Source organism: Mercenaria mercenaria, chromosome 16 (genome assembly GCF_021730395.1).
Source record: "Mercenaria mercenaria strain notata chromosome 16, MADL_Memer_1, whole genome shotgun sequence".
Taxonomy (NCBI): domain Eukaryota; kingdom Metazoa; phylum Mollusca; class Bivalvia; order Venerida; family Veneridae; genus Mercenaria; species Mercenaria mercenaria.
In genome coordinates, this window is record NC_069376.1 from 27,853,910 (window position 1) to 27,915,153 (window position 61,244).

General features: G+C 33.7%; 2 protein-coding genes across 3 annotated transcripts; both read left to right on the forward strand.

Moving 5' to 3' along the window:
• The first annotated feature begins 32,208 nt into the window (after nucleotides 1-32,208).
• Nucleotides 32,209-47,481, forward strand: LOC123540022 (low-density lipoprotein receptor-related protein 8-like). 2 transcript variants are annotated; one of them, XM_053526492.1, is made up of 9 exons: nucleotides 32,209-32,582; nucleotides 33,049-33,189; nucleotides 42,067-42,186; nucleotides 42,657-42,794; nucleotides 45,178-45,616; nucleotides 45,977-46,216; nucleotides 46,438-46,562; nucleotides 46,794-47,075; nucleotides 47,270-47,481. In XM_053526492.1, exons 1-9 carry the CDS (start codon nucleotides 32,510-32,512, stop codon nucleotides 47,419-47,421), a joined length of 1,710 nt encoding a protein of 569 aa, XP_053382467.1. In that variant the 5' UTR covers nucleotides 32,209-32,509; the 3' UTR covers nucleotides 47,422-47,481. The 2 variants fall into 2 exon arrangements, with proteins under 2 accessions (XP_053382467.1, XP_053382468.1); XM_053526493.1 differs by having other exon boundaries at nucleotides 32,212-32,582; nucleotides 45,184-45,616.
• A 4,630-nt stretch (nucleotides 47,482-52,111) lies between these two features.
• LOC128549271 (uncharacterized) lies at nucleotides 52,112-53,669 on the forward strand. Its single transcript, XM_053525829.1, has 3 exons — nucleotides 52,112-52,621; nucleotides 52,864-52,997; nucleotides 53,622-53,669. The coding sequence occupies exons 1-3, from the start codon at nucleotides 52,495-52,497 to the stop codon at nucleotides 53,667-53,669; spliced, it is 309 nt and encodes a 102-aa protein (XP_053381804.1). The 5' UTR covers nucleotides 52,112-52,494.
• The last annotated feature ends 7,575 nt before the right edge of the window (nucleotides 53,670-61,244 follow it).

The window sequence follows — 61,244 nt, forward strand, 5'->3', positions numbered from 1 at the left end:
ACGTTGTGACAACGTTGTTGGTTAACGTTGTGAAACCACCAAAATACAATCTACTTTTGACAGCTCATGTTTAAATAAATAAGCAAAACAAAATTTCAATTACATATTTTAATTCAAGATCTAATTATAAAATTTACTAAAATATTTGTTAAAGTTCAGAAACAATGAAAGTAATCCCTTAAGCAGTATATGGGAATACCGCACCCCTTGATAATACAATATAGTTTAAAGCATACGTAACAATTATTTAAATCCATCAAATACAAAAAACTTATAATTATGTAGTTTAACAATAACGATAATTCAAGTCCAAAATTATAAAAAGATTATGTAGTTTAACGATAACGATAATTCAATTTAGTTAAATACAAAAAGCTTATGTAGTTTAACGATAACAAAATCTAATACAATGACATGCCCACAGGAACAAGGTAAATACGGACTTCATGAGCTGCAAGTTTGGCAAAGGTGAATTAGAAGATGATTTTGAAGAAAAATGCATGTCTCCCCAAATGCATAGTCGTATAGGCAAGAAGTCAATAGGGGACATGAGCAAAAGTGAAAGAGACAATGATGGTTGGCTGCAAAAGGGATCATCTACTTGGCATGTCCAATCATCCGACTAAATTTCAAAATTCTGGGCCCAGAGGTTCTTAAGTTATGAAATGGAAATTGTTTCTCATGTTCAGGTCCAGTGACCCCCAAAATAAATAGGGGTCATAAATTCTGCATGTGCAATCATCCTATTAAGTTTTAACATTCTGGGTAAAGTGGTTCTCAAGTTACTGATTAAAAAACAACATCTATGCTGTACCACAGACAAGAGGGCCAAGATGGCCCTAGGTCGCTCACCTAAACACACCATAACAGTGTTAACATATCTGACATAGTGATTTCATGGAAACAAATATTCTGACCAATTTTCATTAAGATTTGACCAAAAATGTAGTCTCTTGAAGTGTAAACAAGTATTTTCTTCAATTTTACATAATGACCTAGTTTTTAAGCCAAGGTAACCTACATTCAAACTTGGCCTAGATTTGATCAAGGCAATCATTCTGACTAAATTTCATGAACCTCAACTGAAAAATACAGCCTCTATCGCATACAAAACCTTTTACTTTGATTTGTCCTAGCGACCTAGTTTTTGATCCCAGATGACCCGTATTCAAAATTGACCTTAATTTCATCAAGGCTATCATTCTGACCAATTTCATGAAGATCAATTGAAAAATAAAGTCTCTATCGCATACACAAGGGTTTTTCTTTTATTTGACCTAGTGACCTAGTTTTTAACCACAGATGACCCATATTCTAACTTGAACTAGATTTCATTAAGGCAATCATTCTGACTAAATTGTATGTATATCCAGTGTAAAATGCAGCCCCTATTGCGTACACAAGGTTTTTCTTTAATTTGACCGGGTGACCTAGTTTTTGACCCAAGATTACCCATATTCAAATTCAACCTACCATATTCAAATTCAACCTAGATTTCATCCAGACAAAAATTCTGATCAAATTTCATGAAGATCCGGTGTAAAATTCAGCCCCTATTGCATACACAAGGTTTTTCTTTGATTTGGACTTGTGTCCTAGTTTTTGACCCCAGATGACCCATATTCGTAACTGGCCTAGATTTCGTCAAGGCAATCATTCTGACAAAATTTCATGAAGATCAATTGAAAAATACAGCATCTATTGCATACACAAGGTTTCTCTTTGATTTGACCTAGTGACCTAGTTTTTGACCCCAGATAACCCATTTTCGAACTTGGCCTAGATTTCATCAAGGCAATCATTCTGACCAAATTTCATGAAGATCAATTGAAAAATACAGCATCTATTGCATACACAAGGTTTTTCTTTGATTTGACCTAGTGACCTAGTTTCTGACCCAGATGACCCATTTTCGAAATTGGCCTAGATTTCATCAATGTAATCATTCTGACAAAATTTCATGAAGATCAATTGAAAAGTACAGCCTCTATCTCATACACAAGGTTTTTGTTTGATTTGACCTAGTGACCTAGTTTTTGACCACAGATGACCCATTTTCGAACTTGGCCTAGATTTCATTAAGGTTATCATTCTGATCAAAATTCATGAACCTCAATTGAAAAATACAGCTTCTATCGCATACACAAGGTTTTTCTTTGATTTGACCTAGTGACCTACTTTTTGATCCCAGATGACCCTTTTTCAAATCTGGCCTAGACTTTATCAAGCTAATCATTCTGGCCAAATTTCATGAAGATCAGTTGAAAAATACAGCCTCTATCGCATACACAAGGTTTTTCTTTGATTTGACCTAGTGACCTAGTTTTTGACCTCAGATGACCCATTTTCAAACTCGGCCTAGATTGTATCAAGGTAATCATTCTGACCAAACTTGATGAAGATCAGTTGAAAAATACAGCCTCTATCGCATACACAAGCTAAATGTTGACGGACGACAGACGACAGACAGACGACAGACAGACGCCGGACGCCGGACATCGAGCGATCAGAAAAACTCACCTGAGCATTGCTCAGGTGAGCTAAAAAGTGGTCTTGGTTTTTCCATATGGTCAATTACAAAAAAGTTACAATGTAAGTTATTTATAGTAATACGGTGCCCCTAAAGTGACATGTCACGCACTTTTTTTCCACTTAGGTACTAGTAATGTGAGACTTTTTTTATTTCGTTTAAACTACAGAAAAGTGATCTCGATTTTTCCCTACGACTAGTAATGAAAAAGTTGCAATATAAGCTATTTACAGTAACAACAAAGGGAAGTAATTCTAAAGAAGGGACCTGCGCATAACACTCCGTCCCATGAAGGTGTTCAAGTGTGCCGAGTTACATCAAAATCCCTCTATGCATGAGAAGAAATGCTTCGGACAAAGTTATTTTTGTATCTGAACTTTAGCCTCTAAGTATGACCTTGACCTTAGACCTGGGGACCTGGTTCTTGTGCATGACACTCCGTCTCGTGGTGGTTAACATTTGTGCCAAGTAATATCAAAATCCCTCCATGCATGAAGAAGAAATGCTCCGAGCAAAGTTTTCATTCTTGTATCCTTTGACCTCTAATTGTGACCTTGACCTTAGACCTAGGGACCCGGTTCTTGCGCATGACACTCCGTCTCATGATGGTGAACAATTGTGCCAAGTTTCATCAAAATTCATCCATGCATGAAGAAGAAATGCTCCGGATGAAGTCATTATTGAATTTAACATTTGACCTCTAAGTGTGACCTTGACCTTTGAGATAGGAACCTGCGGTTTGCGCAAGACACTCCGTCTCACTGCGGTTAACATTCATGCCAAATATAAACGAGATTACTCCATGCATGTCAAAGTTACAATCAGGACAATCAAATCCGGACAAACGCACGCACGGATGCACATACACTGAACAGCCCTAGTGACCTGCTTCTTGCACATGACACTCCGTCTCACGATGGTGAGCAACTGTGCCAAGTTTCATCAAAATCCCTCCATGCATGAAGAAGATATGCACCGGACGTCACCTGCCGCAATAATTCTTAGAAAATGATCCTTGATAGAGTTACCTCCTCTTGCCTAACAAATTGGGTCATCACAATAAATTATGTCTAGTATCATGTCAATACCTATGATAAGATATTGGGTAATTGGATAAAAAAAACAACTGAAAATTTAAGGTCGAAAAAGGGCAATAGCTCAACAAAAAATCATTGAAAGTCACCTAGTCAACAGAATGAGGTCACCACTGTAAAGAAGAAAAATACCTTGTTACATTGTATTGAGAAATTGGAGACTGACAGACAGTAAGAGGTATTAACTCTGTAAAAACAAATCACAGAGTTACCTGCATTGCAATGAATAAAATGTGCAAAAGTGAACAAGTTTTCCAAGTTTCAAATGGTTACCTTTGACAGTTTTTGAGAAAAACAAAATTCAAGTAACGCAGACGATCAATAATTTGATTTTCTGATAAAAAATAGTAAAAGAATAAACAAAGAATGTGTTAGAATCAATTCTCTTTTGACCTTTGACCAAAGTGTGACCTTGACCACGGTTATATGGATGCGACTTGTGTGCAGCACATCATAGTGAAGATTTGCGACAACAAATTTGAAATTCTCTAAGGGGTCTCAACAACAAGAGCTGTCCGTAAGACAGCGCGCTCCACTATTCGGCGATTTGACAGTAAAATGAATATATGTCTCAATAGGAGACCTCTACTTTAAAAGGAAGATACATCAAGGTGCATAATTCTGTCAAGAACACATATTAGAGTTATTGGGATTGCTATCAAACATGCAGATGATGATGATAAAGTGAACTTACTATCTTTTAAAGTACCAAAGGTATGTCTATAAACGAAGCTTTCCAAAAAAATTAACATGAAAATAATTCCAAGTAAAACAAGTTTGTGCCTTAACCTAAGTATAACACCTTGGTGACCTTGACCTTGGGTATAATTGGCCCACCCCCTGTACATACTTTGTTTGTATGCTGGACAATGTTTATGTAAAGTTACAGAAAGATACAAGCTATAATAACAAAGCTATGACAGAAAAACAAAGGTTGCCGAAAAACTTTAACCTTAAAAATAACCCAAGTATAACACCTTGATGACATTGACCTTGGGTATAATGGGCCTAGCCCCTACACATACTTTGTATGTATACTGGACAATGTTTATGTGAAGTTATAGTAAGATATAAGCAATAGTAACAAAGGTATGACAGAAAAATAAAGGTTGCCAAAAAACTTTAACCTTAAAAATAACCTAAGTATAACACATTGGTGACCTTGACCTTGGGTATAATTGGTCCAGCCCCTGTACATATTTTATTTGTATACTGGGCAATGTTTATGTGAAGTTACAGTAAGATATAAGCAATAGTAACAAAGATATGACAGAAAAACAAAGGTTGCAGAAAAACTTTAACCAAGAAAAGTCATGCCGAGCCGACGCCAGGGCGAGTAGAACAGCCCCACTGTTCTCTGAATAGCGGAGCTAAAAAGTCAGTCAACATGAAAAGCTTATCTGAGCCTTTATACGGAATTCCGTTAGGGCCATCGCCTTTGTATGTGTTGATCTCAAACGCGATACTCGATAGTACGATGATGAAAACGCGAAATCACGAAACTACGATAACGAAAACGCGACAACACGATGATGATAACGCGATACTACGATAACGAAAACGCGATAATACGATAGTACGATGATGATAATGCGATATACTATCGCGTTTTCACCATCGTACTGTCGCGTTTTCACCATCGTACTGTCGTATTATCTCGTTTTCGTTATCGTAGTATCGTGATTTCGCAATATCATTATCGTACTATCGCGTTATCACCATCGTACTGTCGCGTTATCACCATCGTACTGTCGCATTATCATCATCGTACTGTCGCGTTATCACCATCGTATTGTCGCGTTATCACCATCGTACTGTCGCGTTATCATTATCGCACCATCGCCTTCCGGTGCGCATGTGCATGCTAAAAATGAGAAGATTAGAAGTTATACTTTTAGAACTACAGCTCCTGCTCTAGCGATAGGGCGATATGCAGATTCGAACGCGGGTGCTAGTGTGTGAAAATCTTGATTTGTATTGATGATCCTCCTGTAGCTACAGCTGCTAGTTAGTCAAAAGCAAAAAAAAATTAACATTTTTCCATGCTTTTTTAGCTTTCGTCAATTTAAGAGTCATTTACAGAAAATGAATTTAGGGAGACAAAGCGTGTTGGATGTTGAACAGGTTCAAAATGCTGTGCAGATATAATTTTACTGCATTTCTCATTCCTGTAAAATCATAAATAAAATGTCTGAGTAAGGGGGCGTTAACTCACTTTTGGTTGTAAACTGCTTTACTATTTATTTTATTTTTGTAGAAAATTGCCAGACTTTGATGCATTAATAGAAACTATGTGCCATGAAAACTGCAAACAATATTCTTCGAATATTTGCGATGCTCCGATTTCAGTGTCGTTATGCGTCTTACGGAATTCAACATCAATGACCTGAGCTTTACAAGACATGCATTTGCTTTTCAGTGTTGAAATATAAACCATCATATTTGTGAAAATATTTATCATCATATTTGTGAAAATATTCATGTCAGACCAAAATAAAAACAAACAAAAAACGCCCTGATCATGGTACAATATAACATTCTTTTTTTTTTTTTTGTTATCATATACTATATAGAAAACTCAAACCGATTGACCTGCAGAGTTTTTGCCTAAGTACATATTTGGTTTTAGCTGAAAAAACTTTTTACAACCCATTAGCAAGCAATAGAAATCATTTTTAATTTCAACAGAGCTTAAATAACAAGATAAATAGAAACCAGAACACTGGAGAGGAAATTCTTCTGTGCGCATGGGCACCGGAAGGCGATAGTACGATGATGATAACGCGATAGTACGATGGTGATAATGCGACAGTACGATGGTGATAACGCGACAGTACGATGACGATAATGCGACAGTACGATGATGATAACGCGACAGTACGATGGTGATAACGCGATAGTACGATAATGATATTGCGAAATCACGATACTACAATGACGAAAATGCGATAATACGATAGTACGATGGTGAAAACGCGACAGTGCGATGATGAAAACGCGATAGTGTGTCGCATTATCATCATCGTACTATCGTATTATCGCGTTTTCGTTATCGTAGTATCGCGTTATCATCATCGTGCTGTCGCGTTTTCGTTATCGTGGTTTCGTGATTTCGCGTTTTCATCATCGTACTATCGAGTATCGCGTTTCAGATCAATACATTCAAAGGCGATGGCCCTAACGGAATTCCGTACCTTTATTCATAATCATCTTGGTAAACTTTTCTATTTAGTTCGTTTTTTTTTACTCGATGTTTTTCCTTACCCTGTTTATTTTCAATATTAAAGGGAGTTCAATCATTTTAATTTTACTCTTCAGAGTACTCAGTATAATCAAAGAACTATAAAATACAGAGAATGGCAACTGGAGAGAGTCTTGCGTCAGCTCGTGTTAGCGCGTTATATTATTTCAAAGTGTTTGCCGATTTGATCAGTCGTGATCAAATCAACAGATGCTTACTGAAGTATTAAACTGGCGGTACAGCTGGTGTAACATTAAATATTGACCCCATTGATCAAAATTTAATGTTGAAATGTTGGTGGGGCCATTTCTCAACGTTGTAAAAGGATCTTTTGAACAAAATTTAATGTTGAAATGTTGACGGGGTCAATTTTCAATGTGGTCAGTATTTAATGTTACACTGGCGCGTAATAAACCGAATCGAGTCCATTTTTCAACAACTGTTGATTTCTCAGACTTCCAATCAAAAATTCATGCTTTCCTGTATAGAAAATACTAATAACATTATTAAAAAAGTACCATTAGCATTATACACAAACGATCAAGTTTTCTTATTTCAAAGCGTTTGCTGACTTGATCAATTTTGATCAAATATGCTTACTAAAAGGAGATCTCATTCAGTTGCCATGTGATGTTGGCGAGATTTGGTCTATATGCCTTTCAAGTTGCCAATCTATTTTTCTTTGATATAATATACAAGTTTGTAGTCATGCTGTGAAATATTTAAAGAGCGTGAAAAGTTTTTGACTTAATTGAAGAATATTAAGTTCTAGATATTTTTTTTACTAAGATCCTTTATGAATACAGGCCCAGATCTAGTTTAACAATATCAATAATTTAAATCACTACTGTATGTTTCTATTTTATGCCTTCTTTTGGTTCATAAATATCATTCAGAGATCAGGCTATATGATTATCTGTATCGAGCAGTGAACTTGTTCACTTTCTACACTATATAATCATGGGCCTATATCACCAATACTGGTATTAAACAAAAGCTCATGACGTCAACAAGACCGCTTCAAAGTTCTTTGAGTTATGTAGTTTAGCAGATTGTCATAGCTCAATTTTGAAAACTGACAGACTTTCACACACACTAAAACTCTTGTGAAAACTTAAATCACACGCAAGTCCACATTAAAGACATTACAGTATATCTCCAAATCTTCTGGCTGACCGTCAAATCCTCCCTGCCTGCACACCTTTCTGTAATAATATTGAATGTTTTGTTTTAATATAATTCATTAATATTAAGTACTTGTGTAAAACAATGTCAATGATAGAATGATTCTGGAGCAAAGACACATTATTTGTTTAAATTGTTTCTGAAACTTAAATTTATGTTTTAAAAAACTTTAAGGATGAAGATTTGGTTCTTTAATTGTATATCAGTTCAACCATCCTGAATCCTGCAGTAAAACCTGAATCAAATTGTGCTGGCCTTTTTAGTGCAACACCAAAAACAAAGAAGTAAAGCTGAAGATTATCAAGAGCTCAAGTTACACTGATCTTTAGATACATTTAACTGTAACCTAAGTCAGTTTGGCCTTCAAGCAAGTGCTGTTTTTAATGTTGTAAATTTTCTGACTTATCCAAAAAGCATCAACACTGAACAATAGAAAAGCAATAGAATCTAAGCCTACCTTAAATTTCAATCCACCTTTTTTGAATGGAGCATGTTTTAAAAACAGCGTCCTCAGCTTCTTTTTTTTTGTTGTTGTCTTATGAGTTTTCATAAGAGCATCTGAAAAAAAGCATTACAGTGGTGTAAAAGCTGTAATCAAATTGCCGTTATCACAAAAGAGGCATCCACATTAGGCGCCATGCTCACATGTTAATTTAAATCTTATATTCTATTAATGAAACAACAAATGAGATTTAAAACTATCTAAAATAGCTATTTAAATGGATTCCCGATTGATTATGATGTTTTAGATAAAACAACAAAGGAGACTGAAAAATGGTTTGAGAACTTGGGGCCCAGCTGAGTTTTTTCTTTTCTGAATTGTCCTCAAAAATACCTGTCAGTGATGATGATTTATGTTATCAATATTCTAAACATGTTTTTTTTTAATTACCAAGCTACATATCCTCTTTCTCTGGACATGTTAAAAACAAATTTACTCCACACTGTAACTGTATACAGAACTTACTCAATATTGACCTGCAGCCAGCATTGGCCTGCAGATAGCCAGGCCTTCTAGTTTCTTTTCATCTCTCATTCCTTTCAGGGAATACAATGACCAAACCTTATTCGATCACGTAAAACTCATCATCAGACGACATGTGGTGTCAACATCTTTGCTACCGAATGTGCAATAATATTGGGACTGTAAAAAGGAAACAGAACAACAGATAAACTATTGTAAATATGTAGGTCCAATCAGTTCTACAGCAATCGTATTGACAAAAGTAGATCGCATTATAAGAACAAGACAGTACTCATTGAATAAACTTTTTATGCCATTAATGGTATCAAATGATTCAGTTTCAGTCATTAAATCTTTAAAATTTAAATAACTAGAGCTATCACTGAAAGTGATGAATACCTCCATATCGTATGGCACCTAAATTGCTTATTTTCTGAAGACACTGACTTTAAATAGTATCTCAAGTCAAGGTGAAGGTCAAAGTTACATGTAAATGCACGTGTTCCTTGGGCTCATGATGGTGATGTGCATGTAAAATTATTTGAAAATTTAGAGAGCAGATTAGGAGACATAACTGTAGATGGACAGACTGATGTGACTCCCATATATAGCCATGATACTAGATCTCTAGGTATGACGTACTTAAGAATTTACATCATGCAAAGCTTTGTATCTACATGCATTTATACCATCTCTCGTGTCTCACTTGACATGAGGATCGGACCAGTTAAGGTATTCGCCACCTCTCCGTGTCAACAGGCCTGAAGAGTGACAAAGAAACATGAGATAGCTTTCAGATATGAATTGGTTTTACTATGTATGACATACTTTTAATTACATCATGCAAGTCTTGGTATCTACATGCATTTGTACCACCTCTCCTATCCTACTTGGCATGAGGATCGTAACATTTAAGGTATTCGCCACCTCTCCATGTAAACAGGCCTGAGGATTGATAAAGAAACACGAGATATCTTTCAGATTTGAACTGGTTTTTACTACGTATGACAAACTTATATATTTACATCCTGCAAGTCTTGGTATCTACAAACATTTGTACCACCTCTCCTGTCCTACTTAGCATGAGGATCGAACCATTTAAGGTATTTGCCACCTCTCCATGTAAACAGGCCTGAGGATTGACAAAGAAACATGAGATAGCTTTCACATTTTAATTGAATTGGGTTTTTAACCTATACTGGGTTGGTGTGCCGTAAAACCCAAATAAATAAATTAGTTTTACTATATTCTATGAAGTACTTACATCATGCAAGTCTTGGTATCTACATGCATTTGTACGACCTCTTCTCAGTCCTACTTTGCACAAGGATCATACCATTTAAGGTACATTGTATTCGCCACCTCTCCATGTAAACAGGCCCGAGGGTTGACAAAAGAAACATGTAATAGCTTTCAGACTTGAATTAGTTTGCTATGACATACTAAGTAGTGACATGCAAATCTTGGTATCTACATGCATTTGTACCACCTCTCCTGTCCTACTTGGCATGAGGATCTGACCAATTAAGGTATCAGGGGTCACGCTGTCGATCGCCACTTGAGCCATTTGCGACAAAAAATTAAATGTGGCCCCGAAATTTTCTAATTGGCGAAAATGGCCCGAAACTATGTCTGTCTGCAAAACTACGAATATTGCCAGTTTTACGAACCAAAAGGTGTGAAAAATCGATAATCTGTGTAGACACAACATCCGTTATTGAAAGGGAGGGAGCCAATTTGCATTTTTTTTTTCATTTGATCAGGCAGTTAATTGGCGATAATTAGATTACTGAATAACAAACTGGATAATTATAATCTTAATTTTGTGCACTTGATACGATTTTATGAGCAGTCGGCCGTTAGACAAATGGAAGTGTCTAGGGGTATGGATCCGTACCTCTAGAATCTGATTCTAGAGGTACGGATCCGTACCTCTAGACAAGCCTGTTAGGGATTTTCTAGGGGTACGGACCTCTGTTTTTCTAGAGATTAAGGGTCATTTACATTTCAAATTTTGTTGAAAAAAAAAAAAATAACATTTCATCAGAATTCACCTTAAACTTGGATCTAAATGATTTACAGATAACAACATTCATCTGATTTGTTACATTTTCTTTCGGAACGTAAATAACCGAGGAACACCAAATAAATCACGAAGTTTCGAACTGGCAGAAAAAAAAAAAAAGATATAAAGATTAAACAAAATAATTTTAAGTATGTTGGGGGGAAATGTTGGGGGAAAACTATTTTTAATTGATAATTAGCCCTTAGTGTATTTACGTTTTTCACACATTTGGTAGCCGTTACGAGATACATGGGACGTTTTCACAAACAGTTTCTTTTACTTAATGTCGCTTAATTGATTATTAAAGTTCCGTGCCGATTATCATTATACAACAATGTACATTGTTAAATAACAAAATAGATTGGTGCATATTATTATGCCTAATTTATTTATTTATTTATTTATTTGCTGAATTTCAAATAGAATTCATTTAAGGGATAGATTCATTCATTAATCTAGCTGTTATCAACAGTTTAATTGACAACAAACTAATTCCTATCAGCACAGAACAGTGTATTCATTTGGAGTTCCTCGGTTATTTAGGTTTTGAAGGAGAAGGTAAACAATCGGACGAACGCAGGTATCTGTAAACTGTGATATTAGTGTTATTTTAAGGGGACGCATATTGCTACATTCACAGTTCATACAGAAATGCGGAAGGGGTGCATATTGAAGAAATCGATGGTGGGAAAATAAAAAACATATTCCTAAACTGATATAATACTGATGGACACCTGTAATATTCAGTATTTTGTGGATAAGGATGTGGTACTATGAATGTAATAGGAAAACAGAGGTGTTTGTGAAAGTACATTCAACACAAAATACTAAGCTTTTGTATAAGGAAAAAACAGGTTTTTTACAAAAACAGTGTTCCAAATAATGTTGAAGGGATGAGATTTTCTTTCTAACACACCAGGTTTGCTTAAACATGTAAAAATTTAACGCCACGTCATTTCAGCTCGGGATGGACGCCATATTTCTCATTGATAAAAATGTAAACAAAAAAAATCAGAGTGGGATTAACATTGCAAGGGCATAACATGACATTCTACACAATGATACCTTAGAACAGATATCTAAGATGCTACACAGGTCAGGCGGGTTAAATGCATAAAGGCGATCACTTGAAATTCATCTTGAAACTGTGGTTAATTTTAGTTTATTTACATGGTTTTTAATTTTCCCACGACTTCTCGGCGATTCACTGCAAATGTATTACTGCGCCGGACGAAAGGTAACTCTAATAAACAACGGGAGACAACTTAGGTGTCAGCACGTGTACGATTTTTAAAAAAAACATGTCGATGGTTATAATTTCTTATCAAATAATGAATCCTATTCAGATATTCGTCTTTAATATTAGGAAATTATTCATTTCTGTGGACATTTGTCAAAAAATATTACTTACATTGGACTACTTTGCGCATCAAACTGGTTTCCGCTTCAGTTGTGAGGCACTTCCGTTATACTTTTTGACAACAATAACAAAACACAAAACGAATCAATAAAGTCACTTATAAACCGACTGCTACTTAAATCAGTGTAAGTAAAATTGTTGTTACAACATTATACATGTTCGTTACGTTATGAGATAAAGTTTATCTTGAATTGCATAATCCATTAATTACGTTTAGATGATATTGCATTTACAACTTATTTGACCCCATTTTTTTACGTGAATGACAGCATTCTCGTGCAACTCGTGCAAACAGAGTTATGAAAAGTATGGTGGAGAATTCAAGGACAAAATATAAATGACATTAAAGTGAGGATAAATGTATATTCGTCCAGTTTTGATCATTGACATGCCTGCTGTGTATTAGTAACTTTTGTGAACAAGATTAGAATGTTACTTTTGCACATAAACACATTGATTGGACCTCTGAACCAAATTTCATACCTTATTTTAGGGATTTTTAAGACAATACATTTTCAAAAGTTTGTTGAATGTGTTTTGATATTTAAGTGCATTGTAGTTCATGAATACCAAGTTAAAAATTACTAATGGCAACATTTCTAGGCCCTTATTGTAAGCCACTAGACTTCTGTAACGATAAATGTTTAATATATCAAGGGGAATATACTCTTTTAGATTTGGAATGTGGCATTCCTTGACCACCGTATCTTTTCTTATGCACTACTTTGTAAACAAACTAAATAATGTGTTTTAGCTTACATATGCGAAATGAAAAGCAAGACAGTGACCATATTTCACATTATTTCTTTAAATTAGAATCTGTAGGACATTGATAAATGTTTGGACAAGGTGAAGCACTATTATTTTCGCACCAAAAAGTCGTAATTGTTGACTTTGAATGTACACAATAAGTCTTATGTAATTCAACAATAACTTTCTTGTTTCAGTTTTTCTCATTTTTATTTTAGTGAGCAATCCTTTGTGTACTTATAACAGTTGAAACAGTATCCATTTCATGTACCAAAACCTTGTACTTTTTTGCAGGTAAATTTTATCATACCCCACCCACTTTTTTCTAATTTCAAAGTATGCGTCCCCTTAATGTGTTTTTCATTATAGTGTCTTTTTGTGGATTAAATTGGATTTTTGGGAACCGTAAGTACATTTTCTTGATACATATGTGGTAATTTTTGGATTTTTGATAAGTAACGCTGCGCACTATTTTCTGTGTAAATCTAATGTAGCGCAGAGTTTAAAAGCTAGGACGATTTCGTAGTGATAACCAAACGATAGAGCTTTTGTGCATTTTTTAACTTCGGTTAAATTTTTGAGCAGTAAGAAATTCTTTCTTGGTAGTTTTCATTTGGTTTGGCTTTGTTTTCGACGGTCGCAGTATAAATTCTAAATTGCAACGTACATTTATACTACTATATCATATTTTCGCGACATCATAATTTTTGTCAAGTTTGAGTAGATATAATCCCAAGAATTTTATTGAGGTTGAATTACGGTTCCGTGTGATACAGTTTGTATTTTAGTGTAACATATATTCTTTGAATGTGTTTTGATTGCTGCAAAAGGTACTCGTATTATATTGATTTTCACTGAAATTTTGCAAGCATTGACAGATATTGTGGTGTTTACTTAGAAAGTTGGATTCACACTAGTATACTGCCTATAGTAGTCGCAACTTGACCGCGATGGTTGACCTTAGGCTGATTATTCATATCGATTATTTCATTGTAGAAATAAGGGGTGCTTAGGGTAGCCGTATATATTATATGGAATTAGTTTGTATACAGTATAGCTTTTTTTTAACTTTCCAATACACTAATTCATATTTACACAAATTTATATTTCCATTTTCTCGTGCAGCTCGCGTTTTTGGTTGCGGGTTTATCCCGCAAACAAAGTTAAGTGTATTTCTGACAATCATGTAGCATCTTTATTTGATTCCAAATCACAACTAAAGGAATTTGTTCATGTGCTACACAAAGTAGCCCCATTCATGAACAATGCGGATGAATTGTCAATGATCAAGCATTTCTTATTCATCCTCTATCCATTCACACTGGCCATTTAGATTATATAAGATTTGTCAATGATTAGGTATTCCAGCTCATGGTTACATCACTGACTTCCAACTGTTCATGTAAGGTCAGGCAGAGTTTATCTTAGATCAAGGCATATTTGTATTTGTTTCTTATACATGTATATTTATAGACTGGCATTTAAAATGAAAATAAACCTACCAAAAACCGCAACCACCAGACATCTCAAGGCTAGATTAAGTGTTCTACGTACACTCCTTTTTTACTAATAGGTTGTACCTCTTTATGTTTTATAATACAAAGGTCAACCATCGGGGTCAAGTTGCGTCCACTATACCTACTGCCAGTATGTAGTAACTGTTCATATTTTCAAATATGAAAGTCTTTAGCTTGTATCCGCTTGTATCTTTGTAAGTTCGAAACCTCGCAAGAGGTGTCTATTTTTTTCATTTTTCATTGTGAGGAAACCATCTGGTTGGCTTTCTGAACAATTTATGGCTTTATCCAGGTATCAGTTCATACTACAGGTTGGCTTTCTGAACAATTTATGGCTTTATCCAGGTATCAGTTCATGGCCTAAAGTTATGTCCGAAGGAGACATCCGGGGGTCTTCCTCCCAACATTAAACACTGTTAAAAGCTGGACAGTTCTTTTGAGACGTAAACACGTACTTGTAAAAATTACAGTTGATGATTTTATACTAAACCTCTGAAACTGTTTAGGGTTTACCTACATAATTGTTTTCCATGGCATTAAAACACTTGCTTTACTTTCATTGTTTGCTTGTTTCTACTTAAGTTTGTCACTTAGGCAGACATAATTTTTAGTTATTGTGAGACATATCTATGCGAAATGTCTTCTACATGTATAGAAAACTTCAATTAAACGGATGCACAATATACACATATGTAATTAAGATCATATGACATTACGAATTCATTTAAAATATACAAAACTTAAAACGATTCACAATATATGTTCAACATCAAATGATATGTCCGTACTCCCTATATAAGTTTTGATCACTTTTACTCTATAGATCACAATAATCCAGATGCCACTGATCATATGAACTGCAAACTGCAAAGAAGATAAGTATGATATACAGAAATGAAGCAGTATCAGTATGCCCAGTTTTTTAAGCAATGTGTAATTTAGAAAGAAGAAAAATACACATTTATCGTTCAAAGGTGTTGCCACCGGCCGTTCCTGTGCGGTTCCTATTGTGTTCCTTTATATGTTCGTTATGTTCTCGCTGACAGTTTGTGTCGAATTTGAATTGTACGCACAGGCGTATAGGCGTATGCCCATATACGCGCCTGACCAATATTGAACATGTAATTAAAGCGTATTTATTTTTTTTTTTTTTTTTTTTTTTTTTTTTGTAACCCCGTTTATTTCAAATTGTATACATATATAGATACATATAAACACATGATGCAAACGTACATATATAGATACATATAAACACATGATGCAAACGTACAATTACATGAGTTAATAATGTAAATATCAAGACATATTGTTCAACATGTAATCTTAGTGATCTATTATGTATACATATTTTTATAACTACTTCATATACTATCTTAAGTCGTATATTGCCATTGACAGTTGTTATCAGGCAATTTACAAATTGGGGTAATATTTTACGAAAATATGATGAAGTGTGTATGAGAAAAAAAAAAAAATATAGACAGGGAAAAAAAAGAGCACATATTTAACAGAAATATGCGCAAGTTGTTAAGAAAAAAAAAAAGAAAAGAGGAAGAAAAAAGTGAAAAATGGGGGAAACTGATTTAATAAAATGAAAAATCCCTTAATAACTCTTAGTAGACAGTTATGGTTAGCTCTATTAATAAAAGATCGGAATTAACAAGTTTTTATTTTTCAATATTTTGGTATTATTAAAGATGATCTTTTGGCAGGTTAGGAAATATTTTACTTTGCTTTATTTCTTAAATTCTGTTGTTAATTTTTGCTTAGTTATCTATCGTTTCGATAACTTGAGACCAATTCTTTTCGAATTCAGATATTTTATTATTTATGGCTGAAATGTATTTCAAACTTATAAGTTTATCTTTAAAATAAACTTTGAACATTGGTACAGAGAGGTACCTACAACAGTTTTCTTTAAACTTTGTTTTATAAACATAATACTTTAGAAGTAAAGCAAGATAATTTCCAGCTCGATTGGTACAGGTATCATACGAAAAAATGAAATTTTTTTCCTGTAAATTAATGTCAATATTAAATCTTTCTTTTGCCCAATTACTTAAGTCAAATAAAAACTTATTAACATGTGCACATTCAAATGTTAAATGTTCTATTGTCTCTTGTTGTTGACGACAATATGAACATAAATTGCTGTCGACTTTATTTATTTTATACAAAAATGATTTAGTTACTAGAATGTTTTGATTTATCTTAAATTGAAAATTTTTTAGTTTGATTTCCTTGATTGTTTCTATATTTTTGCAAAATAATTTAAATTCTAATTCTGAGATATGTCCTAATGTTTGGTTCCATTTATTTGGTATGTATATTTCCTTAATTCTTGTAATGGTATTATAAAAAGAGCTACTGCCCTTTTTATCTTTAACAAGTAATCTTAAGTATGGGTTAATATCTACGTTGTATTTGCGGACAGCTGTTTTATTATTTCTTATCTTTCTTTCCACTCGTTTGGTATATTATTCATAATTCTATGTAGGTCTAAAAATGTACCATTTACTGAATATATACGTTTTAACTCATCTATCGTATAAAAATTTCCATTTTCATTTAGAAGATCTATAACATTGATAATCTTATTCTTGTACCAATTGTTATTCATATATGTTTTGAATCTGAAGTTGTGATTATTCCAAAGAGGAGAATATAAAATGTGTTGCAGGTCTGTAATATCAATAGATTCACAAAGACAGTACCAACTTTTAAGAACGTCTTTCCAAAATGGATTTTGTATTCTCCCTGCCATTAACTTGGCATAACTTGCACCTAAAGTGAAAATGTTCTTGAAAGGAAAATTTATTAAATCTTTCCAAGTATCACAATTATTCAATGAAAGTCTTCTTAACCAGCTCAACTTCAAACTATGTATAAATGTGTTAATATTTATCATCTTTAAACCACCGGAATCAACATCATTTGTTATAATTGATCTCTTTACTCTATCCGGTCCATTATTCCATAAAAATTTAAATGCTATATTATTTAATTGATTAATTAAGATTGACGGGGGATTTGGTAATGCTATAAACAAATGCACAAATTTCGAAATTACAAGCGATTTGATAACTGTTACTTTGCCAAATAAAGTTAAGTTTCTCTTTGACCACGAGCGTATCAAATCTTTGCATTTTTCTAAAACAAGTGGACCATTTAAATCCCAAATATCTTTGACATGTGAAGAAAAAGTTACACCTAATATTTTTAGAGGTGTTTGCGACCAGTCTAAATGTAAATCTGGACATAATTTTATCAATGACTGACTCAATGATCCTATCCAAAGTGCTCTTGTCTTTTCAATGTTTATTTTCAATCCCGAAATTTTATAAAACTTGTCTAGTGTACTCAAACAGTGACATAAAGATTGTTCAGTTCCATCTAGAAACAACTGCGTATCGTCTGCGTATTGACTCATTTTATATTCTTTGTTACTAATAGTTACACCTGAAATATTATTGTTCATTCTTATCATTAATCCAAGTATTTCTGCACACAAAATAAAAAGATAAGGAGATATTGGATCTCCTTGTCTGCAACCTCTTTCTAAACGAAAAAAATCTGACAAATGCCCATTTTGTAAAATACAAGTCTCACTTCCTTGCTGAAATAATTTTATCCATTTTCTAAAGGAAGGTCCAAAATTGAAATATTCTAATGTTTTATGAATAAAATCCCATGAAATAGAATCAAAAGCTTGTTGAAAATCTATTGATAACAATAGTCCTGGAATATTTTGTTTTTCAGTTTCAAACAAAATGTCATAAATCAATCTTATATTTTCTCCAATGAATCTGCCTGCAATAAATCCCTTCTGATCGGTGTGAACTATTTTGTCTAAAAACATTTTAAGGCGGTTCGAAATGACTGTCGAAGCTAGTTTATAAATGACATTTAAAAGGGATATTGGTCTCCAATTTTTAAGGTATTGTCTATTTTTATTCGGTTTTGGTAAACAAGTAATAACACCCTGTTTTTGTGTCACTGACAATCTATCATTATTATACCCAAAATTAATTGACCGCAAGATAAAATGTGCAATGTCTTTCCAAAAAAAGCTAAAAAACTCTACAGTATATCCATCTAGACCGGGGCTTTTATTTTTTTTCATACCATTTATTGCAGCAGTGAGTTCGTCAAGTGTAATTTCTCCTTCTAGCTTCTGTGATTCCATATCAGAAAGTTTAAATATGTTTTCGCCAAAACTTTCAGTCAACGATACATCTGATGGTATAAAATTGTTTTTATATAATTTGCCATAGTACTCTTTCTGGTAAGATAAAATATCTTTAGTGTTAAAAAGTTCTTTTCCATTCTCATCTATGAGTTTGTTAATTGTTTTATTTATAAAGTTTCTACTTTCTAGACCTAAAAAATAGCTAGTTGGTTTTTCACCAAGATCTTCATATCTACATTTTGATCTTAACATAACACCTTCTAACTTATGTTTCCGTAAGTTTTCGAGATCTGTCTTCTTTTCTTGAAGTTGGACTAATATCATGTTATCTATAGTGTTATAATTGTTTTGTATATCATTTTCTATTGAAACAATTTCTTTTTCTAAATCAATTTCCCTTTTCATACTTTCTTTCTTCTTATATGATGAGTATTTGATAGTTTCACCACGGACAATGACTAAAAATGTTTCCAAAAATAAATGATCGTCTATATCTAAATTAATATGCTGATGATTAAAGTTGTCATCTTCTACTGGTATATTTTCATTCTGGTTGACTACCGTATGTACCTCAATTAAATTTTTTAAGGTATTTTTAACTAAACTTATATAGTCTTCATCTTTCAGTAATGAGTTATTAAATTTCCAGTAGCCTTTTCCTTTTTCATTATTATTCAATTTTAATTTGAGTGTTATAGCTGAATGATCGGTTCTGTAACCAGGGATGATATTAGAATCAGTTACAAAGTTCATGGTATTTTCAGTTATTAGAAAAAAATCAAGTCTAGATTGCTTACGGGTTGGGTTTTTTCTCCGCCATGTGAATTTTTTTTATTATCATGTAAAATACGCCATATGTCAATAAAATGTTCATTTTCAATTAAGTTCGTTACAATTTTTCTTGCTTTTGGGTTATTGATAGATACATAGTTTTCATAGTCTAAACTGGGATCAATGACTAAATTCCAGTCACCACAAAAAATAACATTATCATTTCCAATGTTATAAACTTTCTGGTAAATATTTTGATAAAATGATGGATTATCTTCATTCGGGCCATATAGGTTAACTAATGTAAATCTTATTTGAAATATATATAAATCTAGAATAAGAAAGTTTCCGTTTTCATCTTTTATAACATTTTCAACTTTTTGTTCAAAATTATTTGGTAGAAGGGTCATAACTCCTCGACTATTGCTTGTAAATGGGCAAATATATATTTCGTTTCCCCATTCAGACTTTACAAACGCACAAAGTTGTTTTGTTATGTGAATATCTTGCAAACATATTATATTATATTTTTTACTTCTAACATAATGAAATAAGTCTCTTCTCTTTTGACAATTTCCTAAACCCTGACAGTTTTGTGAAAAGATTACTACATTATCACCTATCTGGATATTTCAAGACACGTAACATAAAGCTACCATAATGTAAGTAATATAAAAAAATAACGGTAAGAAAAAAATAGGGACTTTCGTGAAAGTTATATGAAAATAAACAAAGAAGAACGTAGAATGAGAACAGTTTGTTTTGACAGTGCATTATATAGCACATCGTATAGTTACAAAACTAAAAGTCGGGACACAGGTGTTTTTTTTTATATACTTTGTCTCCCTTGAACAAATGTTAAAGATATAGTTTAATAGTTTAAGTAATACTGTGAACTTCTATACCATTACTATACATTGTCAGTAAAGTGCGAATAATGACATAAATATTAATAATATATACAAACAAATAAATTGAGTAACTGTAACAAAAGAAAATATACATGTACATCCGCATAGGTGGACAGAGGCATAACATGTCACGCCTATCTATTATTATCCATTACAATTGAAACGGAAAGATGCATAGCGGATTAGCTAGGTAAAGCATTCATAAACAAATTAGATAATAGTATCAAGGTTTTCATTGGTCAGTTGTTATTTCATTAGGTCAATTGTTGTTACAATAATATTTGTGAATGACAGAATTACTGGGTAATTGAATCTAAACTAAAAGTAGAAAAGTGTGTCAGTGTTACAGTATATACTGACTGAATACATTCTTGAAAAGGGTAAACTTACTTATGCAATATAAGTTATAAAACTGGATTTACTTAAAGCGTATTTATTACATATTTCCATGATTAAAAAGATAAAACCGATACCAGTAGTTTTAATTATTTTCTCGCTCGTATACCACCGTCCCGCCAATTATCGCCCCACAACTTTATTAATGTTGGCAGATAGACAGTACTTGCGGCGAAATAAGGTGTTGCGAATGTCATGATCAAATTACGCGGACGGGATTCGAACCCGCGACCTCCGGGTTAGGAGTCCGACGGTACTTACAGGATTTTTTTACCAAGAGGGGAAGGGGCCAAGGCCTGTTATTTGAGGGGTGTGGGGGAGGGGGAGGAGGGGGAATAGCTAGGTATTTGAGCAAAGGGGAATAAAAACCTGATGTAAAGTCAATTTTTGTGGAAAACTGCATGATTTAAAAGAAATTTACTGAGGAGAAGGGGCCTATCAGCGGCCCCTTTTATGAAGGGGAAAAAACCCTGATTTAATTCTACCCCTACATCTCGGTGCCTCTCAATAATCCGTGAATCTAATACATATTGAAAACATAAACTGTTTCAAGTTTATTAAAGTTTGAAAGTATTGTTTTTGATTAAAGAAGTCTAGACTGTGCTGTAAAATCTGTTTCATAGTACAAAATGCATATCTTGAAGTGCGTATACAGCTTTTTTTCCAGTTGAATAATTATTGAAATGTGCATCTGTTTAATAAATAATGATTTACTACATTTTATCGGTGAATAAATATAATCAGAACTTCGGTGCTTAGTAATTAAATCAGGAGTGCGTAGCATGAGTGATTTAATTATTTCTCATCATTTTATCCATTGACAAAATACAGGAACATATCTTTTATCAGTCACACTGTGAGTGATATAGGTTTGCTATTTCTTTTATTAGCATTCAGCAAAAAATAAACAGAATTTGTGTGAATGGATATGGAATATCACATCGAGAACTGATACAATAACTCGCGCTACCTGGTCATGAAAATATCAATTGCATCAACTGTCAATGTGATATATTCCATATAGTCAGGTGGTTTTAGTGACAAAAGTGCTCTAGAAATCATTTTATGAGGGCCGGCATGTTAATGCCAGAAGACAACATATTTTGGGAAGCTTGAACGTTAACGGTTACTTTGATAGCTGTCTCCACAAAAAAATAACAATGTTTTATGTAAATTAAAAGGGTCAAAAGGTCATGCTATGAAATTCTGATATTGCGATTTTTTTTTTGTGTAGCTTTTATTTCAATGATTATGTACTAGCAAATTTTCTGGAAAATTGTACCCTAAATGTATTATGAAACTATTTTTTAGTAATTAAGAATTGATGCAAGCCTAAAACAGAACATGAAAAATAGAAATAATGTCTAAAATTAGGGTCAAAGGTCATGCATTTTATCTATTTACCTTGAGGCGTCGTCATCTATAGATACCATTACTATGTTATCCAAAAGTAATGAATGGAATTTATTCAAACTTCATACAACGATTAAGGACATCAAGGAAAAGTGCCTTGTACAAGTACAATAAATTTACCTAGCTTACTTTTTGAATTATCTCCCGTTATTAAACTTACATATAACATTTCTTTTCCAAAGAATTACGTTAAATTTAACTGATTAATTTTGTTGAAATTTCACACAACGATAAAGACCATTAAAAGAAACTGAAGTGTATAAAGTCATGAGCCTATCTCGCTCATTTTTTAGATTATCTCCCTTTATAGAATTTAGTTGTCTGAACAATATTGTTAAACACTAAATGACAATACTTTATTCAGTGGTCTAAACAGTACATGTTACTAGTTATTGGCTTCAGTTGATTGTTACAAAGCTTTTGTCAAAAGGTCTGTGGTGCCCTACTTGCTAAAGGGATTGTTCAATTATATAGAAAACGTATTAGCAGATGGTCGCAATCAGTACTATAGACATAAAGATCAATATTTACCGTATCATATACTTGTTAAATCAGACCTCAGCTCCTTGACACACGTTATCATTATTATATATCATGTACAGCAGAACATATGATCTTTGATAGTTGTATATTCCCTTTGTCTGCATATTTTGCATTTAATTTAACACTAATATCTTAAGCATTGTTATAGAATATGGGGTTCCTTATTAGCTCATCTGATTTTTTGAAAATTATTGTCATCACTTGATCGTCCTCGGCGTCTACGTCGGCGTTGCCAGGTGAAGTTTTATGTTTTAGGTCAGTTTTTCTCCTAAACTATCAAAGCTATTACTTTAAAACTTGCATCTCACTTGTTCACTATCAATAGCCGATTTTGCTCAGCAAGAAACATAACTCCATGCTGCTTTTTTGCAAGAATTATGGCCCCTTTTGGACTGAACAATATCAGATTTCTTATTAAAATTTTATGTTTAGGTCAATTTTCTCATAAACTATCAAAGCTATTGCTTTAAAACTTGTAACACTTGTTAACCATCAAAAGCTGACTCTGTATAACAAGAAACATAACTCCATCCTGCTTTTTGCAAGAATTATGGCCCCTTTTGGACATACAAAACATCAAATTTTTTTGTTAAAGTTTTGTGTTTAGGTCAGTTTTTCTTCTAAACTATCACAGCTATTACTTTAAAACTTGCAACACTTGTTAACCATCAAAAGCTGACTCTGTAAAGCAAGAAACATAACTCCATCCTGCTGTCTACAAGAATTATGACCCCTTTGGACTTAGAAAATATCAAATTTCTTGCATAACTTTTGCGTCTAGGTAAACTTTTCTCATTAACGGTCAAATCTATTGCTTTAAAACTTGGAGCAGTTATTCGCCATTTAAAGCTGGCTATGCACAGCAAGTACAGTAACTCTACATTGTTGTTTTTGTTTTCAAGAATTACGACCTCTTTTGGACTTAAAATATCATGGGTATGACAATATTTCTATTATACAGAGACAAAAAAATCAGATGAGCATCTGCATCCGCAAGGCGGTGCTCCTGTTTTATTTTAGCATGCTTTCGTGGTAACGTATGTACCGATACTTATATTTACTTTTGAAAAAAATGTTCTGCATAACACAGGTATAATTCGATTTTTTATATTTGTGAGTTCTTATTTCAAGTCGCTTTTACATAATTTAAAAAAATAAATTGCCCCCTCCCACAATTTACCACCCTTTTAGCAATGACTGTCTATCACTGAGTACTTGTTTATCATGCTTTGTTAAGCGTACCATTTATTACCATAATCTACGGTACATTATTACACAATGAGCATTAAGATTCAGTGCTTAGTTAACAAGCACCTCTATATGACTTTTGAATAATTCTTCATGTAAATTACTTTAAAGTGCATTCTTTCACCAGATGAAGCTAATTGGTACATACGTTACTTAATTATATTATGTCCTTTCTTCATTTCAACTCTCCATTGATAGAGAGTGAGTAGCCCAGTGTTTAGCAGGCTGGGCTACAACTCAAGCGGTCAGGGTTCGATTCAAGGTCGCGACTGATATCCCGACTAGTGTTCAGTACTGGTACTGTTTCCAGCACTATCGGCCTAGACTGGATGCTGGGAAGATAAATATCACACCTGCCGTGGGCTCCCCTGGAAATAAGTTGTTCCATCCATTTCAGGTGGGGACTTTCGTCCATTACCCACTTTAAACAAGAAACATTACCTTTTCAAAACTTTTATATCAAAACATGTAAATGTTGTGTTATATACCAATAACCTAGATAAGTTTTCATATAGAAACGCAGTTAATAAGTCCGACAGTTTATATGAACTCATTGCCCTATGCTGCTATTCTGTTAACTTCACATAAACGAATTATTTGACAATACTGAATATTGTTCTGTAATCATGAGTTTTACACGTACGTGTACATGTTTTAGTGACTCCCACATACAGCCGACATCATCCTTGCATAATACATATATTGGCTTGAATTTGTGTTGGTATATTCCACCGACGCCACTTAAATATTCACCATTATAAACAATATGACATGTTCAAAGGTCAAGGTCACATGCACCCACATTAAGTTTCCTTTTTGTTTGTAGATAAAATTACTTCCCTTTTATATCATTTAGTATAATGAATGTGTTTTTCATCAGTTTTAGAACTAATTCAAAAATGAAATTACGTTTGGTTCTGATAGATATATAGAAAGCTATTAACACTATTACATTTCCAGAATATGACAAGTCACAGCTTTATTGTATATATAGGTAATACAGCATTGTTATGATTGCAATACAATTGTAGATATGCATTGATCAATTCTGGTATTAACTTTCACTGTTGTTTTATTCATTAGTACCATATAAATATCTTGCATTTCATTTGTTTATTAATTACAATCCTTAAATATGATGTTATAATAATATTATTTAATAACATTTTTATTTCTTACCAATATAAAAATAAAATCTCATTCTTTCTCTAAAATGCAGATATCAACATTGGAAAGCATTCAGCAATTATAGATTTCCAGACAATCTTAAAGTAAATTCCTCTTCATGAATTATATCATATATATAGTTATAATTTATATACACATGGCCATACAGTACACACCACTACATGAATTATATAATACATATAGTTATTATTTATATACATATGCCTCCCGCCAGCTACTTTGAAAGGAAAATGCTGTATTAGCATGCGGTTTGTAAAAAATGCCCCTAGACTGATGACATTGGTAACAATATATTGTTTGATTTTACCAATCATCTACTTTGATCATTCTTAGTGGCATTTGGTGTAAACGTGCGAAGGGAACTGCATACAAAGATAAAAATAGGTGACATTAAGACAAATTGCTGTGTACAAGAACCTTTTCGACTTATTTTATTTTATCTAATTGAGTTGTCCAGGCTATAACTCTAAAAGTGATTGAGAGACTTTATTCAATCCGCATATAAAATTAGAGGACATTAAGAGGCGTTTTTGTGTACAAGAACCATAACTTAACATTGCTTTCTTCATAATAACCTTCCTTTAATTAATTTTTGAATTAAGACAACTCCAAAATTATCTAAGGGATTTTGTGCAACTTTTTCACATTATGACAAGGTACGTTGAGAGGAAATGATGCCATCGTGCTTACTTTTTCAAATTATCTCCCTTTATCAAATCTATTTGTCATGAACATTACAAATGGGAAAAGAAGTTTATATAAACTGCATACTGGGATAGATACATTTACTGGAAAAGGAAACATAACTCTTATAACTGACACTTTTAAATTACCCTCTTTTAATACCTTTTTAAAGATTTTCCAAGAAATGGTTCAAGGGACTGATTTTTAAAGGAACAAGTTAAGGATTTGTACACCAACATACCACATTCTTTTATCATATTAAATTATGCTTGTCCTGAACATAAGTGAAAAATTATTCAAGGTATCAAGTTGAGTTTGACTTCACATAATGAGAGGAGATACAATGTGCAGGAAACTGTCTATACCAGTTTATACCCTGTTTTTGTTATATTAAGCCAACAAAGCTCCTGACAGTGAACGGTTTTGTACGTGCCACTTTAAGAAATATCTTCCGTTAAATGCAATAGAAGGTTAGACAACAAACTGTACATTAAAATCGTTTCTATTCTACGGGGTAAAGGTATTCAAGTTTATATAGCTTACATAACTAAACAAGCCTATATCCCGAATCTTTCTAAAGGGTGTGCGTTTATTTGTCTTAAAGCCTTATTTCGGATACATGACGATTTTTAATCATAGAATGAAATAATATACCTTACCCTTCTGAAAAGAGAAAAGAATAATTTATTGGCAATTCTTCCAAATATTAACGTGATTGAAAAGTTTATCAATAAAAGAAAGCATTGTTGTAATACTACCCTTTTATATTCAAGGTTATGTATCTTTTCAGTAGGCAAAATGATCAAGTTTATTTATATTTCATAGCACTTACTGCGACCTATGACATATATTTGTGACATTTAAGTTGAGAAGCATCTGTATGATCAAACTGATTGCATTAGTTAGATAAAGGAAATTTTCTTAACAAGAAATAAGAAATATTTGGTTAAGTAGTCTCACCCCGAATTAAAACAAGTCAGATCCGTCCATAAGACAGCGTTGCTCGACTTTTCTCACTGCTTGACTCTGAATTAGAGCTTTACCAGTAAAAACTTGATAAAACTTTAACCAGAAAATCTAAGCTAACAAGGGGCATAACTCTGTAAAAATTCAAATCAGAGTTAGAGGGTTTGTTTCTCCTGGTGTAGACTTTGATAGTAAAGAACTATTTAGTTTCAAGTCAATAGCTTTGATCATAAGTAACAGAAATATTTGACTTTATCAAAATCTTTTACCAAAATTCTTAGTCAAAAAGGGGCATAACTCCATCAAAATTCAAACCGGAGTTATGGAGATTGTTTTTTCTGGTGTAGACTTTGATAGTAAATAAATATTTTAAGTTTCAAGTCAATAGCTTTGATAGTAACAGAGATATTTGATTTTATCAAAAACATTAACCAGCGGCAACGCCGACTCCGACGCTGGAGCGAGTGTAATAGCTCTAGTTTTTATTCGAAAAGTCGAGCTAATAAAGCAACAAAAAGAAACATTTAAAACTTTACAACATGTCCTGCCAGAAGGTGAACTTCAACAGTATTTCATGAAAATATGTATGCAAATATTACATAAAGATTTACTGGGACGTTTTTAATTTGTAAAATAAGAGCTTTTCTAAAATTGTATAATTTTATAGCTAATATATACTGAACAAAATAGCTAAGTGCCCCCATTTTTGTTTGCCAATATCTTCAAAAAATAACATAAAATACTTCTTGAAATCTAGTGTACACTCAGAACAATATGTTACTGATAAAATGCCGAACTTTCAACAAACCAAAAGACGTCTTCAGATATAATATTCATTCATTTTACGACTTCAACCAATTTTTGACAGGTCACAAAAAGTAAACAAAAATGTTTACAATGTGCATGTACATACTAAAAATGAAAACGTACTTTGGGAAGATAATGAAATAACTTCGTTAAATTGCTTTTTCTAAAAACAGCATTCATTATATTTAACCATTCGCTAAAAAATATAAGTATGAACAGTTCTTATTCTTACAAATGGTATTCACTTGTTTACTAAAACACAGTTTTTATGTGTTTTTGTGACTTTTTTTACAAATGGGGTGAGTTAGTAAATTGAATAAAATTATATGTTGGCGTCACCTAATATTTTTGAAATTTTGTTGTGTTATTAAACACACTTTGTGCTAAAAGTATGCCAAATTTCAAAATTGTATTTACAGAATTTGCAAAGATATTGGAAAATTAGCAAATGCGTTTAGCTATTTTGTTCTGTATATATACCCTATGACCTTTAACCTTTATACATGAGCATGCAATGCGTTTTCGAGTGCGGGTCATAATTCATTAATTGGATACAAGTGTATGGTTTATTTAAACCTATAATTGTAAATCAAATCCTGTATAATGTGAAATTATTCATAAATTATTGCATCAGTGCCGAAAATTATGTGAAAATATCAGTTTTAACGCATGACCTTTTGACCTCTATAATTTGCATATAATGGTCATATATTTTTTTTGGAGACAGCACCCAGATGAACCAGGGATGTTTAAACTTTAATAAAGACTTTGTCTGCAAGCATTAACATTCCGGCCCTCATAAACTTTTTTCAGGGGCTAAAACCACCAGACTAATATCCACTCAAAACAAAAAATTCTGTTTATTTTGTTTTGCTGAATGCTAATAAAAAAAAATTAGAAAACCTATATCACTCACAGTGTGACTGATATGGAACTGATAATACTGATGTTGGATCAGTTATACTTAGTTACGACAACTTAGTCATAAACTGAACTTTGATCGTTTTGTGTGTGTTTTTATTGAATTAAACTTCCCCGCTTAGCATTGATATTATTCCGCCAGAATGGGTCAGAATGCACCATACACACTCTTAGTTTTTCCAAATTTTCGTGGGGAGGATACCCCAATACCCCACTACCAAAGTCGCTTCTTCGGCGCATCGGGCCTGCAATTTATAAAATGCCAACTACGCCCCTGATGGTGGTAATGTAATATCTCATGAATCAATGATTAAGGTTTAGGAGTATATCACCAAAACACAGAAATATTTTATAAACGAACAACATCGTTACCAATATTTTACCTGACCATTACATGTTCTGCCGTACTGTCCCGTACTGAAAATGTTCTGAAAAAGTTGTCCCCCTTTGAAAATGAATGCCATTTGTAAAGAAATAAAAATAAACAATCGCTGAAAACTGTGTTCCACCTAGTTATGTGAAATTTCAACACTCGCACGCTATTACAAATGCATCAAAACAAACATGTGTAAAAGTTCCTTGAAAATGGTGAGTTTTTAAAAGCGCTTGACTGTCTGAAAGTGGGGCATGTTTAAACAGTTCTTTTTTCGGAATTCAATGATTATATCAGTATACTGACACTTGTTTTGTAGAGTAATATAAGTAATATACACGCTATCATTACAAAAACAACAAAACAAGTGTCAGTATACTAAAATAAACATTGAATACCGAAAAAAAGACTTCCTAAATGGGACCCACTTCCGGGCAGTCAAACGCCTTCAAAAACTCACCATTTTCAAAGAACTGTTACACATGTTAGTTTTGATTCATTTGCAATCGCATGCGAGTGTTGAAATTTTACATAATTAAGTGGAACACAGTTTTCAGCAATTGTTTATTTTTATTTCTTTACAAATGGCATTCATTTTCAAAGGGGGACAACTTTTCCAGAATATTTTCAGTACGGGACAGTACGGCAGAACATGTAATGGTTAAGTAAAATATTGGTAACGATGTTATTCGTTTGTAAAATATTTCTGTGTTTTGGTGATATACTCCTAAACCTTAACATTCATTCAATAATTTCACATGCGCGAGATTCACTATAAACTATCTATATACATATAAATAAATTGTATACACACACATGTTATGCAAACAAAGTAGGGAAAAAATTGCTATTATATCACAAAAAGGCAATGACAAGACGAAGTAACAAAATGAATGAAATAACAAATGACATGCGAAACAGGAACACTTCTATAGTCACAACAATTTTAACAAGAGGGCCATGATGGCCCTATATCGCTCACCTGTTATCACTGCACTTGAGGACAAGAAGGTCCTCAGAAAAAATATCTAAGTCCAAAGGACAGGAACAACAAAGGAAAGAAATTTAACCAAAAAGAAAAACAAAATTCTTACAAGGTACAGATATGTCAAAATACACCTAAAAATTGGAGGTACCATCCATGTTGTACCACAAAAAAGTGGTCTCGGTTTTTCCCTACGGCCAATAATAAAAAAGTTACTAAAACTAGGCTATTTATAGTAACGTAAAAGGGAAGTAATTCAAAAGAAAATTATTGCAAGTTAACAAAAGAAGGATCTGCCAAATAAATCTGTTAACATAAATGAAATTTCACATCAGTATCTTCATTAGTTACGGAGATATACCCATTTTAATTTCAAAAATAAAGGGAGGTAATTTGACATAAAATCAGTCCATAGTTATCTACCCTGATTGGCTCGGTCCAACTAATGACATAAATGAAATTTCAAATAAGTCCTGTAAGTACTTACTGATATAAATCCATTTTGACTACAATCAGGGGAGGTAATCAGATATAAAATAACTCTGGAAACTACGAATTGATCTGATTTGTCATGGAATCCAAAATTTATTGTTGTTGAAGATATTTTGAAAGTTTGTATCAAATAAAACCATAAATGAAGTCTCTATATGGCTGCAAAAGCCAAAATAGCCAATTTTGGATATTTAAGGGGCCATAACTCTGGAACCCATGATGGAATCTGTCCAGTTTAAGAAAGGAACCAAGATCTTGTGGTGATACAAGTTGTGTGCAAGTTGGGTTAAAATCAAATCATAAATGAAGTTGCTATTGTGCAGACAAGGTCAAAATAGCTAATTTTGACCCTTTCAGGGGCCATAACTCTGGAACCCATTAGGGGATCTGGCCGGTTCAACAAAGGAACTGAGATCTTATGGCAACACAAGTTTTGTGCAAGTTTGATTAAATTCAAATCATAAATGAAGCTGCTATTGTGCAGACAAGGGCAAAATAGCTAATTCTGGTCCTTTCAGGGGCTATAACTCTGGAACCCATAATGGAATCTGGCCAGTTCAAGAAAGGAACCAAGATCTTTTGGTGATACAAGTTGTGTGCTAGTTTGGTAAAAATCGAATCATAAATAAAGCTGCTATTATGCAGACAATGTCAAAATAGCTGATTTTGGCCCTTTCAGGGGCCATAACTCTGGGACCCATAATGGGATCTGGCCAGTTCAAGAAAGGAACCGAGAGCTTATGGTGATACAAGTTGTGTGTAAGTTTGGTTAAAATAAAGTCATAAATGAAACCACTATCGTGCAGACAAGAAATTGTTAACGGACGGACGCACGGACGCACACACGACGGACGACGGACGAAGGGTGATCACAAAAGCTCACCTTGTCACTATGTGACAGGTGAGCTAAAAAGAACACCTGATTTAACTTAAAGGCTTAAAGAAATTAGGCTTGCACGGGAAAAAAAATTGAGAAATAAATACATGAATTCAGTATGACTATAGAAATGTACATAACAAAATTCAAAATGCAACGAACTGAAACAAATATAAGCAAAGCATATTTCCTGTGAAACAGTATACATAAGCAAAGTACATTTTCGGTAAAACAAATAAAGCTGTTATTGACACCTGTTATTGGGAGGGTGTGTGGGTAAAACTTTTTTCTGCTTGTGACAACTACTGATTGGCGCGAAAACCTCGGCGGACCTCTTAAATACGTAATGATGACCAATGAAATTGACCGTATTATACATGAAGCTTGACCAATGAACCTCGATGAAAGAAATAAATTAGAAGGTATGGACGAACTAAATACAAGGCGCTGTCGTCATTAATTAAATATTTTAATATTAAAATAGTCCAACTGTGACCAAAACGTACCTAAATAATATATCTACTTCCTGCGAGCAATCAATTTTTAAATAAATTTGATGAAAGTGCCTGTTAGAGTCGATAATTTCAGATAATTTTTATTTTCTCTTTTTTTTCATGCAGACATCATCATTTCACAGCTAATTTGAGATAAACTTGCGTATCTATGACAAAAATCCATAATATCATTACAAGGGCAATACACACAAAAATCAGATGTGTCAATTTTATTTTTAGAAACGGTTGCAGTCATAAAGTAATTGACAGAATAAAATGTAAATTTCAGCATATTTTTTTCACACAAAAATGTGTTAGTGCGTAGAAATGTGATCAGGCTGAGCTCATGGTCTTATGGATTACACAATTTTCGCCATAATTTAAATAATTTTCATTGGACGCAGTACTTCCTGGTCAACTTTTAAACGTTTCAGTGATAATACAAAACAGACATTTGTCAGTAACACATAACAAAATATTTGAAAATGAAGGAATTTAATAAAGATTACGGATTATTAATTCTGTTGTTGGTATTTGGATGTGTGCGTATTTTGAGAGGTGAGTTGGACACGTTTTTTAAAGTAGTTTTAGTCTTTTCTACTGTTCAGTCTGTTGAAGGCTTACTGGCTATGTCAGTTTGCTGTCGGTCGTTCATATTAGAAGTGATTAATGTTTTGATGTTCGACATATTAATGTATCGGCTTATATACAGTATATATTGTCTTTTAGAACTTGTTTGATTTACGGATTCGAATACCGGCGATTTTCAGCTACCGGCATTTTCAGCTTTATCTGCTAAAGCCTAAACACGCTGGATGGTTGTTCAGTATTAAACAGTCAGTAGGTCTACTTACTAGAAATCTAATAATTTCGAGTCCATAATTTCATAAGTACTTTGTGAATGTTATATATGGAAACGCGTACCACTTACTTAGTAGCCACAATGTTTTTAAAAAATGAAAATTCAACAGTAAAGCTTTGACTGACCCGATTTTTTATAGTCCATTTCTTTTTTTATCAACAGCTGATGATGTGAATGAAGAAAGTTGTAAATCTACTCATTGGCAATGTTTAAAGAGTGGAAAATGCATTCCGCTTAGCTGGAAATGTGATTCAGAAGGTACCGACTGTGGGCCTGATGACGACTCCGATGAACAAAACTGTCGTAAGTAACGGCTTATCAACTCTAACCATAACATAGTCATAAAATATTTTATGTGATACCATTAGAAGTTTTTTTAATATTTACTAACATAATTAATAGTTCTAGTAGTGAATTTATTATGTCGAATCAGAAGTTAATTATTGCACGCTTATTATTGTTTCTTAAAAAAAACGTGCAAAAGTGGGTGTGGCACATGTCTAATTAATTGAAATAGGCTATAGATACCGATGCGTATTAAAATCATTGGTCATACCCTGTCTGGTATTTGATTGGCTGATACTAGATGGTCTGACTTTTAAGACAATCGAAAGCGAGGGTGTGTAACCTCATGCGAGTGTTTACCTGAATCAATATAGTAACGCAAATATTTGAAAAAAGAAAGTGCAGCTTAGTTTGAAATAAGAAGAAAGAAAAATAAAAAGAATAGGCATGCCAAAGAATATCATGCATACTTTTCTTTGGTTTCATGCAAGATACACTAATTGATCACTGCTTACAAAGTTGTGACAAACCACAGGAGTCTGAAATACTTATTTTATCCTTTAAAATTTGTACATCGAGTAAATAAGTATTAGAATATTTATATGTTTACATCAGTCTATAATATCCACTAGATTCCTTTTGCAATAAAATGATAATTTACAAAATTTGATTGGGAAAACCCGTAAAGGGAGGTTACTCTTGGGATACGATGCAGCGGAATATCTAAATTTCAGATGTAAAATTTGATACTTGGTGTCGATGACTTTTTTATATGAATAGAGCAATATGAAAATGTTTGTTGTGTAATTTGAAGGTAAGACAGTACGGGAATTGCTACTTTCTAATTTTATCCCGGCGCTGTAATTGTTGTTATTGTTGTGACGTCAGCGAATGGCTAAACCTCAGAAAACCTCAGAAAATGTCTGATTACTCTTGTAAAGTGTATTAGATTTGAATGCTGTCGAGTGTGGTAGGTGTATTTTAGTGTTATTTCTTAACTACGCTCGCTAAATTGCGATCACCCTGTGTTCCGTGCGTATTTTCAGGGGACCCTGGGTTTTTGACGTTTCATTCCTGGTGTTTTAATTTTATATATATAGGGGGTATTTTTTTTTTATAAAGATAGACTTCTATGGTCTTATTGATAGAATTTCAGACTCCTGTGGACAAACTGAATAACCAAACAGCTAGACTGCCTGGAACAAAAATTTTCGGAGTGTAGACATTACACTATGTTCCTGGTCAGAGTTTTTGGACAATGCCAAGAATTTCATTGAACTGCTTCATTTTTTTTTTTAATTTAATGCAAGAAATATAGTGAAGCTTCCATTAGCTAGCAGGGGTTATGGCCAATTAATATGGGTATTTGTTGAGAATAACCTGTCAAACCCCACATGATAGCAGTTACATATAGGAGAGATCGTGTTTGTATACAAATCCGTTGTATTTTCTATTTTTAGAACTGATAAGACAGTGATCGGGTAGGCAGACACCGAGCATCCATGTTTTTTTGTAAACAGTGATGTTTTTCTAACGGCTTGTACTTTTTTAAAACACAAATTATATCAATAATGTGTTGATCAATGAAAAGGTTATTTTTATAGCTCTTTGTATAAAACAAGCAATTTATTAATTACTTTTAATTATTATTTCAAAATAATACGTATGTATTATTAACGCTTAACTTACAGTGTTCTAAAAGTTTTGAACATCACTACGGCGCTATTAAAATCATATGTCATTTTAAATGGTTATTTATTTTAAAAAGATATTTGAATATGAAAATCGTTAGTATTTTAAAACTTTCAGAATTAATATGAACTTAGGTGCTACCCAGAAGGCAGAGCTCCCTTGAAAAATCACCAGTGCCCCTTGAAAATTAAAGGAGTGCTGCTGGAATTATGGATCCGTTTTAAGAAGTTTATGTTCTTTAAGATCTATTAAAATTTTAAGAATTGAAGATAATTCATGATTTCTGAACGAATGTCTTAGAATGCATTAAGATTAAATCTTGACATGCGAAAATTCTACAAATATGCTATATACGAACAAAAGAAAGTTGCGGTTCTTTTTAGAAGGAAGAATGTGTCCAACTTTAAGGCAAACATACTGCTATGATAGACGTCTGGTATGGTGGAATGAAAATCATTTACATGTACAAATCTTGTTTAAAACCCAAAAGACTAGCCATCTTTAAAAGTTAGTGATGAGAATTTTACCCAGAGAAAATCATTGTTTGCCGAAATTCTCGAAAACTCCTGTTTATTTACTGAACTGCTAAGTTAACAGTCTATGCCATTTTTATGGCTAATCTTTTAGCACTACTGGTATAGAATAGGAATGGTAGCAGGAGCCTTTTTGATGTTTATTGATAATTCATAGCCAGTAGTTTTTTCCTGGTAATACACTCTGGTCAGTGATTTTAAGCTTGTGGATGACATATATGTGAACGAGGAGAAGAACATTATGTGCTTTTCACAGTTCAAGGCCTGTATATTTTGTTCCCAAAACCTTTTTAAAAAATAAGTTTTATCTACAGACAGTACATTGGAACCTGACATCACTAACAAAACACTTGTTAAATTTCACATGAATGACTTTATTTTTTTTTCAATGCTTTCAAAACTCATAAAAAAGCAACACTGAAATAAAAAAGAAATTAAAAAAAAAAATGTCTCCGGTGAGGATCGAACTCCCGACCTTTGGTTTTCGACGCGAACTCGGTAACCACTGCACCAATGTGGAAGTATGACGTCATTATCAGAAATATAAGTATACATAATAAATTTCAGTTATGGAAGCGTGACGAAAATCGTTTCCCATTGAAAATATTGTATTTTATCTTTTTTTCTTTGTAGAAAATGTATTTAGCACTAAATTCTTATTATCAAACGCTCATTTACATTTTTATTCAACGTTCAAAGCAGTAAGCGAAACGCTTTTGTCAGCCATAAACAGCAAGCGTACTGATTAAAGAAACATTTTTCATACTCAAAATGTGTTATTTTCACTTAAATTGTACCGGTAACCTAAATGCATGAAAAAAATACCAGTTTCAGTTTGATACAATCAATTTTCAAGGTTTTATGGCTTTTTCAGTAACGTATGCTAGCGCGCCAAATTTCCTGGAAAAAAGCTGTCACGACATCATTTTTGACCACTTTTCCTTGCTTGAGCTTATTTTTGCTATATTTTATCAAGTTTTATGATAAAGTGTACTCAAATCACACACTGTTACTGTAAAATATACCCAAACTCGCCCCTGACACCTAAAACATACCAATATTTAGTCAATAAATATGCATTTTTTGAAAAAAAATACACCCAAAACAGTGATCTTGAAATATTTTTAGTTTTTTAACCAGGTTTTCAACGAAAACCTGAGTTATTAGATTGGGGTAGATGTCGGTCGGGCGGGCGGGCGGCGGTGGTGGCGGCGGCGGCAAACTGGTGTTTCCGGTCAATAACTTTTGTTTCGGTAAAGATATTTGAATAAAACTTGGTATGTATGTTGCTTATATCAAGACAAAGGCTGGATTGATTGGTTCTGGTCATGGTCAAGTCACTGTTACTTAATAGAAAGATTTCGGCCATAACTTTTGTTTCGGTAAAGATATTTGAATAAAACTTGGTATGTATGTAGCTTATATCAAGACAAAGGCTGGGATTAATTTTGGGGTTTCTGGGGTCAAGGTCAAGGTCACTGTTACTTAAAATAGAAAAAGAGTTTCCGGCCAATAACTTAACTTAGGAATGAGCTATCATGATGAAACTTGGTGTATAGAAAACTTATATAAAGTTGTAGCTTGGGATTGATTTTGGGGTTTCTGGAATTAAGGTCAAGGTCATTGTTACTAAAAATAGGGTTAGGGTTAGGTTAGGGTTAGGGTTAGCATATCTTCTACATGCATGAAGGGATTTTGATGAAAGTTGGCACAATTGTTCACCATCATGAGACGGAGTGTCCTGCGCAAGAACCAGGTCCCTAGGTCTAAAGTCAAGGTCACACTTAGAGGTCAAAGGATACAAGAATGAAAACTTTTTCCGGAGCATATCTTCTTCATGCATAGAGGGATTTTGATGTAACTTGGCACAATTATACACCATCATGAGACGAAGTGTCTTGCGCAGTTCCCTTCTTTAGAATTACTTCCCTTTGTTGTTACTATAAATAGCTTATATTGTAACTTTTTCATTACTAGGCGTAGGGAAAAATCGAGACCACTTTTCTGTAGTACAACATGCATGTTACATCCAATTTTGAGGTGTATTTTGACCAATCTCTACCTGGTTAGGATTTCTGTGTGGACTTACAATTTTTTTTTTTTTAAATTAACTTCCCTTAGTTGTTACTATAAATAACTTATATTGTAACTTTTTTATAATTGATCGTAGGGAAAAACCAAGAACACTTTTCTGTGGTACAACATAGTTGTTACTTTCTAATTTTAGGTGTATTTTAAGGTATCTCTACCTGGTAAGGAGTTTTTTTGTTGACTTAGAAAAACAAAAGAATTACAATGATTACTAAACAACCACAAAATTAAAATTACATCTGCAAATACAGGTGCTAGAGTAAAGAAATTTGCTGTGACGGGCGTATATTGTGACATTCTGGCACTCTTGTTTATTCTTATGAAAAGTGTTGAAAACTTGGTTTTGTGGCATTGCCGCGTTTCTTGTCTTCTTTTTCTCTGCTAAATTGCACTGAAATTGTCGTCTTCTATCATAATCTGGCCAACTAGCCTGTTTACAGCCACATCTAAACAAGTTTAATTTTCTACCCCTTCACAACTTATAGAAACATTTTTCATACTCAAAATGTGTTATTTTCACTTAAATTGTACCGGTAACCTAAATGCATGAAAAAAATACCAGTTTCAGTTGGATACAATCAATTTTCAAGGTTTTATGGCTTTTTCAGTAACGTATGCTAGCGCGCCAAATTTCCTGGAAAAAAGCTGTCGCGACATCATTTTTGATCACTTTTCCTTGATTGAGCTTATTTTTGCCATATTTTATCAAGTTTTACCATAAAGTGTACTCAAATCACACACTGTTACTGTAAAATATACCCAAACTCGCCCCTGACACCTAAAACATACCAATATTTAGTCAATAAATATGCATTTTTTTGAAAAAAATACACCCAAAACAGTGATCTTGAAATATTTTTAGTTTTTCTTCTTTTTCTCTGCATAAATTGCACTGAAATTGGCATCTTCTATCATAATCTGGCCAAACTAGCCACATCTAAACAAGTTTAATTTTCTACCCCTTCACAACTTATAGGTTACATTCTACCAATTCAATTCCTTATTTATTTCATATTAATAACAAAACATTCAGATCTCATTTTCAGCACTTTAGAGCATTTCAATGATATGAAAACCATATATGGTCATTAGTATAACATGTCTTCTTATCAAAAATAGAAAAATATTGACATGTTATGTTGAATATAAGAAAAATAATCTGTTCTGAGAAACATCACCCTCTAAAATGCCCCCATGAAAACAGCCGTTTAGCAGTTACGCGTAGGTAGACATTTTTCGCAAAGAATAAAACTTATTCCAAGAAATTTACAATGAAAATGGTCTAGATCTATTCTCAATACTATAAGCAATAAACATAAGCCAAAAATTTAACTGTCACCTCCTCATGTCACTCATTATACCAGATTTCATCCATAGCATGGAACTATATTTTGGACTACTTCACATGTAACACTGAGTGGTCACTTCCGGTTTGGTGTAATCCGTCCTTAATTACTATGAGCATTGTGTACTGGAAGAAACCCGAACAACACCGATTCCAAAAAAGTACCACGAATTTTCAACTAATTCTATACACAGTTTTATTAGCTCACCTGTCACGTAGTGACAGGGTGAGTTTTTGTGATCGCCCTTCGTCCGTCGTCCGTCCGTCGTCCGTCCACAATTTCTTGTCTGCACGATAGAGGTTTCATTTATGATTTTATTTTTACCAAACTTGCACACAACTTGTATCACCATAAGATCTCGGTTCCTTTCTTGAACTTGCCAGATCCCATCATGGGTTCCAGAGTTATGGTCCCTGAAAGGGCCAGAATAGCTATTTTGACCTTGTCTGCACAATAGCAACTTTATTTATGATTTGATTTTTACCAAACTGGCACACAACTTGTATCACCATAAGATCTCTGTTCCTTTCTTGAACTGGCCAGATTCCATTATGGGTTCCAGAGTTATGGCCCCTGAAAGGGTCAAAATGAGCTATTTTGACCTTGTCTGCACAGTAGCAGCTTTATTTCTGATTTGATTTTTACCAAACTGGCACACAACTTGTATCACCATAAGATCTCGGTTCCTTTCTTGAACTGGCCAGATTCCGTAATGGGTTCCAGAGTTATGCCCCTGAAAGGGCCAAAATTTGCTATTTTGACCTTGTCTGCACAATAGCAGCTTCATTTATGATTTGATTTTAACCAAACTGGCATACAACTTGTATCACCATAAGATCTTGGTTTCTTTCTTGAACTGGCGAGATTCCGTTATGGGTTCCAGAGTTATGGCCCCTGAAAGGGCCAGAATTAGCTATTTTGACCTTGTCTGCACAGTAGCAGCTTTATTTTTTATTTGATTTTTACCAAACTGGCACACAACTTGTATCACCATAAGATCTCGGTTCCTTTCTTGAACTGGCCAGATCCCATCATGGGTTCCAGAGTTATGCCACTGAAAGGGCAAAAATTAGCTATTTTGACCTTGTCTGCACAATAGCAGCTTCATTTATGATTCAGTTTTAACCAAACTTGCACACAACTTGTATCACCACAAGATCTTGGTTCTTTTCTTGAACTGGCGGGATTTCTTCATGGGTTCCAGAGTTATGGCCCCTTAAAGGTCCAAAATTGGCTATTTTGGCTTTTGCAGCCATATATAGACTTCATTTAAGGTTTTATTTGATACAAACTTCCAAAATAACTTCAACAACAATAATTCTTGGATTCCATGACAAATCAGATCCAAGCGTAGTTTCAGAGTTATTTTATATCTGATTACCTCCCCTGATTGTAATCAAAATGGATTTGTATCAGTAAGTACTTATAGTACTTATTTGAAATTTCATTATTGTCATTAGTTGGACACAGCCAATCAGGGTAGATAACTATGGACTGATTTTATGTCAAATTACCTCCCTTTATTTCAAATTAAAATGGGTATTTCTCCGTAACTAATGAAGATACTGATCTGAAATTTCATTTATGTCAACAGATTTATTTGGTAGATCCTTCTTTTCTTCACTTACAATATTTTTTTTAATTACTTCCCTTTTACGTTACTATAAATAGCTTATTTTAGTAACTTTTTTATTATTGGCCGTAGGGAAAAGCCGAGACCACTTTTCCGTGGTACAACATGGAGAGTACCTTCAATTTGTAGGTGTATTTTGACATATCTGTACCTTGTTAGATTTTTTTTTCTTTTTGGTTGAATTTCTTCCCTTTGTTGTTACTGTCCTTTGGACTTAGATATTTTTTTCTGAGGACCTTCTTGTCCTCAAGTGCAATGATAACAGGTGAGCGATATAGGGCCATCATGGCCCTCTTGTTCATTTGCTTTTTCACACGTTTAACCGTAATGCAGCGCTGTCGGTAGCTCTGCTATTAAATTCCATAAATGAGTGAAAAAGTTATTAAAAAACTAAAAATTCAGATCCCATACACAAACGATGTAAAAACATTTGTTTTGTCCACCACAAGATAAACAGATGTTAATACATGACGTCTGACAGGGGTGTGGAATTCCGAAGTCCGACTTGTCCGACTCGGGACTTTTTGACGGCAGACAAGTGAGTTTTCGCATTCCGTTTGTCCGCGGACAAACACAAATTTTCTGGTTTGAAATGAAAAAATGAAAAAATAATTTAGAAACGCTGAACAGTGCTTCAAGTTTATGGAGTTAATAAAAGAATTTGACGTACAAAACGGATGTTTCACCAGCCGAGGGCCTCTCGATTTCTCCAGTTTTGGGAAAACCATACTGCATCTAAATTTAGCATCTCTTTCTCTGCGTTTTGACTGGTTCCCTGTCACGATCTCGCGTGATTTTTGCACACGATAACTCGGCGAATAGAAACCGGAAACGTAAACAATTATCACAAAGTTTTGGACAAATTCGTTGTTACAACCTTGTCTGCCAACAAAAATGGAAGTCAACAGTCAAAGCACAAAGAGCTCGCAAGTACGAGTCAGGAAGTTTCATGTTTTCTAACTGTAACAGTCAGAAAGTTTCATCTTTCTCACATGATTTCGCATGGCATGATGGGCAGTCTTTTAGGTATTTCTGTTAAATGGACGATGGCCTCGCGGACGAACACAAGCTAAAGTGTCGAAATCTTAATTTTTGAAACAGCTACATTATTACAATTTATTATGCTTGCTTTGTTACTACTTGTAGATTATTGTCCAAAATAAAGGATTATTTGCATGCTAAAATGTTGAAAATCCGGGCAAGTAAGTTTTGACTGCGGACAAGTAGATTTTTAAGTCTCATTTGTCCGTGGACAAGTGAAAAATATTATTTCCACACCCCTGCGTCACGGCGGTCACTCCTATATGGCTATCATTACAGAAGTTGTCAGATACAGACTAATAATAAATCATAAATGAGATCAAGACTTAGTAAATAGATTAAATTGGTGATATGGCAGTACATAAAAAGACCTGAGTGAAATTGTCGAATTACTCTACAGAGTCTGTTAAGTGGTGATATGGCAGTACATATAAAAAGACCCGAGTGAAATTGTCAAATTACTCTACATAGTCTGTTAAGTGTTATAAAACAGCTATTTGCGTTATTCTTCTTTATCTCTGAGGTCCATTACATATATTAAACCTAATTTTCATTATAGCTCCAAAGACCTGTGCAGATGAAGAATTTAGTTGTCCTAGCACTAGCCAGTGTGTGCCTAAAAGATGGGTATGCGATGATGATCCTGATTGTGACAATGGAGAAGATGAAGCAGATTGTGGTAAGTGGAATATTGATTATTGTTTGTTGTGAAAAATATTTCAAATGTCATGAATTTATGCAAAATCTATTATACTTGAGAACACCCTTAAGTTGAAAAAAGTTATGTTACTGAAAAATCATTATTGATGATTAACTTGGTAACAGTACTTCAGAAATACGTCCTGTATGAAGTAGTATAAAATTAGCAGTGATATATCTAATACATTGAAATGTGATGGAAATGCTGACTGCCAGGATAGATCTGATGAAAAAGATTGTGGTAAGTATTTTTTCTAAAAACATCAACAGCTTATAAGCCGTGTGCAAACCTATGCCAAAGCCTTCTAAGGCAGCATGTTAAATGTACTGTTTATATCCTGGAAGCAGTACATTTCATTTGACCAAACATGTCATACTTTCTTCATTAAATGCATATTCAACATGGTGAAATTATGTAATGTACAATATGATTATATTTTATTTTTACAGTCAGCAACAAAACATGTGATCAACTGGGCGAATTTGATTGCTATGGTGATAGTTCCTTTTGTATAGCCATTGAAAAAGTATGTGATGGTAAAAATGACTGTCAGCGCAAAGAAGATGAGGACAGTGCTCTCTGTAAACGTAAGTTTTTCTTTAGATATTGGACTTTGTGTGCTGGGTTTTAGCGTTTTCCACATTAGATTTGATATGTAATACCCATCTACATCTACTTAATTGCTTTTTCATGGTCTTGTTTTCCCTGGTAAAAAACTGGAACAGTGTAAGAAAACCAAATTTCATGGGTAGGGTTTTATGACAACTATTGGCTGCAGTTTTGTTTAACAAGCTTTTTCTTTTCCCATAGTTAACAACCAACAAATTTTCCATTGTCATTTTAGGTTTCATAATAATTAACATTATCATCGTGGGTATCTCGATATTTTCACAATTTCACCTAGTTTCATTTTATATCTAGCCAAAAAGGATATACCTGGTACGATTCTGCATATACAAGTGTCATTCCCCTTTTGTATTTCTGTGTTTCCTAATTTCTTCGCATGCTTCAATTCTCTATGTGTTGAGTACAAACATTTTTAACTCTTTTCTTACCATTTTGTTGTACCCTCATGTGACTTTGTGAGTATGTTAGTTATTGTTGTTTGTCCGAATGAAGCTTTTTAAAAAGCATGATAGATATATAATATGTATTCTTCTAAAATGGTATGGTTCAAAAGCCGTGATTATGCTTTTATGATGTATCAGGCTCTCTAAAATTTACCTTGTAATATGTTTTCTTTAAACGTGTAGGTTCATAATACTATTTTCATAAATTTTTATACAGTTTTAATTAGCATGGCCTGGTATATTCTATATATTATGGAAAAAGAAAGAACATATTGACAAATTGAAGATTGATTTGGGTGGAAAATGTTTGTACCGTATTTATTGCCATTAACTGTGCCGGTAAAATGATAATTGTAGACATTTATATAGTGCACTTTTAATATGGAAGTCTTTGGGTAAAATGTATTCTTTATTTTTTAAAAATTGCTATTTTAAAGTCAGGCTGTTTGCTTTCAATAGTTAGCATTAATTTTAGAAATATGTTGCTTTTATAATGCATTGATTTTTTAAAGAACTTTTGTTTTATATTCAGTGCTAGAAAACAGAATGAATTGGAATTTTTTTATGCCCCCAGCATCTACTGATGCGGGAGGCATATAGTGATTTTCCTGTCCGTCCGTTCGTTCGTCCGCCCGTCCGTACGAGGTTAACAAAATGGGACCGTTTCGTCCAGCATCAATACCCCTTACTAGAATGACTTGATACTAATGCAGATGTAACCTGTGACCATTCCTCATCTTCAGACATCACCTGATCGCAGTTTGACCTTGACCTCATTTTGGACTTAGGTTGCTTTATATGGGCCATCTCTTGGTTAACCAAATGGGACCGTTTTGTCTATCATCAATATCCCTTACAAGAATGAATTGATACTTATACAGATATAAACTGTGACCATTCCTCATCTTCAAACATCACCTGACCTCAGTTTGATCTTGACCGTGACCTCGTTTTGGACTTAGGTGCAAAATCTATCGACAAGGATGCCACTGGGGGCATCAAGCGTTTATTGAACGCAGCTCCTTGTTTCTGTTTGCATAAAGGCATTGTTTGCAAGTCTTGCCTTCAATTATTTAGCTTACTTGATGAATAAGTAGACAACTTCTATAAAGAGAAGCCATTTTTGATGGAAAAGAAGAGCTTTTAAGAACTTCCACAGAAACTATAAATAGTTTTGTTACTGTGAACATGAAACATTTTCATTCATTAGAATCACATCCCATAATGTGAGATACAATCTCCTGACAGGTATAACTAGCAAACCAGAAAACCTTAACATAAATATCATGTATCATATGAAAAAACCACTATATATAAATAACACTTAATATGGCGAGGATATTGTAAGATTTAAAGGAAAGAAAAAAACAACATAAGGATATGAAAATAGAGAAAAATGGAAACTTCACAGGTCGCTCAACACGACAAAAACGAAAATGTTGCAGGCTCGGTTTGATTGAGCCTGTTCATAAAGTCTTTATAAGAAGTTAGAGCAGAGATAGAATTGTTTTGTCAGAAATTTCTATCTGGAGAAATTAAAGATAGAATGTTGAGTGGGAAGACTATGGTTCTTCTAACTTGCATATATAGACAGATCTGTGCATTCATGACTGGATGTAATTATAACAACATAATTGTACATATGACAGTTTTTTCCCTGAAACACTTCCTTGAATGATGATGAGACAGATATCTTCAAAAAACCTAATCATACATTAAATTGCAGCAGGCTGTTGAAGCATGTACATTAGTGACTTTTAACATTTGAAAGTTAGTAAAGATCTAAATAGGAAAACTATTTAGTAAGAGTTATCTGACAGATACTTCTTTTTCTTAAATTTCCAGTAAGGAAGTTTTTGAAGTATTGCTTTGTATGAGATTGATCAGAGTGTTGGTTTAATTTCAGACCGTGATCCATGCTTGCATCACAAATGTGGTGACCATTCTCACTGTGTAAACAAGGCATATTCCGACAGCACACTTGTAGCTAAATGTGAGTGCAACAGTGGATACCGATGGGTAGAGGAGGAGAAATTGTGTAAAGACATTGACGAGTGTGAACAGCCAGGTCTCTGCTCTCAGATCTGTATCAATACTAGAGGTGGCTATAAATGCGAGTGTTTTCCCGGCTATACCATTGAGAGGCATTATTTCTGCCGAGCTAATGGCGAAAAGGCATGGTTGTACTACACAAATCGTAGGGATATTCGTAGACTGAGGACTGACTCTAGATACAAGGAAATTATTGTTGAGGAAACAACTAACAGCATTGCTTTAGATATAGATTATGAAGATGGTCTGATGTTTTGGACAGATGTTGGCACTGAAAAAATTATGAGGTAAATTTTTCTCTCCCTGACTGCTTTTTGGCAATATTAAAACACTTAAATTGGAGGAACTTCCTGAATGGTAAGTCTGTTGGGCTTCTTTTAAGTTTTTAATCAGAATGTTTCTCTTATCAATGAATTTTTTATTTCTCTTTTAATATATCAATTACTTTGAAAGCTGAAACTGGGTAAAAGTACTGTTTAAATGAATAAGGATATTTAGTAAGGACAGTTGTCCTTTAGATAATGGAATACTGAGATTGAACAAACTATTTGAAGTGAAGTAATATGTTGCCTTTGTAGAGAACATGTACATTTTTTGAAAATTTTATGTTGGTTTCTGGTATTAATAACTGCTATTTACCTGAACAGAGCCAAGGTTGGTGGTGATGCGGTTCTTGCTAATGATATTCAAACGTTGATCAGTAATGAAAAGGGAGATGCCTTTTCCCCAGATGGACTTGCTGTTGACTGGCTGTACAAGCACTTCTACTGGACTGACACTGGATCTGATACCATAAGGGTGGCAAATTATGTTGGAAACAAGTCCAAGACACTCGTCTCAACTGGTCTTGATGATCCAAGAGCTATCTGTGTTGACCCAGAAAATGGGTAAGTTCAAAATTTATATATTCTTTATTAAAAGATTGTTGGTTCATTGCCTTTATATATAGAATAATGTATTGAATAGTATAGAAAAGAGACAAAGCTGAGTTTTGATTAAAGTTTACCTGTTTTTATGAGCAGTTCAGATGTTTGAAATAAATGAAAATAATAGATTATTGCTTTTAATGGCCAAGTGTTTCAATAGTTGTTATGATCTTGCTTTACAGATATATGTACTGGACAGATTGGGGTCAGAACCCAAAGATTGAGAGATGTGGAATGAATGGTGAGAACAGAGAAACAATGGTGAATGGTGGTGATGATTTGCAATGGCCTAATGGACTCACTATTGGTAAGTATTATTACACCGTCTTTTAAATCAGTTTTGTAATATAAAACTAGAAAAAACTGTGTTTTGACTTACAAGATCAGTGTCGTATATCAGAAATTGATTGGTTGTCGGTGCTATAGAAAGATTTTTATTTTTACTGTATATATACTGTATTTAGTATAATGATATTGGCATTAAAGCAAACAGAATACTGAACAAAGTAAGAAACTGATATGTTCTTTTCTGTTTTAGATTATATTGGAAAGCGAATTTATTGGATTGATTCCAAACTGCACAAAATTGGTACTGCTAATTTTGATGGAAGTGGCAAGGGACATGTTCCTGTTGATGCAACAGTGATCGGTCACCCATTCTCCATCTCTGTATTTGAAGATTCTCTTTACTGGACAGACTGGCACACAAACTCCATCCGTTCAATCCATAAGATTACTGGTAGAAATGCTAAGACATTGTCCCTTGGTTCTTACTCTGTGATGGATATAAAAGTCTACCATGAACTGAGGCAAATAAGAGGTAAAGAGAATTTGGAACACAGATACATTTGCATTATTTAAAGCTTAAATGACACTGATTCAGAATTAAATTGAAACAAATTTTGACTGAAGAAAAATTGGGGAAACAAATCCTCTCATTGAAATGGTAAACAATTTTTGCTGCTTCCTTAATTTGCTTGATATTTTATTTCTACTTTATCTTTTCATGTTAAGACTTCAAAGAAAAAGCCAAGGACTTGTGCAGAAATGCCCACTGTGAATACATGTGTCTGCCAGCAGCCAAGATAAGCGGTAATGCCACAGTATCATGTGTTTGTGCTGACAACCAACAGTTGAAAAGTGATAAAAGATCTTGTATGCATTGAATCTCAGATAACTGAACATATTCATATAGAAAAAATCGTAATAATAAAGTGCAAAATATATCATGTTTTGTTTTATTTTATTATTCATAAACATATAACACAACATAAAAAAAGAACGGGGTCACCTATGGACCAACACAGTTAATGATATTTCCATCAGAAATGATATACTCTATTTCTAATGTCAGGTACGTTAACTAAAAGTTTATCCTTGTCAATAGCAGTACAATTTTGCAAATGAGTCAATTGGTGTTTTTATTTATTTTGTTTTAATATACCCTAAGAAAAAGACATCAAACATTTTGTATGTTTCATAATTTGTTCATTTGGTTTTCATGTTAACTTATGTTAATAAGGATTTACATTGAAAAATTGTAAAAAGCAATTGTTAAATTCATTTAACTGCTGTTTTGATAGTTATTTTTCTGACTTTTTTATTTAAAAACGAAGATTAAACATTGATCATTTAAAAACACATATATGTTAATATCTTAACATATTTATGAACAATTTTTAAATCGCTTTATAAAGACTATTATTGTTAACGTACCTGACATAAGGTCTTACAAAAACAAAATATCTAAATTGTAAAAATATGCAGCAAAGTGACTAGAAAAACATCTTCTTTGATGTCCATTTAAATGTAGGCTAGAAACAACATATTAACAACTTTCAAATCTCGCATTAACACAAATTACAATGATATTTTAACGTACCTGACCTTAATGTATTTTTGGCCAGAAAGTAACATAAAAATTCAAAAGGAACAATTTGGATTAAACATTTTTGTGATAATTTACGAATGCTTGTCAATAAACCGGTATATTTACTGTTCACTACCTGAAAACTTCTTGTAATGACTCAAGTATTTATGTTAACGTACTTGACATATTTATCTATGTTTCGTAATTTAAAAACTTCAAATTGTTAAACACATCTAACAGTTACTTAAATTGTTACTAAAATAAACAATGTAACAATTAAAACCAAAACTGGTTGAGCTTAGAATACATCAGATTGCTACTGATGCTGTCACTAGTCGCTATCAGAGTCCAAATAGTTATAATCGTTTTCATCAAGTTTGAATTGACGCCTACTCTTGCTACTTGCTTTTGGTTCTTCTATTCTTCGAATAATCTGATCAAAGTCAACATACTGTATATCTGGTTTTATTGGCCATTTAAATAATGGATGGCCGCCCTTTCTACTCGTCTCTTCCATAAACGAAACCTTAACATCTTGTTTACTTTCATTAACCGCAATTATTTTTGCAGGATATAGAACATCATCCCACTTTACAAGAGCATAACTATCAATTATTGGCACACAAATAGATGCTCCTTCTTTCTCAGATGTATTTTGCTCTACTTGGACAGGATCACTTTGGCTTGTTCTCATCACTTTTATTCTATCTGTATTCTCACCCTCGGTTTCATCTGACCTTCTTTTCTTTCTGTTTCTATCGCTCGAACTTTGAAGCTGTGTCGACGGGGTCAACACCGACTTCCAATGTCCACAGGGCTCTCCGGTCAAACAGGTTTTGCAATAGCAAGATACTTCTCCGGTGTATAACATTTTTTCTACTTGGGAAAACGGCATGTAATTTCATTGTTCCGGGTATAGTTTTGGGATTTCTGGTTTCTAGCTCTTTAGCTGTTTCTTCATATTCTGATCGGTATAGAAAATATATTCAATGCTTTTTCTCTGAGTTTTTGCCCACTGGAAAAAAATCTGTTGCGTCCTGGGTGTTAACTTTACCTTGCTTACAGGCTTCTGCTGCTTGACGTTTTGCGACGCCACCTAGGCCGTCGCATGGCCCTTTCCCATGTCCTGACTCAAAGTAATTCCATCTAGCTTGAACATTAAACAAATCAACGTGATGTTGCACAATGTCAATAATATACTTATTCCTGTATTGGGAGGAGGGGCTGTCAGTCCAATAGTGGAAACTTTCAAATCAGGTAATAATGACTTCAATTCTGGTACAAGCTTCTTCAGAATAGTGTATACAGCTGTTGAATTATGATTTGTCACATCAGAGACAAAAATAAAGTTCCTATGCTCTAGCTCTTCCTTTCTATAATAAACGACAACTGGGTGAAGCGTAACTGCAGTACTATTCCAATATGCGCTTTGCACCTCATCGGCATTGCTGCACGTAAAATTCTCTGCAAAATCCATATGGACAAGTATTTCATTCCGTGGTAAATCAGCCTTAAGTTCTCTTATAGCTGTATACTGTGTTTTCACTCTTGAAACATGCTGTAAAAACTCTTTGTATTGCTGATCCATGTGCAATTTGAAGTCATCTTTCTGCAGTTTTGTCTTTACTATTTTCATTTTCTTTTTACCATCGACATCTACACGCTTCCATTCTACATATTCTACATATTCTATATCATCATCGCTCAGCAAATTGCCATCTATCATTTTCTTAAGATCATCTTCTGTAACATTTCTACTGACTGTTTCTGGATTTGGCGAGATTTCAATACCAAGTGATCTTAGACATTTAAGCTTCATAGCAAAATTCTGATGTTTGCTACACAAACATGTATTTCTTGTTATAAGTTTTGTCAGTAGAATGTGATTTGGTCTGAGACGACAGAAAACAGATTTAGACACTCTTATATCCGGATTTTCAGCTATAAACTTTTCATATATGTTTGACAAATAGTCAGTCAGGACACGGACTTGTTGCTTTTCGCCTTTGGTCTCTGTCTTCTTGCAGTCGTTTTTCCCAGGCATATTTACACTTACATCATCTCGTTCCATGAAGCTAATTACGCGTTTCTTTATCCTTTCTCTTTCTAGAACCTTTCTTCTCCTCGACAAAGCAATTAATCGTTTAGATTTTGCATTTTTCAATACACTTCGTGCTATGCCTGTTTCTTTGCTCATCAAGTCAAGACATCTGTACTTTCTTATAATGTTTCCACTGACTATATTGGCAACAACTCTTCTTTTCTTTTGGGTTTTATTCTTCTTCTGTGATGATTGTACTTTAGCAATCATAGCATTAGCCATTATTAACTTCCTTTTTATCTTTGTTGGTACCTTTCTTGGGGTAAGTCCAAGTTCACGTATCTCTCGGTTTGCTTTTGATTTCGGTGTGCTTACTGTTTGTTCATTTTGAGTAGGAGTACTTTTTACTGCTTTCTGATTTGCTTTTATAGCTCTTTCATGTCGCTTCCGAAGCTTTTTGTTTTTTCTGGTAAGCTTGCTCACTTTTTCTTCCAGAGTCTCAATCGTTCTTGATGCTTTTTTAGAGCTTTAGATCTCTTCTGTGATCGTTTCCTGGGCTCAAAACTCATTTTTACTATCATTGATTGACTACTTTTGTTTCTTGTTGTCCGTTCAGAATAATGCTCTTCATGGCTATTTGTTTGTGTCTCACAGTTTTGGGTATTTTCCTCTCGTTCTCGATCTTTCTCTTGTTGTATTTTATTCTTTTTTCTTTCTCTACTTTGTCTTTTCATAGCCTGTTTTTCTCTCTAAGTTCATTTTGTTTATCTTTATCTAGAGCGTTTATAGGTAACTTATACTGCTTAGTTCGTTGCCTTTCTCTCTTCAGAAAATCTTTATCTTGAAGCTTCTTCCTTTCTCGATACTCCTTTTGGTACTCGGCTCTAGTCTTGCCCATCGCCAAGCGCCTGAAAATATATGTCAGGTACGTTAACGAATCGGTCAGGTACGTTAAACAATGTTTACAATCTTTATTAATAAAATCCGGAAATTGTAGGGTTTAAATTTCATGTTGAATTAACTAAATGATGTTTATATTTTCTTTCAAAACATCATTCATATATGAAGAAGTATCTCTTACCTTGATTAACCTCGATTCAAAATTCACTCTAAACTTTCTTCAGTTTGAATGTCTACCGCACTGAAACTCTTTGAAACCACGCATTTCCGGCGGATGTTATTTACAATTAATACGCGAATGTACCATTTTTTACCGGAAAGATGCAAGTATTTCGCTTAATTCCCGTTTTAGAACGATGCAGTACACGTACCTGACTTTAACGTTCCTGACGGTCGTTTTAATCTTTGAGTCATACAACTAGATATTACAACATAAAACGATTTATTAAATACTTATCCGTTGGTCCTATTGAATTTTTATACAAAGAAAACGAAATCATTTGAACAATGGTTACAGTATAAATAAATTATTCACTGAAATCTTTAACGTACCTGACCTTTTTTATCGTAACACTAAAAACTTTTGGAAATCCTAAAATCTGTTAGTTTTATTTAATCACGGGGAATAGTAAATGTCTTTCTAAAATAAATTTAGGGGCCTCCGTGGCCGAGTGGTTAAGGTCGCTGACTTCCAATCACTTGCCCCTCATCGATGTTGGTTCGAGCCTCACTCGGGGCGTTGAATTCTTCATGTGAGGAAGCCATCCAGCTGGCTTACGGTAGGTCGGTGGTTCTACCCAGGTGCCCGCTCGTGACGAAATAATGCGCGGAGGGGCACCTGGGGTCTTCCTCCACCATTAAAGCTGGAAAGTCGCCATATGACCTATCATGTGTCGGTGCGACGATAAATCCAACAAAAAAAAAAAAAAAAAATAAAATAAATTTGCATACCTTAAGACTTTTTATGCACAATTTTAAAATTATTTAGCGAGTATTTAGTCACAATGTATACAATAAAAAGTTTTTAACGTACCTGACTACCGATTTTGCGACATTCGAAAATCAAATTATTCCGGCACCACGGATCAATTATACGCGCGTGTAATGATTTGTCGAGAAAAACAATCATTTTAGAAAAGATTAATATCAATTATAGTTCTAGATTCATGTATTAACATCGTCTTTATCATATGATTTTAGTAACACCCACATTTGCGACAGCTAATTTTGTCTATTTTCGTGTTATTTTACATGATAAATTTGGAAAATTAAGCTTCCCTGAGGGTTAAAAAGAGTTACCGATGGTGTCCTTACACTATTTTTGTCTTTATAATTCATTAAATATTCTTACAAAAGTCTTCATATTAAAGAAAATCGTCGGAGACATGGAAAATATTGAAATCGGGAGTTATCTGACATTCAGTGATCATGGCTGGCCCAGCAACCCCTGCACCCACTCCAAAACCCACAACCCAGGCACCAGTCACCAAAAAAACAGGAGAAACCACACTAAAAGGAAGTGGAACAACTCCAAAACCTGTACAAACTACCAAAGGTGAGTCGGAGATTGGTTTCGGCTGTACATAGAATTTTACAGGGCCTGCCGCGGAGTTTGAATTCTTTCAAAAATTGGGGTAATACATTTTTAATAGGTGAAATATACATACTGCTTAAAAATTTGCCTACCACTTTCATTTCTAGATCTTTCTCATTGATGTAACAAAGTTTGTAAAACAGTCTTAAGTTTTTCTAAATTAAGCTTTTCTTTTGAACTAACATATAATGCATATTTTGCAGGATCAGGGTACACAGTTGTTCCAGAAGGAACCAGTACAGTTGGTACACCAGGTAAACAAGAAGGAAATGGCGTTGGAGGAATTGCTGCCATTACTGCTGCCTTCGTTGTTGTATTGTTCATTGTTGTATTTGCTGTAAGTTTATATATATATCACTTATATTATTGTTGAGTTTTGAGACAAAAATATTTTAAAATCGAATGTGAATGATTTATAAAGATTTCTTCATAAGTGAGAAATATATTGTATTTACGTTTGCTTCCTAAACCTTGTTACTTAAACAACAAAGTCTGATGCCCATTTTGAAAAGTAATCTTAATGATTTAAAGTGTATCTGTTTGTATGCTCTTTGTTATTTTGCTGTAAGTTATAATATACTTATTATGTTGAGTTGAACAAAAATTTAAATCGAATTAAGAAAAATTCTTCATGTAGAATTATGTATTTACGTTGCTTCCTAAACTGTTCTTAAACAAAGTCGATGCCATTGAAGGTAATTTAATGATTTGAATGTCGTGTATTGCTCATGTTGATTGCTGTAAGTTTTATATATATCACTTATATTATTGTTGATTTTGAGACAAAATATTAAATCGAAGGAATGTTATAAGATTTATAAGTGAGAATATATGATTACGTTTCTTCTAACCTTGTTACTAAACACAATTGTGCCATTTTGAGAAGGTTAATCTTTAATGATTTGAAGTGTTCTGTTGTGGTGCTTATGTAGACAACTATAGATGTATTTGCTGTATTCAGGTTGGATGTTTCACTTTAAAGTACAACTCTAGAATAAGAAGAGTATGAACTTGAATCTGTAACGAAACTACAACAACAGACACATGTACGATCAGAATGATGAACCAGTAAGTAGCCAAACTGTCATTACTTCATTTTCAGAACTATCTAGAAAAAGTGTTGTCCATTACATGGTTTGAAACTTAGAATATAGTTTCTTCCAATATGTCAAAGTAAAATGTTTTAAATGTGATAAAAAGGTTTGGAATTTGAAAATGAAACCTTGCAAGTTTGTGAAAAATAAAGCTATTTTTCTTTTCTCTTTTTCAGCAAATGGAGCCGTTAACCTCTCACGAATGTGTATGATATGAAAGAGACTAGTTAGGATAAAAACATTTTAATATAATTGAAAAGATTTTCCATAGTAGTGACGAGAAGAATTTTTAATACAAGATCTGAACATCGGTCATCGTAACAGCTGGTATATACATAAATCTCAATCACGACTCTAGGGAAACCCTGATAGGAGTAACTAACAATTTTTCAGTCTTGTGAACTAGGATCACCCAAGTTTAGAGAGATGTTTTACGAGTTAATTTATTTATACATCAGATGAAGAGGTAGCCATATTACTAGGAACAGCGGGGAAAAAATTCTCTTGAAGGTTAGTTTAGACTACTGAGTATGCGCCTTTCCAACACAACAAATTTAAAGGATGGCATAGTCTAAACAAGCTGTCTCGAAGAATTTTGTACTCCGCGGAGAATAGAGTCAAAAAAAGGAACAAACTTCAATTATGAGATAATGATCAAATCATTATACACACCAGCATAGTTCTATCACAAATCTATGTTCAACATATCAGCATTGCATGATGTTTTAAAGTAGTTATTGTGGTTGATCTGTTCTCAATGCTCACATTCCTTATTGCAAAGTGTTTCCCTGTGCCAAGAGATGTATTTCTTTTCATTCATATCTTATGTGATAAAATTATATTCCATGTGTGTAAGGGACATGTTCTGAGAAAACTTGACAGGTAAAAATGTGTTTTCAAGGTACTTCTGAGTTCTTTGTAGACTAGAATCAGAATTTCTGTGGAGTCATGTTATTTTTTTTGTCCAGCACCTGTTGCTCAGCAAAAATTTGCTTATGGTAAACTTTCCTGGCAGGCCTCCTAGATTTTATGATTTCCATAAATTGTTACATAATGAGTTATTTGTTCATGCATATGTCCTTGGTATGCTTGATAGCTATTGTTATTTTAGTTTGTGATGTGTTCACTAATTATGTTTTCATAAACAGCTACACAAAAATGCTAGACTTCTAGTATGCAACTGTTTTGGCATAGTTTCTGCGAATCACATACTTAGAAAAATGCTGTATTGTCAATAGTGTGCCCGTTAGCTTAAGGCTGCACTTTAATATTACATATTAAGAAGCTTAATGCTTTTTTGGGGGATACCATTTCATTATGATGTTCTTTTTTTCAAATTGGGACCCTCTAGGAGGCCAGGTCCTATTAGATTTACTTTTTACTGGGATACAACTTGTGCTGTATGTGTGTTGTTATATGGAATGATTTTATTACCATTCCTAGTTGTTATTCCTGAGGGAACTAAAATGTTTTTGAAAGTTTTTTTTCTGAATTTACTGGTATTGTTTTATATTTTGCAGTAATCTTGCCTGTACTTCACTTACAGAAATAATATAAAACCGAAAATCTTACAAAATAACAAGTAACAAACCAAAAATTATAATGTTTTCCATTAGGGAAGGGCAATTCCTAGTGCGAGTGATGTGAAATTGTTGACCCCCAAACAGGTGCTTTCTAATTTAACATTGTATTTTAAGCTAACATTTAAATGTCTTTCATTCCATCATTAGCATGTTAAACGTTGAAGTGTTCGTTTTGTGTTTAGCTTACTTGTAAACATTACCATGTTTTCATCGGCAGATGTTTTTTTTCTCTCAAACTTCCAAATTTTGCAAAAGAAAGCCTTTTATCATTATACAATGTATATAATTGTTTTGGCTACTATAAATTACTTTGAATGTGAAATTGTCAAGTTTCTGAAACTTTTTAAGGAGTCTCTCTACTATACTATAAGTTTGTTAGAGCATCGACATGGTACTGATAATAATTTACATGCATATTCATCATTGCTATAGTGAAGCATATTTATCATTTTATGATGTTGCTTGGGTAAAATAAACCCACTTGGTGGTTTTATCCACTAGTGCTCGAAACACAGTGCTACTGTTATTATCAACGGCATATATGTTTTATTATTGAACAGTCGATCCTTGTGTTGTATAATGTTAAGAAAGTCGAGACATTGCTAAGTCAAATCCATTAGAAAGTGCGACATCTGTTTAGGCCACAATATATCAATTGACTGCTAGTTTATCATTTATATATTGTCCTTGTAGTTTCTTAATTATGAGTTTCCTAGGTTTATATTAACACTGTACTTGCATTGTTTAGGAGATAACTCGACGTTGTCATTTCTAATTTTCAAGCCAGACAGTTGAAAATATATTAATAAGGACTTTGGCTAGCCATTTCAGAACTACAGACATACATGTTTGATGTCGAAATTGCATATTTTTCTTTCCTTGATTCTTTCAGGCTTCAGAATTTCTTTGTCAAAAATTGTTTTTGTTCGAAAAGAAAGTATTCCCGACTTAAGTAGTTAAAGTTTATTCAAGTCCATTTGGGTCATACTACAAAATATTTATGATAATCTAGCAGTTAAGTGACGCAGGATATTGTTCAATTTCATATCCGTCTACATATTGTGAGATTAGTTGTAAATAGTAGTGTACATTTTGTAAATGATTTCTTACCTTTATTGATGGACATAAGTATTGTCTGTAGACTGAAATATTTTGCTATTTAAAGGCAAAAACCTTTGTGGAATACTAAAGAAAGCATTGAAACAGCTGATTATGTAATTTATATTTTCTTTTTTAGCTCACCTGTCACAAAGTGACAAGGTGAGCTTTTGTGATCGCGCGGTGTCCGTCGTCCGTCCGTCCGTCCCGTGCGTCCGTGCGTCCGTAAACTTTTGCTTTTGACCACTCTAGAGGTCACATTTTTCATGGGATCTTTATGAAAATTGGTCAGAATATTCATCTTGATGATATCTAGGTCAAGTTTGAAACTGGGTTACGTGCCATCAAAAACTAGGTCAGTAGGTCTAAAAATAGAAAAACCTTGTGACCTCTCTAGAGGCCATATGTTTCATAAGATCTTCATGAAAATTGGTCAGAACGTTCACCTTGATGATATGTAAGTCAAGTTCGAAACTGGTTCACGTGCCTTCAAAAACTAGGTCAGTAGGTCAAATAATAGAAAAACCTTGTGACCTCTCTAAAGGCCATATTTTTCATGGGATCTGTATAAAAGTTGGTCTGAGTATTAATCTTGATAATATCTAGGTCAAATTCGAAACTGGGTTACGTACGGTCAAAAACTAGGTCAGTAGGTCTAAAAATAGAAAAACCTTGTGATCTTTCTAGAGGCCATATATTTCATGAGATCTTCATGAAAATTGGTGAGAATATTCATCTTGTTGACATCTAGGTCAAGTTAGAAAGTGGGTCACGTGCCGTCAAAAACTAGGACAGTAGGTCAAATAATAGAAAAACCTTGTGACCTCTCTAGAGGCCATATTTTTCATGGGATCTGTATGAAAGTCGGTCTAAATGTTCATCTTGATGATTTCTAGGTCAGGTTTGAAAGTCGGTCACGTGCCGTCAAAAACTAGGTCAGTAGGTCAAATAATAGAAAAACATTGTGACCTCTCTAAAGGCCATATTTTTCATGGGATCTGTATGAAAATTGGTCTGAATGTTCATCTTGATGATATCTAGGTCAAGTTCGAAACAGGGTCATGTGCGGTCAAAAAATAGGTCAGTAGGTCTAAAAATAGAAAAACCATGTGACCTCTCTTAGAGGCCATACTTGTGAATGGATCTCCATAAAAATTGGTCACTATGTTTAATTTGATAATATCTAGGTCAAGTTTGAAACTGGGTCACGTGCCTTAAAAAACTAGGTCGGTAGGTCAAATAATAAAAAAACCTTGTGGCCTCTCTAGAGGCCATACTTTCCATGGGATCTGTATGAAAGTTGGTTTGAATGTTCATCTTGATGATATCTAGATCAAATTCGAAACTGGGTCAACTGCGGTCAAAAACTAGGTCAGTAGGTCTAAAATTATTAAAATCTTTTGACCTCTCTAGAGGCCATATTTTTCAATGGATCTTCACGTGCTGTCAAAAACTAGGCCAGTAGGTATAAAAATAGAAAAACCTTGTGACCTCTCTAGAGGCCATATTTTTCATGAGATCTTCATGAAAATTAGTGAGAATGTTCACCTTGATGAAATCTAGGTAAAGTTTAAAACAGGGTCACGTACCTTCGAAAACTAGGTCAATAGGTCAAATAATAGAAAAACCTTGTGACCTCTCTAGAGACCATATTTTTCAATGGATCTTCATGAAAATTGGTCAGAATTTGTATCTTGATAATATCTAGGTCAAGTTCAAAACTGGGTCACATGAGCTCAAAAACTAGGTCACTCTGTCAAATAATAGAAAAAACGACGTCATACTCAAAACTGGGTCATGTGGGAAGAGATGAGCGATTCAGGACCATCATGGTCCTCTTGTTAGTATATTAAGGTTGTGAATGTATCCCCTTATGTTATTTTCTTGTCTGTCACTGTTAAAATTTGTTCAAAGATCTTGTACTGCAGAAAATACTGAATTATGAAGGGATATTGACTTTATTTTTACATTTGATCTGTTTGCAGGAAATAGTGAGAAAAAGCAGCTGAAATTTCCTCTTACAATTTTTAACATTATTCGAAACTTGAATCTCCACTGCTCACTATGTTGCATTTTGTTTACTTCTGTTATCAGTTTTGTTGAAAATTTATTTATTTGAATGTATATTTGTAAATACATTTAAAACACGGTTGTGATGTAATCCTTTGTTTGTTTTGTCCATTATATAGGTTATTGTACCAATACCGCTCTATACACACGATTGTTTTACTATACCTGTCCATTATTAACCTGTAACTGTCCATTCTTAAAATAATGGATACTTTAAGAATGGACAGATACAGGTTAATAATGGACAGGTATAGTAACAACCTTGTACGTCGAGAGGTGCGAGTACATCAACCTATGAAATTCGAAAGTTTCAAACTATAAACTGCAACAATTTTTTTCAGAATTTGTAGCTGTAGTAAAATAATTCTGAAGGGGAACGCATGATTTTGACCTAAATCGCCCCACAAATTATCAGTCAAATGAAAATCAAACAATGTGCCAAAAATAATCATATATATACCGACTGTTAGTTTAAAACTTCAACCGTTAGAAAGTCGTAAAGTCCTCTTTGTGTACTCCTGAATCGCAACAGAAAAGTATCGCAGATATACACCTGGTATGGCATTTTCAGTCGAAAATAGATATGAAAATAGGCAACGTAATGTAAAAACAAGAGCTGTCGGAGGACAGCAACGCTCGACTACTCAACAGCCTTGTCATTTGAATGAATATTAAAGTCGAAAAGGGGGTATCATTATGTATAAAATTGCAAAAATGTTTATGGAAGATGTGCAAAGCATATCAGCTCACGACAATGGACAATTATGCAAGTTTCAATCCATTCTGTTATAAGGTACTGAGATACCAGTTTATATACAAAACATTTTACCAACAACTGCTTAGTCGAAAAAAAATAGCATAATTTTGTGAAAATGCAAAGTAGAGTTATGACACCTGAGCACTGAATATCAGATCATCACAGTGAACAAGTGTGTGACGTTTTAAATCCAGAGTTATGGTACCTGTGCAGTGTAAGCCAATGTATCACTGAATAAGGTTCATGTAAAGTGTTTAGAAACTGCCCCTCAGGTGAATTTTTGTTTCATGTTTTTAGGCATCATAGGCCTTTGTTTTTCATAAAATGTATACCAAACTGTTCAAAATATGTAGAAGTGTTTTTCAAGAGAATTCTTATGTTTGGAGTAACAAATTTTCTCTTATATCACATGTACTTTGCTCGTCCATATTCTGTCGTCAAATTGTAGAAAATATCAAACTTTCTTTTCAAAAATATTTTGACATTATGTCTATACTTATTGTGTGTCTAACATATTTCTCCTGGTACTCCAAGTGTTGAAAATGTTAAAAGCATGTACATTTCAAAACGTTGCAGTAATTGCGAAATGAAAGTGAAAGTATAGCTGTCAAAATGACAAAATACTGCTATGTTTAAGAAAATATGTAAGTTAACCATATTTCATTACTGGGAGAACCCAGATAAAAGCACACACAAACAAAACAAACAAAGAAAAATACGTTTGAAAAAGAAGTTTATTCTACATATTTTCTACAAAACAGAACGTTGACAGCCGAAGTGCACGCGATATTAAACAAAATATACATTCCTTAACAATCTTCCCTTTTATTGTTTAAAGTATTTCCTACTTACTCAGAACATTTCAGTGTATTTATTATAAATGGTAATGGTCTGTGAGATATAAATTTCCAAAATTTATATTCACCTGAGGGATGGTCTCCAAACACTTTTGATGAACCTTTTGAAATAAAATAGTGGAAAACTACAGGTCACCCAACGAAATTAAAACGAAACTGTTGCAGGCTCGGTTTGCTTGAACCTGTTCATGGACGGTAGTGGAAGTGCAAGCTACCGTCCGCGCCCTCTAGCCCCGGGTTGAGCAGAACTCAACATTTACACATGTACCAGAATGTAATTTAGAGACATCCGCAGATGTGTTCATACGGCGGTGCACACGGAACCTTCATTGATGCACAGAGTGCAATTCCATGAAAAGCGGATACAATAATGGTTGGGCCCTAAACGAGAAAACAATGGGAAGAAATATCAAACTGGAGTCCAATAGCTCTACCTATTCTTTGAATAGTCGAGCTAAAAAGCATAATTTTCCTTTCTTTTTCAAATGCTGCAGACCTACTGGTTGCCGACCCAGATTCGGACAATTTTACAACCTTTTCATCTGTCATATTTTAATTTTTAATTCAAGATTCATGAAATGATACCTGAATCAAGTTAAGTTCTTCGGTGTCGCTAAACACAAATTTGTTTGTATATAAAAATAAACTGAACACGTCACTGAGGCCGGAAAGAGGGTACGTAAATTTAACGTTTTCAGCGTGTTGCAGGACCCAGAAATCGGACAGTAGGAAAATACTAATTATCATCACTTCTGTTCGGCAGAATCATGTTTAGGTCGGTTTTAATGATAAAAAGACATTTTAAGTATTGTTAATCTTGTTTACATTCAACTGTAAATGTTTGATGCTGCCGAGAGTTTGAAAAATCCAGCTGGCCTACATACTACAAAAAATTTTAGGTAAAACAATTTGGTTTAAACGCATTTAACTCGTGGTATTAATGGGAAAACACTGATACTTGTTTTATAACATGCAATTTTCTCGTCGGCATTTAGCAGATTGTAGATGAGTTCCCCTTGAATAATGTTGGGGTATCAAAACATGTATGCGCATGCGCACTGAAAGCACATGCAGCTTCCCCCTGCGAGAGCTGTCACAACATTTCGTGAACAAATGTAAATATTC

Bases quoted from the DNA above. Each gene is read 5' to 3' on its own strand.
- LOC123540022 (XM_053526492.1), top strand. From the start codon at position 32,510: ATGAAGGAATTTAATAAAGATTACGGATTATTAATTCTGTTGTTGGTA. The intron at 42,795-45,177 runs GTAAGTTTTTCT...GTGTTGGTTTAA, and splicing joins GGACAGTGCTCTCTGTAAAC to TTTCAGACCGTGATCCATGC. The intron at 46,217-46,437 runs GTAAGTTCAAAA...CTTGCTTTACAG, and splicing joins TGTGTTGACCCAGAAAATGG to ATATATGTACTGGACAGATT.
- LOC128549271 (XM_053525829.1), top strand. From the start codon at position 52,495: ATGGCTGGCCCAGCAACCCCTGCACCCACTCCAAAACCCACAACCCAG. The intron at 52,622-52,863 runs GTGAGTCGGAGA...CATATTTTGCAG, and splicing joins ACCTGTACAAACTACCAAAG to GATCAGGGTACACAGTTGTT. The intron at 52,998-53,621 runs GTAAGTTTATAT...TGCTGTATTCAG, and splicing joins TGTTCATTGTTGTATTTGCT to GTTGGATGTTTCACTTTAAA.